Source organism: Hydra vulgaris, chromosome 08, assembly GCF_038396675.1.
Source record: "Hydra vulgaris chromosome 08, alternate assembly HydraT2T_AEP".
NCBI lineage: Eukaryota > Metazoa > Cnidaria > Hydrozoa > Anthoathecata > Hydridae > Hydra > Hydra vulgaris.
This window is the reverse complement of record NC_088927.1, coordinates 34,784,965-34,857,053: the sequence shown is the minus strand read 5'-3', so window position 1 is coordinate 34,857,053 and position 72,089 is coordinate 34,784,965. Positions and strand designations below refer to the sequence as shown.

The 72,089-nt window shown below is 27.9% G+C and overlaps 5 protein-coding genes across 15 annotated transcripts in view; 2 read left to right on the top strand and 3 right to left on the bottom strand.

Annotated features, from left to right (window-relative positions):
* Positions 1-14,373: 14,373 nt before the first annotated feature.
* On the bottom strand, positions 14,374-15,357 carry LOC136083271 (uncharacterized). Its single transcript, XM_065802671.1, has 2 exons — positions 14,854-15,357; positions 14,374-14,778 (listed from the first exon to the last, which is right to left on the bottom strand). Exons 1-2 carry the CDS (start codon positions 15,355-15,357, stop codon positions 14,374-14,376), a joined length of 909 nt encoding a protein of 302 aa, XP_065658743.1.
* Positions 15,358-22,086: 6,729 nt separating this feature from the next.
* On the top strand, positions 22,087-45,882 carry LOC101236749 (nucleosome-remodeling factor subunit BPTF). Of its 2 annotated transcripts, none has more exons than XM_065803536.1 (17): positions 22,087-23,372; positions 23,519-23,691; positions 24,519-24,638; positions 25,460-25,819; positions 29,075-29,695; positions 32,398-35,004; positions 35,373-35,549; positions 36,753-36,889; positions 38,154-38,357; positions 38,443-38,638; positions 38,766-38,823; positions 38,929-39,199; positions 39,311-39,501; positions 40,095-40,271; positions 44,747-44,942; positions 45,100-45,184; positions 45,350-45,882. In XM_065803536.1, exons 1-17 carry the CDS (start codon positions 22,267-22,269, stop codon positions 45,547-45,549), a joined length of 6,879 nt encoding a protein of 2,292 aa, XP_065659608.1. In that variant the 5' UTR covers positions 22,087-22,266; the 3' UTR covers positions 45,550-45,882. The 2 variants fall into 2 exon arrangements, with proteins under 2 accessions (XP_065659608.1, XP_065659607.1); XM_065803535.1 differs by having other exon boundaries at positions 22,100-23,372; positions 32,395-35,004.
* A 9,488-nt stretch (positions 45,883-55,370) lies between these two features.
* LOC100204976 (integrator complex subunit 15) lies at positions 55,371-62,841 on the bottom strand. The gene is made up of 7 exons (XM_065803533.1): positions 62,684-62,841; positions 62,166-62,548; positions 60,837-61,104; positions 60,265-60,717; positions 59,358-59,450; positions 57,362-57,401; positions 55,371-55,604 (listed from the first exon to the last, which is right to left on the bottom strand). Exons 1-7 carry the CDS (start codon positions 62,715-62,717, stop codon positions 55,574-55,576), a joined length of 1,302 nt encoding a protein of 433 aa, XP_065659605.1. The 5' UTR covers positions 62,718-62,841; the 3' UTR covers positions 55,371-55,573.
* A 516-nt stretch (positions 62,842-63,357) lies between these two features.
* On the bottom strand, positions 63,358-64,233 carry LOC100207378 (NHP2-like protein 1). The gene is made up of 3 exons (XM_065803534.1): positions 64,095-64,233; positions 63,723-63,944; positions 63,358-63,588 (listed from the first exon to the last, which is right to left on the bottom strand). Exons 1-3 carry the CDS (start codon positions 64,095-64,097, stop codon positions 63,430-63,432), a joined length of 384 nt encoding a protein of 127 aa, XP_065659606.1. The 5' UTR covers positions 64,098-64,233; the 3' UTR covers positions 63,358-63,429.
* A 7,007-nt stretch (positions 64,234-71,240) lies between these two features.
* Positions 71,241-72,089, top strand: part of LOC136083780 (uncharacterized) — an 11,776-nt gene continuing 10,927 nt past the window's right edge. For 2 of the 10 annotated variants that reach the window (XM_065803529.1, XM_065803527.1), the window contains exons 1-2: positions 71,490-71,582; positions 71,725-71,777. In XM_065803529.1, the coding sequence (XP_065659601.1) occupies positions 71,736-71,777 (42 nt within the window). In that variant the 5' untranslated portion in view covers positions 71,490-71,582; positions 71,725-71,735. Of the gene's footprint in view, positions 71,583-71,724; positions 71,778-71,876; positions 71,937-72,089 lie in introns of all 10 variants that reach the window. The other 8 variants (XM_065803524.1, XM_065803526.1, XM_065803523.1 and 5 more) reach the window with 8 other exon arrangements.

Genomic DNA, 72,089 nt, shown 5'->3' with positions numbered 1-72,089 from the left:
GTGAGCCCCATGCTGTAGCAGAAGTGAGATCCTTTTCAAGCTCAAATGCCCCCTCCAGGCAATCAGAGGGTGTTGGTTTCTTATCACGACAAGAATAAATGGTAGTATCATCAGCAAACAATGCCACCTTAGATGTGAGAATATCTGGAAGATCGTTAATGTAAATTAAAAAGAGTATAGGGCCAAGGATAGAACCTTGAGGAACCCCTGAAGTTACAGAATAAGAAGAAGAGTGTTGTCCATCGAGGACAACTTTTATGCTACGATTGGAAAGGAAGGATTCAATGATCTTAAAGATGTTGCCGGATACACCATAAGAAGAAAGCTTATGGAGAAGACCAGCATGCCAAACTTTATCAAACGCTTTTGAAATGTCAAGAGCGATGGCCTTAACCTCTCCACCTTCATCTAATGCACGATAAAACCTGTCAGTTATTACTGTTAGCAAATCAGCTGTAGAACGAGAAGATCGAAATCCATATTGATGGTCAGAAAGTAAGTTATTAGATTCAAGATGAGAAATTATGTGTTTGTTAATTAAAGATTCAAAAACCTTGCTTATGATAGGAAGAAGACTTATGGGACGGTAGTTAGACGAATCAGATCGCTCGCCAGAATTTTTGAAGATAGGGATAACAGATGCGGCTTTCCAGCAGGCTGGAAAACAAGACTCTGATAAGCACTTGTTGAATAGTTTTGAGAGTATAGACGACAGCTCTGGAGAACACTTCTGCAAGACAATAACAGGTATGTTGTCTGGGCCACAAGCTGTAGAAGAGTCTAGACAGGAAATCACTTTAGATACAGATGCTGAAGTGATATGAATGTCAAGCAATGAATCAACCTGTTTGTTGGCAATATCAGGTAGAACGCAATTAGTGGAATCAAGAGATGATATTGATGAAAAGTTTTTAGCAAACAGTTCGGCTTTGTCTTTAGGTGAGGTGACAAAGTCTGAACCATACAAGAGAGGTGGAATTATAGATTTGCCCTTATTATTGATATTATTAAAGATTCTCCAGAAGTCACGAGAGCCTAATTTTTGAGATGAGATACGAGATTTCATGACCTGAGAATAGCGGGTTTTGGCGTTAGACAAAACCTTTTTACAGTTGTTTCTAGCAGTAATGAAAAGACGTCTGTTTTCTGGAGAATTGTTTTGCTGATAAATATGGAAGTAACGGTTTCGATTGGCAATCGCAGCAGCACAGTGTGAGGAAAACCATGGAGGAGAGTGAGGCTTGACCTGGAATCGTCGAGAGGGAATAAAAGATTCCATGCCAGCCTGAATCCACGAAGTTATATAAGAAGCACATTTGTCGACAGGAAGTTAAAAGATTTCTACCCAAGGGCCATCACGAAGAAAATCACGGAAAGAATCCCAGTCAGCTTTACTGTAGTTGTAAGAGGTTCGATAGTAGGGGTATTCAGGTGATGAAGAAGAATGAGATATTAGTTTTAAAGAGATCAAACTGTGATCAGAAGCACCTAAGGGTAAATGTGGAGAAACTGAGCACTGACTAGGATCAGAAACAAGACATAAGTCGAGTAGAGAAGGTAAATGATTAGGGTTGTCAGGAAAGCGAGTTGGAAAGTTGACTATTTGAGTTAGGGATTGAGAAAGGCAAAAGTTGTGGGCTTTAATGCCTGCAGAGTCACTGACACTAGAGCCAAGCCATTCAGAGTGGTGAGCATTAAAGTCACCGACAACAACTATATTAGCTGATGGATAAAGAGAGAGGGCTTGGTCAATATAATCAGAAATAACATCAAAAAGTGTACAGTCTTGAGATGAAGGAGATCGATATAGAACAAAGAAAAAGGCAATAGCGTGAAGTGGTGCTAAACGAAAGCACATGAAAGAATAGTCTGTGGATTCAAACCTAGTTTCACGACAAACAGGTGAATTCTTACGAATGTAAATGCCCAGGCCAAGCATGTGGCTATTGGAGTCTTTACGAATCAGAGGAAGATAACCATCAACACTAAGATCACAAGATGAGACAGCCGAACTCAAATTAGTCTCACAAAGAGCAAGTAGGTCTGGTGAACTTTGCAAGAGATAAGACTCAACAGAAGAAAAGTTACTTCGAAGACCACGAATATTAGTGAATGATAGGTTTAGAGAACTTGGTGATGATGATGGTTTTTTGTGTTTTATAGTTTTTGGTACTTTATTCATTTTTAAATTAGATTGAAGAACTTGACTCAAAGCATAGATAGTACTCAGAACACCGTTTAATAGCCCAAGCAATTGCCTCATTACTACTAATAAACCCTAAGCCGTAACAAAGGGCTCCAAATGTGGCCTCCGCAATGCACACCAAAAGTACAAACAGGGACACCATCCATGCGCAACATGGCACTGTTAATGCTTAGATATTTTTCAGCTGTTGATGGAATCAGCCTCTCTGAGAGCTACCACAGAGTTCGAGAAACCTGACTACCAGCCGGCCTCAGAACCATAAAACTAAGTTTTAGAGCTGTACCCTCATAAGGAGATAATAGAATGAGTTGCCTAGTCATAAAAACAGTGACACAAGCAAACCCATGCATTGAGTCAAGAAGATCCAGCATTCAACATCCTAAACTGGAAACAATGTATTAAAAATACATCTGCGCCAGCCTAATAGATGAAGAAGGGGTGCGAGGCTGGTCAACAGATAGAATCTGTTTACCCCTTAAGCCTTTGCCTAGGAGGCCTTCTACAAGACAGTAGCTGGGTGCATTTAACATCTGCCCAAGATGAGTATTTTTATCGAGACACCATCTCTAGCCTTTACTCAACCAAGAGCCCCAAGGCAGGGGGTGTTTTAAATCGGAGTTGGTATCTCCTAGCCTTTGCCTAAAAAGGCGTATCCTACAAGGCAGCAGGACATGAAGCAGATTGTACTGGGTTACATGTTACCAGTAGCAGGATAACCTGATCTGACAAGTAATATATATATATATATATATATATATATATATATATACATATATACATATACATACATATATATATATATATATATATATATATATATATATATATAATATATATATATATATATATAATATACATATACATATATATATATATATATATACACAACATATATATAATATATATATAGTAATATATATATATATAGTAATATATATATATATATATATATATATATATATATATATATACATATATATACATATACACATATATATATATATATATATATATATATATATATATATATATATATATACACATATATATATATATATATATATATATATATATATATATATATATATATATATATATATATATATATATATATATATAGCCTTTGCCTAAAAAGGCGTATCCTACAAGGCAGCAGGACATGAAGCATTTTATTAGAAAAGAAAAAAATTGGCGTAGTTGTTAGTCTTTTTTTACAAATTTTTTGCATAAATGCATTTATTATTTAAAAACTAAGGAAAGTTTAAACTTGTCCTGAATTATGGGAGCTATAACACCATGGCCTGAAGATTAAGAAGCCCCGAACTTTATTAAGAGGACTCATTATTTTTGTAAAGATTTTTCGCCACTTTGATACAAAAAAAGTCCACCTGCTCAAGAATATCCTTTGACTCTAAAAGTCCTATATCTTTATCTGCGTGTAGTATCAGTAGCCTAGCTACTGCAAGGCCAGTATAAGCAAAACTTACGGTCCCACAAGCAACTAAACCAAGAACCGCAAAGTTTAGAAGCACTAAGATATATTTAAAGAGTTTTTTTGTTTGTTTGTTTTAAAAAAAAGTTATCGCTCTAGAGAAACAGTAATTGGGCACCTTGGCCACGTATGTCTAATAACAAAATACACTTTGCTTGGCCGTTGTGTAATATACCTATATCCCGAGCTGTAGCGTAAAAACGGTTTATTAGTAGATAAAGAAATAAAAATTGTGGTGATTAGAGCCTGGATACAAAAATGTCCTTAAACATTTACGATCCCTACTACAAATGTGAGGGCAACAAATTAGTAACTTTTATTGTTTTTGTTTTCTTACCCTAAGTTTACATCCTCGCCAAATGATGTGGTTGTTTCAATCTTTTTCTAAACATTCTTATGTGATAAGCAAGAACACACTTAAGTTTGGTACTTTAGTATGTTTTTGTTTATACCACAACATTGCATAATTTTAAAGAAAATTTAATATGAAATTATATAAAAACCATTTTGGCCAAAGTTATTGCGTTTACATAATTATATTAATAATACATCTCATAATTTACGAGCGTAAATTTTGAAATGTAATATTGATGTAATTATTAAAGACATCATTGTGTTATTGGTTATTTGGTTATCCATAAAGTCTTTAAATGAGTTTAATGTGGTTTTTAACAACACATTAAAAGGTTTTTAGAAAACCTCATTTGTACGAAACTATATAATAATATTATTAGTTAAAGAAGAGGCTATTGATTAATTAATTGTAATTGGTTTGTTGATAAAAGGAACCGTTGCATGTACAAATTGTAAAACTTTTTTACATTTTCCTAAACATTCTAATGTGATATAAACAAGAACATACTTGAGTTTGGCACTTAAGTATGTTTTATTTACCAAAAGTATATTTATTAACCAAAATTTAAAAAGTATATTTATTAACCAAAATTTAAAAAGTATATTTATTAACCAAAATTTAACCAAAAGTAAAATTTATTAACCAAAATCATTGGTTTTTCAGAATCATAATATTACATCTCAGAGTTTACGCAAGTAGACATCATTATATTATTGGTTACCATAAAGTCTTTGAATGAGTTTAATATGGTTTTTAACAACACATTTAAAGACTTCGTTTGTACGTAGCTATTAATAATACTATTAGTTAAAGATGCTGTTGATTAAGTAACTTTAATAGGTTTGGTAATAAAAGAATACGCCGCATTTTCAAGTTATGAAACTTTTTTACATCGCTTTTAATGTGGTATAATACCACGCAATACTTGTATTTAAATCAATTTAAAGTTAAATCAAGTATTTTGTTTAATTTATATTTTCATGGATAAAATTTTTTTAATCCATTTTATTTATATGTTAAAAAAAAAAAATTTCAAAATTTCTGTTATTTATGCAATATTTCTTCTGTTTTAGTATGTTATTTTAGAAAAAGATTCACCTTTTTCTAAAATATTTCTTCACCTTTTTCTAAAATATTTTCTAAAAAACATACTAAAACAGGAGAATTTGGTACTTCAGATACATATATTTTAATTTTTTTGATATATTTTCAAAAAATACAAAACTATAATTGTCAACTTAAATAAGGTTGTTAAAACTCAAACTTCAGAAAAACAAATGATCATCAATTTTTAATGACAAGTTCTTAATGTCGTTATTATGTACGAATACTTAGGCTTGGCAATAGGACTATTTTTGTCTTCTTCTTTTCCCCGCCTTTCGTATATTTTACAAAAGAAAATTAATAATTTGTAACGGCAAATTAAGATAAATAAAAAATTATAAAAATTAAAAATCCATCACTGTATTAAAGAATGTCTTTATATAATAATAATAATTAAAAAAAAAACAATGACGAAATTATATTTGAAAAAAAAAATTAATTTGATAATTATCAAATCCCATTTAAATCCCCTAAATAATTGGAGAGGTTGCTCAAAATTTATATGTTCATAGTTTTTGAACATTAAGAGATTATTGCATGATATTAGAGACTTGTTAATAAACTTAAATTTAGATTAAAATGTTATAAAAAATGTATTTATAAATGTTATAAACTCATCACTCTCACACCAGTGGTATAAAAGGGAAGTCAACATTTTTAATGGTTTATTTTTAGCAGACTCCGATTATCGCAATACTTTTGAAAAGCTTTACATAAACATGAATATATAAATGTTTGGAGTTTGGTTCATGTCGTTACATAAAGTCAAGTTCTCAAAAAAAACAAAAAGCTTGCTACGGGCCTGATTTTAAATTTGTGATTGGAATCTGGTTGTTTAAATATTGTGATTTGCACTTTTGTTATTTTTTTTACTTTAAATTTTTTGAAAATTTGAAATAAAAAGTAACAAAAATTTATCGAAAAAAATAGAATTTGATGTTATTTCATCTGTATGATAAAACAACATCAAGACAATTTTCTTCACAATCGACCATATAATTTTAAACTTGAAAGTGTGCTTTTTTGAACCATCCTACTAAATACGCTATATTAAATAAATTAAAATAAGCGGTTTTTGCGGTTATAAAAAGTTATAAATTTTTTTTCAAGTTAAATACTTTTACATTTATTCTTTTTTAACTTTATTTATTTTTTTCAAATTAAACTTGATGTTATTTACATCAGTTGTTTGAAAGTTTTTTTTTGAAAGACTGTCTGGTTTAATATTCTTGCTTTGGAAATGGCTCTACATTTTGCAATTTTATTCTAAGTTTTGTATTTTGGCTTCCTTTATTCAGCGTGGTTGTTAAAAACTAACAAAAAAAAACTAAAATCTAACCAAAAAAAGTTATTTCTGGGAATGACCAACTCGAATAATTGTTAGATAATAGAATAATAAAGGAATACTTGTTTTCTGGAATGGATTAATTGAATTTAGTTCATTCCATACAACAGTTTTATGAATAGCTATTAATAAATAAACAAACAAAAAATTATCTTTAATTTTTGAGTGGCTGTTTCGACCAGAGCTGACCAGTGCTGTCCCAAATGGGGGTGAGAGAGTATCCTCCACCCCAAAGCTATTATATATGCATTTGAGTTAGCACATTCGTACATTTAGTTGGCAAGTTTTGAAGTATTGTTGGCAAACATCAAATATCGAGGACCCTTTTTTTGTGTGTGCGTGTGTCTCTAGTTGGCAAAAAACACATACGAACCCCCTCCTCAATCAGAGACCTCTTTGGGACGGCTCTGACAACAACCACGCTGAATAAGAGAAGCGAAAAGCAGCAGCATAACTACAAATATGCCCGGCTCATTTACGGTAAATTTTTATCAGGGCCACTAACTTATTTCCTCCCAAAAAAAATTAATACTGAAACAAATAAATCAAAAAAATGTTTTCAAAGCTTTTATGCAAAAAATCCTTCTTTCTAAAAAGTTATAAACCCCAACTTTAAAGAAAAATGAAATATTAGAGAAAAAAAGTAAGGGTACGACCTCCTTGCCCCGGAAACAAATTTAACATGCATGTTCATCGGGACTACACAAATGCTTTCAAGATAAAGTAAAATCAAAGTAAAGCCGGAATGATAAAGTAAAATTAAAAAAAAAAAAGATTCAAAAAAGTGGAGTTCTCTCCCGTGCTCTGAAAACAATTTCAAATTGTACTTTTATTAAGTTTACACAAATGCTGGAAGGTTTACACATGCATGAATTACCCATAGCTTAGAAATTATGCCCCCTTTCCTCATCTTCCCCCGACAAAGTTTCATTATGGCCATTAACCTAATCTGCTAAACAAACAAAAAGAAATAAAAAATCAATGATTATTTAGCAGCCCCTATTAGTACTCATGTGACAGGGAGCCCGTCTCTATACTACTAGTATAGGCAATATTTGCCCCTAATTATAATAGAACTACCCTTTACGATATACGTGAAAAAAAACAGGCAATAGATTTGAATACGCTACCTATCTCAAAATTTATGTTAAATCAACATGAAATGACTGTTCTTTGAGAAAGTAAATAATATAACTTACTTTTTACTTACTTACCAAGTAAAGTATAAAATTTCAAAGAAAAAATTAGTTTTATTTGTAAAAGTAAATAAGTTTTTTCAAATTACTTTTGTGTAAGCTGTTTTTGCTAATTACTTACTTTTACACGTAAAAGTAATTTGTTGTTACGATGTAGTTTTATTTTACTTTGTAAAGTAAGTATTATGTCTTTTAAATATTATATTTACGTAAGTTTATTTCATAAATAAAGTCTTTTACATTTAGAAAGTAAATTACATTTCGATGTAAGTTTTTTATGTAATCATAAACAAAAAAAAAGTTTAATGAAGCAAAAAAGCAACAAATTTGTTAGACTATTTTCACTTTACTCTTTTAATTAAGCTGAAAAGCCTTTCGATCTTGTTCATCAACATCTTTAAGAGTAAAATTAACTCAATCAATTTTGAAAAGTTATGTCGGCGTTGACTACATATCTTATTGTTTAGTTGTATATAAATTATTTATTCAATGTTATACGCTGTTACATAATTTATTTATTTTAGGGAACACTGTTAGTGTTCATCAATATGGACCTGCGTGTTCTTTCGAACATGTATTATTTGTTCTAATTAATAAAATCTAATCTAATTGAACAATATATTTCTATAAGTCTCAAGTTATTGGACTGCAAAGGTATTCGACTATATAAGTGAAATTTTAACTGCAAAAAGTACACTGTCATTTGAAATCATTTTATTTGACATAACTTATGTGCAAAAATAGTGTTGCAATAGCTATAATGAAAAGTTTTAAAACTAACAACTATTTTATGCTTGTTAGTAACACAAAAAATATTAAATTAAAAAAAAAAAATTTGAAATTTTTCTTTTTTTTTTAAAGGTTTTTTATTCTACAGCTTATATACATTTTATAAAAGCTGAATGTTAAAGCTATAAAATGGTATATAATGTAATTTTTGAGAGTGTACTTTTTTTGCTCTTGATGGACAAAAGCAGAGTTGATAACGCCTCCCGGCGACAAAGTAACTTTCTGCCAAAAGTCCAACTTTTTTGGAGGCTGAAGCCACTGGCGGCCGCCGTCAGAAGATATTTCGGAGGCAAGTTGGTTTAGAGACCTTCTTCCGTGGCTTTCACCTCCAGATTGGCAGCAGCAGCAGCCAGAATTTATTTTTGGAGGTAGAATGTTTTGAAGGCCGCCGCCAATCGGGAGGCAGAAGCCTCAAGCGGCCCCCGTCAGAAGATGTTTTGAAGGCATTATGATTTAGAAACCGCCTCCATAGGCTTCTGGGAGCCAGAAGCCTATGGAGGCGGTTTTTAAATACTAGCGGCGAAAGCCCTACTGAAATTGGTATTTTAGTCTCCTTCTGCCAGAAGAAATGAAAACAAAGGGTGTTGCCATGTTTGTCAATATAGGAAAAGGAGCAGGAGTTTTTGATTGCTCATAAACTCTCATAAAAGTGATAAAGAATTTGTTAAAACAATCGATAGCAAGTGAAAAAACAGTTTGGTTGTCGTTTGAGGATGTTGTAAAAAACTCTCTTGGAAATAAAAAAGAAGAAACACTGCTGTTTAATTGTTAGAAAGTTGAAAGCCTTTTGTGCGAAATAAGTATAAAACTTCGTTTTATAAATAGGCATCTTAAGCAGTGTCTTGGTCAAGATGATTATTTAAAGGATAGCAGTTCCACCAAGATCTTAAAAAAATGGATGATCGTTATCAAGGACGTTTGGAAAAACACATGATGGCAGACTATTGTCTAACAGTACTGTCCAACTTTTTTCTACTTGCATCAAGCAAGTTGACAAGAAAAAGCTACACGCAAAAGTTTCTTTCTGATTGAATATTTATGAGTAAACGATTTGTTTGAAACCCTTTTCAAAATTAAAACTTACGTTACTTTTTTATAAATTTATAAAAGGTTTGACTTTGATATAGGATGATGTTTATGCTATAAATTGTTTATTTTAAACACGTTATTGACTTTTTTTTCATTTTTTCATTTTATAAAAAATAAAATCTTTCAAAATATACGCTATTTCCAAATGATTTTCAATTCAGAAATACTAAAAATGTGGAAAAATCGGAAAAAATGTGTTAACTACCTAAAATTTGCAAAAATTAAAAAATTCTATGCAAAAAATCTGATGTCAGATTTGAATTCAGTGTATCAAAATTAGGTAAGAACAAGTGTCAAAATTAATGCAATAAATTTTTTGTTTGCCTGTGTTATTTCGTAACAAAAGTTTTAAGACAAGATTTAGAATTTGGGTTTTCTCTTATAATCCATTTCAAAACAAGTGACATTAAACGGAATCATTTTTTTTATTGCTTGTATTATAATATAATTCAAGCTTGTTGGAAGAATAATATTATTTTGTCAATTTAAAACTTAAGATAGTAAATGAAAACTTTTTTTCAATACTCTCCAATTAGATACTTTAGACTTGATAAGTTTTTCAACCATCCTGACGATACTATACAATTTAGAAAACGATAAAAAATGACGTTCTTCACGAAAAAAATATAAAAGTAGTTTTTTATGACCTCAAACACCACAGCACTGTGATTGTTTTCATTGCGGTTATTTTAATTATAACTTGTTAAGGACTAAATGTTTTTTTATTAATCAAGGACTTGCCTTGTCATTATTTTTGAATGTTTCAGTTAGCAATGTTAATGCAAGTTGAATATAGTTATTTAGCTATCAGCAGAGCTTATAAAAGACGGAAAAATTCTCGACTACACTTTTCTTTTGCAGCCGTTGGCGTCCGCCTCCCCAAAATACGAAAATCTTGAAAATTGTTTTATAATATTAAATGCCAAATTTTGAGTATTTTAACAAAATTATGACTTTGTCAGAGATTGGTTTTTTTCAAAAGCTATCGCATAAAATATTTTGGTACGATAAATCTTTTAAATTTTAAAGTATTTTACAAACATTTTTCATTCGTAATTTTTTTTTTAATTACATGAAATTAAATAAAAATCGATTTAATAATCGAAACAACTCAATTTTACTGAGTCTTCACAGATAAGAATTAAAGTTTGGGTTGTGTTTTATATTCCATTTTAAAACAAGTAACATTAAATAGAATCTTTTTTTATATATGATTAACGTAATAAAGAGAATTTGACTTTGTCAAGCAAATCCAAATTTTGTCTAACTACTAAAATCGCGTTTAATGTTTCATCCGAAAGCCGAGTTCTCAAATGGTTGTAGACCATTGCAAAGCTACTAAAATCTCTTTCAACTTTGAACTGAAAAAATGCAGCACCAAAAACAACTTGAGAAATATTGTAAAGTTCCTTCCAGTTAGGATCATCACGTTTTAAATGCCAATATTCAAGAATATTAAAATTTTCATTCACACCAATACGTGGCTCACTATATACAATATTTGTTATTTGCTGATGAATTCTTGTGTTTTGTATAATATCTACGCTTTGACGTTGACCTACTTTGACGTTGACGTTGACGTTGACTACGTTGGACGTTGAAAAGATATCAATTATTTGTTTATCAAACAACAAGTATTGTCTAATCGAACTGATTTTCGAATCATTAAAAGTTGCAAAGTCTTTCAAACACTTAAAAGATAAAAACTTTTCTTTAAAATTTGATTTTTTGATCTTAAATCAATAAAAGGTTAAACTATTTTCGTTTGATTTGTGAAGAAAAAAAAAAAAAAAATGGAAGAAACGAATAATACTCTATGATGACGAAAATCATTAATATCAAGTTATTGAGTAGTATTGAACTTTTATTGATACACAGTGTGGAAAATCTTGATTTTTTTAATGTAATTGAATAAAATTTATTTAATGAACCGCTTGATATCAAATACTGATTAAATACCAATTACTGAATGATAGTAAAATCTTTACCTGAAAGTTAAGTTAAAAGTTCTTCATCCTCATCTCGTAAATTTTCAGGCTGTCGAGCAATTTCAGCAAGTTGTCTTTGTGAGTTTACAAAGTGATGAATCTTCATTAGATGATCTACTCTGCGGCTTCTCAATAAATTGTTGAAAACTTCATGACTAGCACTATTCCATGCAAAACGAGGATCCAGTAAGAAAACAGCGATGAAAGCATCACCTTCAAAAAATCTTTGTGAATTCATCACCATTTTCATCTATCGTAAAAAGAAGTCCAACATGGTATAGTCTGATCTTTGAAAATCTTTCATTGCATAAAATATCGGCTCAAATGCTCTTGCATATTCCTCAATAAATTTCCAGGTTTCATCATTTAATCTTAGCTCGCGGTTATTTCGATTAGTCCCGATTTGTTCATATATCGCGAGTTTTTCAAACATTTCTGATACCATGATGTAAGTACTACTCCATCTCGGAGCAATATTTTTGCGTGGTCTCTTGAGATCAGCAAAAATTGTATCATATTTAGGCGCTTGTGTTTTTTTATAATTTTTTTTAATTCAGCAAAAGTGGCTTCAAACGGCTCTTTACGTCTTTTGCAGCTAATTGTCAAACATGCGCTCCACAAAACATTTTGGTACATATTGCACCAATATTTTGTTCTAACATATTTACTTTTCTCTCTTGTTCTTGAGTATGTGATAGCCTTTCGATCCCATCGTCTGTATCTTCAGAATTTTCTACAAGTTCTTTTTCAAAATTGACTCGGTCAAGCAGATCGAAATCTTCAAAATCAAACTGTTGTGTTTCCTCAACAAATTCATTCCTGATATTAACTCAACTTGTTCGGATCAAGGTAAACGCATGATCAAAGCTTCTGAGACTCTCAGAGAAATGCAAAATCAAATGATCATTTGATTTTGCATTTCTCTGAGAGTATCAGAAGCTTTGATCATGCGTTTACCTTGATCCGAACAAGTTGAGTTAATATCATCTGCCCCTTTCCCTACTTTCGCAATCAGAGTAATTAGCTGATCAACTAAAATCGCTCCAAAGTTGCCGTCCGTGCTGAGTGAGTATTCCCAAAGTTCGATCGTGCAACTTTCCATCTTTTGTTTACCGAAGACTTGCAGAAAAAACATTTGTATTGAAATGAGACGCTGAGTCAAACATTAATGATGGATATACATTTTCTGTATCCTTTGCAATAATTTCATAAATTTGGTCAGCAGCCTTAAGAATAAAATTTTTTGCTTTTTGACGATTCCATCTCACACCAAAAGCTTGAAGAGCCTTTCTAATTATCTTATTCTTCCCCATATCATCAGCGACTGTCATAGGCAAATTTCTCATCAGAATCGATTTTATGAAGTCTTTTACTGTATCGTTTATATCGAAGTCAAATTTAACTTTTTTACGTGAAACGAAAATAGCATTTTCTTCACCGTTACCCTTATTATGACTGTTATTTCGAACTCTTCTCCTTTCCGAAATTCCTAGTTCTATAGCAATATCCTTGTGTTTTGAATGCAAATGGCTTTAAGATAAGAAACATTTCAGACAAAAATTGCTGGCTTTTGTTCTGCGTATAGGGGAGATGGGGGCGCATTGATCGCCGTAGCAGTGTTTTGAAAATTGCGCAGAACCTGAAAGAGATGTAAAAACTTATTAACTACGAAACACATGTAGAACTATCTGGCTTTTGGAATATATAAATATTTTGATTTAAAAAAATCATAAACATGAATAATTTTAACTTTTAAACAACCCTCTCAAAAGATCAATGTACCCCAAACTATGGGGTACTATGATCTCCGACTTGGGGCACATTGATCTTATATGCGTCCTAAACGTTTAACACTTCTATAACTAAATCTTGTAAATAATTTAGTCAAAGGGTAATATTGTATAACATATAATACATCTAAATTTTTTAATTATTTTTTAAATATAGCAGTTAAACCCACTAGTCTAATTTTTAATTAAAAAATGTATAAATCACAGCAGCTATAAGCTACCCGCTTTATATACGTTTAAAACTTTACAACAACTTGAAATTTATAAGAACTGAAATATAAAGACTGAAATAAGAATACAACTTTTAAGTTTACAAAACTTGTTAAAAGTACAATATTTTGATTAAGAATATTTCATCATTTGTGAAAGTCAAGTTGTGAAGCAGCTTTTGGTTTACATTGTTTTTTATTCCTAAGCAAGTAATTCTTAGTTTCTTTCTTATCTTTTGTGGAGACTTTTTGTTGATTTTTGGTTTGCTTCAAAATTTTCTTTTCTTTTGACAAACGAATTTCATTTCTGACAGGAGTATCAGTCAAGATCCTTGTTTTTAACTGCCTACTTTTAACTTTTTTTTTCTGGCAGATGCTTTTGGGTAAGGTTTTAAAACCTCAAGTGAGATTATAGAAGCAACACTTGTTGACACTTTGTTTAAAATACTTGTTTCAATATTTACTATAGTTATTTCAGACTCTATGTGATTAACATGTGCTGGTATCATTTCAGATTCCATGTTGTTGACAGGAGTGATAGTAACTGTATCTGGAGCAGCTCTATCTGTAACTGATGATGGTAAATATTCGTCATCTTCGAAAATTTCAGAATTGAATGGCTCAATGCCAGCTACTCTAAATCCTGTCTGTATATTAGATGGTGAGAAAGCTTTTGTATACGGTTCTCGAACTATTGAAACAATATCATAAATGGTCATTGGTCTTGGGTTTGAAACCATCCAATTATCACATGCAGAATTGTAAAACCTTTTCAATGGTCCAAAAACAGTTCTATCTAATGGCTGCAATTTATGGCTGCAATTTATGGCTGCAATGGGGAGGAAAACTTATCATTGTAATTCCGTGTTGAATTGCAAGCTCCAAGCCTTTAACAGAAATATGACTTTCATGACTGTCGAGAAGTAACAAAACTGGAGATTCCTGAGAACAGTGTGAATATTTAACAAAATGTTTAATCCATTCTATGAAAATTTCTGAGTTCATCCAACCAGAAGGATTTGCAAATCCCACACATCCAGGAGGTCCTTCCTTAATCATGTAATCATGAAACTTTACCCTAGGAAAAATAAATAATGGAGGAATGGAATTTCCAATAGCATTAGAGGCACAACATGCAGTTACCAATGTTCCTCGTTCTGCAGATGTGATTCTTCCAACTTGTTTGCTTCCTCTACCAGCTAAAACCTTTACCGGCTTTTGAACGGTTGTTAAACCAGTTTCATCAACATTATATATACAGTTAGGATTATATTTATATCAATTTCTTACCGTTTTAAGATTTTGAAAAAACTCTCTTACAGTGTGTTTGTTAAAAGCTGTTGATCGAGCGAAGCTCGTTGCTTCAGGTGTTCGTAGAGACAACTCTGGTTGTCTTTTTATAAAACTTTGCAACCAATCAATGCCTGCAATTTTATTTTTGATCCATGATGATGGGCATATCTTATTGTTTTTTAAAGCAAATTCATATGCCAATAATCGCGTTGACCTAGTTGAAAGGCCATAGTTCATTTTTGATGCAATTAGTAAATAACTTGATAAACTTTTTTCATCTTCTGCTGTAAAAACTTGTCTATTGTTGTAGTTAGGCTTGAAAGCTTCATTTGGATTAAGCCTCTTTTTATGACAATATCTTTTTAAAGTCATTCTATCTATGTTAAACTGACGTGCTACAACATTCAGTTGTGTTGCTTCTAAAACTTTATTAACAGCTACTTTCATTGTTTCACTTGGTATAGCAACTTTATTTGTTTTTTTAATTCTATTTCTAACCATTTTAAGATCTGTAAAAAAATATATCAATAAAAACATATGTTTTTAATAAATGCTAATATTTAACATAATAATATTATGTTAAATATTTTTTAATTATTATGTTAAATATTATTCTTTTGATATTATAAAATAATAGTATTATTATTACTAGCTTATAACATAAGTAGATTTAAAAAATGAAATGCTAAAAGCTATTGTTTGTTTATATATAGTTTTTTTTTTAATTATAAATACAATTCCATTCGTTTAACTGTATTGCTTATAAACAAAAACATGGGGCACTTTGTCTTCTATGGGGCACTTTGATCCTCCGATCAATGGGCCCCGCATAGTCAAAGATCAATGTACCCCAATAGGTATAGGTAACATATTGATAGCAATATCTACTGTATAAATTGCAGCCAAATAAAAATTATATATTATATTATACACCTAACACTTACAAATTTAAAATAAAATTGTTGTTAACCCATACAGACATCTAAATAAAAATATATTTGAATTATAGTACGATTTAAAAAAATCACTTTTTATGACGAAAAACAATATTTTCTTTATTTTTTTTGACGCTGATAACCTTATGAAAAAATATTACGAATAATCAATTAGGGAAGCATAATGGTTAATTAAATTGCAACCTCACTTCTAGTAAGGCAAAAATGAACGAGTAAAAGCCAAAAGATCATACTGCCCCGGCGATCAATGCGCCCCCATCTCCCCTACCTTGCATTTCCATCTGTTATTTTCAGTCAAAAAATATTTTTTTATTTGTTTGTTTTGCATTTTTCTCTACATAAAGCTTAAATCATCTTAATCAATCTCTCAGAAAAAATGTTAACTAAAAAAAATAATAAAAAATACTATTGCTTATAACTCGAATCTTGAATAAGAAATTCGAACAATGAAAATTCCATCGTCTAGAGACGCTTTTCAAAAAAAACTTTATCATCATCAAAATCATCATCAAAAAATAGCTGTCTTTGAATTATTTTTTCTTTTAAAAAAATACAAATGTCAACTAATTCGGTATGCGGCGTTAAATTTTTAATAATACAATGCATTTAAAAATCTAAAAGAGAAAATTTTAAAGTTATTTGTACGAAATGAAATCGCTTCTTTATTGCTTTTCAAGAAACCACAATCTTTAAAGCGATTAAAAGCAATGACAAAGTACAGCGACAAAGTACCCCCATGTGTAATCTGTATATATATCACAATAAGAAGCTGAAATTCCTACGTAAAATATCTTATCCCCCTTATTCAGGCTTCTAAAATATTACATCCCCCTATGTAACATTTAAAATAATGAAAAGTATTACTATTTGGTATCTAAAATATCACATCCCCCATGTGTAATCTATATAATTATTGTCACGCAATATATTAGGATCAAAATTTCATAACTATGAATTTAAAATATATTACCATTTAATGCTAACTTCATTTGTAGTATATTATTTACAAACCACTTTATGAATCTTGATCGTTGCGCTTTTAATTTTATTGTTTTTGTACATAATAAATATTTCGGACGTACTAGATACACTTCTAAGTGCAATAACTTAAAAACGCATTCTCGATTTCGGTTTTTCTATGGGGGATGTAATATTTTAGGCGGATGTGATATTTTATTACAGGTCGCAAAATACATGTTGCCGCAAAATGCACGTTAGCCGCAAAATACATGTTTGCCGCAAAATATTCTAACTAGATGATAAGTACCTGATAATGACCGTAAATGTTTTATGAAATTTTTACTGGGGAGTTAAAAAAAACGTAATAGTAAAAATTTTATAGCAAACTGGAAATTTCAACAAGTAAAAAAATCTCCTCAGTATAAAACCGAGGGTATACTGCCAGAACGCACTAAGTCATTTTTCATTTTTTTGAGATAATAGCAGTTTAATGAAAATTTTTTTCATGCAATGGTGTATATTCCCATGTATATTTGAGAATAATCAATAACTTGGTATTATATAGAATATAAGGTCTGGCGCGTTTTGGAAGTGATAAAGCATATAATAATGAGTGTTTATCTCGACTTAACTCAAAACCAACAAAAAATGACTTAGTGCATTATGGCAGTATACCCTCGATATTTTATTCAACGAATGCACATTTTTCATTTTCATAAAAATTTTGATTATTGGAAAAAATTAAATTCAAACCGATATTAATTTCTAAAATTTTTAATGAGTATTTAAGAATATTGGGTTTGCCAAGAATTTTTAACAATATCTAATGAGTAAAATTAGGAATTTAATGTTATGGTTGAAAAGTGACAGTTTTCAACTGATGAGCGACGAAAAGTGACAGTATTCAACTGATGAGCGACTTGTTCAAAAGTTCAAACTTTGATCCCATCAAAAACTGACAATTTATTTTCTATTAACTTTCGTGGAAAAGATTTTTCAGCCAGTGGCATGGACATAAAATTTCCAACTTTTAACTCTTGTTTTGAATATGTAACTTCAAATTTTGTTGATAGCTATAAAAAAAAAAACCACTCTGACAAAATCATAATTTTTTTAAATAGCCAGTTTGGCAATAAATTTCATATAAAACGCAATTTTGATGTCAATTTTTCAATATTTGAATCCAATTAATCTTTAAATTACTTGTTAATTTAAAAACAAACTTTCTTAAATTTTCAATATTTGAATCCAATTAATCTTTAAATTACTTGTTAATTTAAACACAAACTTTCTTAAATTAAGCAATTTAAAGATTGATTTTTTTTTAATGAAAATTTTGCCCCTTTGACTTTCAACTTCAGGCGGCGGGAGGCAAAAATTTCACCTCCAGTTTAGCGGCTGCAGCCAACTGGGAGGCAGAAACCACTGGGGGCGGCCTCAAAATGAACTTCCTCAAAATGAGCCTCCAAAATATCTTTTGACAATGACCGTCAATGGCTTTCGCCTCTCGATTGGCGGCGGCCTCCAAAACATTCTGTCTCTATAAAAAAGTTCTGGCGACAGCAGTTAATTGGGAGGCCGAAGCCATTTGAGGTGGTCTCCAATTCATCTTGCTTCCAAAAATGTTCTGACGGCAGCGGCCAGTGACTTCCGTTTCCCGATTGGAGGCAACCTCCAAAACATTCTGCTTCTATAAAAAAGTTCTAGCAGCAGCAGCCTATAGGAAGGTAAGAGTTACTGGAGGCGGCCTCTAAATTGTCTTGCCTTCAAAATAACTTATGACAACGGCCGTCATTAGTTTCTGCCTCCCGATTGGCGGCAGCCTCCAAAACATTCTGCCTCAATAAAAAAGTTCTGGCGGGCGCAGCCAATTGGAAGGCAGAAGCCACTAAAGACGGCCTCCAAATCATCTTTCCTCCAAAATATCTTCTAACGGCGGCCGTCAATGGCTTCCGGCTCCCGATTGGCGGTGACCTCCAAAACATTCTGCCTCCAAATAAAGCTTCTGGTTGCGGCCGCCAAACGGGAGGCGGAAGCCACTGTAGGCAATTTCCAAATCACCTTGCCTTCGCCTCCCGATTGGCGGTGGCATCCAAAAAATTCTGCATCTAAAACAAAGTTCTAATGGCGGCCTCCAATCGGGAGGCGGAAGCATCTGGAGGTGGAAGCCAGAACATTCTGCAGGCAAAAAAAGTTTTGGGAAGCGGCCGCCAATAGCTGCGGAAGAAACGTGGAGGCGAAAAGATTTCTGCCGTTTATCATCTCTGGACACAAGTCAAAAAATACATTCTCAAAAATTACATTATATACCATTTTATAGCTTTAACATTCAGCTTTTATAAAATGTATATAAGCTGTAGAATAAAAAACTTTTTTCAAAAAACGCCCACTGTGCACTGGGAGAAAATAAAAAAACCTGGCCCACTGTGCACCAGGGGCGGATCCAGCATTTTTTGGTCTTTGAGATAGCTAACTTCCAGACATGGAGCAAATTCCAAACATTTATATGTTTATACTTATGTCAAATAAGGATGCCTTGCAAAAAATTGCGATGATTGGAGCTTGGGAACAAAACAACCCTAAAATTTTCGCCCCTCTTCCCCATGCCCCATGTGAGAGCAACAAGTTGATGAAATTTTTTTTGTACTATTTTCAACTAGACTTATATTCATCAATAATATTTAAATTTCATAGTATAATATTTTAGCGTTCAAAAATTATGACCATATTAAGTTTAAACCCCTCTCAATTTGAGGGAGTTGCAAATTTTGTTCATAATTTTTGAATGCTGATAATACGATGAAACTTTAAATTTATCGATGAATATCCTAGTCTAGTTAAGAATAGCATAAAAAATATTTCATCAACTTGTTGCTCTCACGTTTGGGGCAGAGGGGTACGAAAATTTGGGGGTATTTTTGTTCCCAGCCTCCAGTCATTGCTATTTTTTGCAAACCCTCATTTTTTAACATAAGTATAAACATATAAATGTTTAGAGTTTGTTCCATATCTGGAAGTTAGCTATCTCAAAGACCAAAAAATGCTGGATCCGCCCCTGCTATGCACTGAGAGGAAATAAAAAAAAGTATTAGTCAATTTAGGCTAGCTAAATTGATATAATTCAACTCTATGCTACTTAAAAAAAAAAGTTTTAAATCTCTTTCATACAAACTATTACAAAACATATAAATTTAATATATGAATACATTCGAATGATTAAATATATAACTTACTTTAAACTTCAAGAAAAAAACTGAAAACATTTTTTTGTTTTTTGTGTAACATTCTAAATGGTATTAAAAAATACCATTTAGAACTATACGGTATTAAAAAATACCATTTAGAACATTACACACAAAGTGTTAATCATAACTGCATTTTGCTTAAAAAATAATCACATAGAATGTTTGAAATAGTTAAAATAAAAACTTTGTTTTTATTTTTAATTGCATATTTTATTTCATTTATTTGAGTTTTAATTAGAACAATGCATAAGTTTTGTTTAATATGTTTTATGTTTATTATGTTTTAATGTTGAAATATCACATAAGTATTTAAAGATATTAAGTATTATAGTTATATTACATATGTACATATGTTAATATATATATATATATATATATATATATATATATATATATATATATATATATATATATATATACATATATATATATATATATATATATATATATATATATATATATATATATATATATATATATATATATATATATATATATAATATTATATATTACTCATATATTTATCTATAAATATAAAAGATATATTTAAATATAACTTTTTATCATACTGACATATCAATTAAACATATAGTTCTTTTACAAATTATAACAATTTGTTTCAGGAAGCATGCTTTAGTTATAAATATAAAGTTATTAGAAATTTGTTGCAAGGAAGAAACTAGTTGTCATAAACATTTTATATTTTATGTATTCTACTTAAGTTGTTATATTTAGATGAAAGATGAACATTTAGATGAAAGTATAAAATGAACATTTAGATGAAAGTATAGCTGCACTATGGAAGAGAATAACTAGGTTGACTTTTCACATGTAATCAAGGATCATTACAAAAAAAAAACATGTCATATGAAAGAGTATAAAAAAGATTATAAAAAGACCATATTTCCGCTATGAATAAAATATTTTCAAGTCATTGTTAGAAAGATAAATCAGTAGAATTGTGCATTTAATTGAGAGAACAAAATCATGGAAAAAGAATAAAATATCTCAAGAATAAAAGAAAATTACTTTTTTTTTTTTAATAGTTTTTAATAAACAAAATTTAATAAAAACTATTTAAAAAAAATTATTTTTAATTTAAAAAAATTAAAAAGAAAATAAATATCAGATAAATAAAAACTGTATAAATAACTTTTAAATATCAAATAAATATCTGTATAAATAACTTTAAACTATTACTAAACACTAAAGAATAATACTAAACAGTTAAAGATAAACAATTAATAGATTAATAATAAAGATGAGGAAAAAATAAATAAGAAAAACTTTGAATAAAAGATTAAACAAAGTTAAAGATGCAGAATTAATAATAATAAAATAACATAAATAATAATAACAAACGAGCAAAAAAAAAAATTAAAAACAAAATTTCGAATAAAAGTTCAAAACTACTAACAAAAACGTGTTAAATTAGCCATAAAACATAAACAAACATTAACATTTATTAATAACTTCATGTTATTTGCAAAAACTAATAGCACATACATGCGTGTGAATATATATATATATATATATATATATATATAATATATATATATATATATATATATATATATACATATATATATATATATGTATATATATATATGTATATATATATAATATATATATATATATATATTATATATATATATATACATATATATAATATATATATATATATATATATATATATATATATATATATATATATATAATATATATATATATATATATATATATATATATATATATATATATATATATATATATATATGTTGCTCTCATTGACAATGACATTGTAACTAACACTTTATATTCTTCTCTCAAAATTAACTGCCTTTTCTTATATTTTGTTTTTATTTACTGTTTAGTAATTTTTCCTGTTTCTTTTAATTTTAAAAAAATTATTGGTAACCTGTTAAAAATAAAAAAGTAAATAAAAGTAAATAACAGTAAAATTGACTCTTAAATTGCTTTTGAATGCTACTAAATTGGCAAGTGAAGCAGTAAGTTTGCGTAAGTGTGAACTAAAAATTTGTAATCGTGGTTACGTTTACTATAATATTACGGAATCGCGCTAAGCTTGCGAAGAACTCTGGGGTCTTTAGTCACGTGATGCAGACATCCTTTTGAAAAACTTATTATGGCGGTGAAATTTGTCAGAGCTAAAAAATAGCTTAAAATTTGGCATCTTTGAAGATACAAATCGCACTTTTGAATTTGGGTACCGTTCCAAAAAATTACACATGGTACGCGCAAGAGGTGGGAGCGCTAAAAATAACAATCTTTCTCGAGCTGGTAAAGGAAAATATGTTGAGAATGCGGAAAGTAGTTATTTCTCTCCAAGTAAAACAAAGAAACGTCGTCGAAGCAAGAAGCCGCAAAAATTTGCGGAGTATGCTAAGAACTTTGTCTTTCAAAGTGACAGTGACTCAGATGATTCAAACAATTCAATTAAATCTTTTGATTCCTTGACATCATTAATTAGTGCAGCTTCATTAATAAACGATGACTTTCCTCCTATATCTTATAATAAAACTGTACATAGGTCAACAACACCTGATCCTGAGCCAATTATACTTTCACCATTGTTGTTGCCACCATCATCTGGTGATTTAGTTATTGATTCGCAATATTTAATGAAATCTTTGGAGATTTTTGAAGTTGTGAGACATTTTGGAAGAGTTTTAAAAATTTCTCCATTTTCTTTTGAACATTTTTGTGATGCTTTGCATGAAGAAGTTCAACTTCCACCAGTAATTACAGAAACATATATATCTTTTATAAAAGCAATATTTGCTGAAGATGAACGTAATCAAGTTATGTATGGAAATACTGATGAAAAAGACATAGTAAATCTTCATTTATATCTGATTGATGAGTTCACATGGCCTGAAATTATAAGGTCTTATATAAATTCTGATCCAGGAAAGTTTTCTCCAAACATCATCGAAATAGTTGAAAATCCTAAATTTCCTTTTGTTTCTATCCAAGACAAGTTAGATGTTCTTTGTCATTTAGCAAAGGATGTACTGAGTTTAAATATTATTCGTGAAGAAATTCAAAATGAAGGACTTTTTATATCTGATGATTATTGTAGAAAATGTGGTAGAATGGGGGATTTATTATGTTGTGAACTTTGTCCTGCAGTTTACCATTTAGAATGTTTATCTCCTCCACTTCTAGAAGTACCTGAAAATGAGTGGTTTTGTCCTATATGTGCAGAGCAGCATGTAAAAGGAGTTTCAGATGTTTTATTTGAGCTTGATAGAACCCAAGTTTATCGAAATGAACAACTTGGAGTTGATCGGCATAAAAGAATATATTGGTTTATGGTCCGACGAATTATTGTGTGAGTTTCTATTGGAGCAATTAAAATTTTTGTTTATGTTTGATATGTTTACTATTGTCAATAAATAAAAATGTTAATGTTAATTAAAACAAATATTTAAATGTAAAATGCTTTTCAAGATTTGAATATCATATCTTTGGTTTCAGGGAAGGTGTGGAGGATATTTTTTACTATAGTTGTCAAGAGCATTTAGATGAGCTTATAACTGTGCTGCGAGAAGAGGATAACGAGGTTGAACTCTTAACTGTAATAGAAGATCGTTATGAAGAAATTGTGCGCCATATGAAAGTAACTGAAGAGTTGTATAATGAACAAAAAGGTCATATTTCTATTTTCTGTTGCTAAAATTTGTGGTGAGGCACATTAGATAATTAAAAAAAATATATCTGTTAATATTTTGCTCTAACATTTTTAGTTACTTTTCTTAAAATGAAGAATTTAAGTAGTGTATTGGCAGTGTAAATAAAGCTCATGAAGGCTATGCTCTAAAATTGTTAAAACATTGTTATAGGCCAACATTACTTGAATGATAATAAATCCATAAACTCAGTTTAGTCTAACTCTAAGTGTAATAATTTTTTTTTAAAGGTTTCTAGAAAATCAGAAGCAATCTCCTAATCTAATCTTAAGATAATAAGAATCAAACTCGCAATTTGTCTTACAAATTGCTACAATTTTTTTATCATTTATCTTTTTACCATAATTTGTTTGACAGATGTATACAATCTTGTAGTCTGTTAAAAATTTCTCCAAGAGTGCTAAGACTAGTACTGATTTAAATTTTTCTTAAAAGTTTTTTTCAAAAAATACTATAAAGTAATAAATAATATAAAGTATTTAAAGTATTTAAATGAAATAATTTAAAGTATTTAAATTAAAATGAAGTCAAAAAATATTAACTTAATCTTAAAATACCTGAAATAAAAAAAAGAAATCAACTTTCATGTTTTTTAAAACTGAGAAAGAAAAAAAAATTACCTTAAAATACTTGGCATTTAATTCTCTGTGTAATCTTTACTTTAGTTAACCACTAATTATTTTTGTTTTTTTTCTGTGTTTACTAATATTTACTATGAACATACTGGATTTTTATTTTGTTAACACTGCTTAATAATATTTGCTCTTTTTTTTTTTTTATCATTTTAGGTGATCTTGTGTCTTTCTTGGAGCGCCCTAGGGATATTGGAAAATTAGTTGAAAGTAAAGATTTTATTCAATATCAGCTGGAAAAAGATCAAGAGAGATTAGAAGAAGAAAATCATTTTGGTATATAACCTGTTTAATAGTTTTTTAATTATTTCTAGTATACTTATTGCATAGCTGTTCCCAGTTCCCAGCAAATATTAAGTAGTCAGACTAGTAACAGATTGCTGTAAAATCAAATGCTGAGCCAACCTTGGCTGCCTAAATTGACTTAAATTATCTGACAATCTTTAATGATTAACTCTGGCAGTTGAAAATGCAGACAATTTTGTTTTCACAGTTTGAAACAAAATATTTGGTTGCAGTTTTATATTTTCAAATAAAATTATGATAAGCCTACCAATAACCGCATATGTCAAATCTTTCTGCCAAATTTTACAAATAATAATAATTAAAAAAAAAAGGTATTTAAGGACTTTTTTATTTTAGAATCTATATCAAAAATTCTTTGTTTAATTTAAAATGCACAATCGTAAAAGTTTGTTTTTAGGTAATTAAATATAATGAGCAAGTTACATAGTTTTTAGCTTTATAGAATATTAATTAAAGTTTATATATATATATATATATATATATATATATATATATATATATATATATATATATATATATATATATATATATATATATATATATATATATATATATATATGTATATATATATATATATATATATATATATGTATATATATATATATATGTATATATATATATATATATATATATATATATATATATATATATATATATATATATATATGTATATATATATATATATATATATATATATATATATATATATATATATATATATATATATATATATATATTGGTTAAATTTGTTTACATGTTATTTATCATTGAATATGGTTTATTTCTTTTAGATGAAGATAGCTCTCCTTTAAATGTAGTAATTCCAGCAGTAACATTTGTTCCTGACGAAAAGGTTCCATTAAAAATAAATGTATTTACTAAAAACATCTGTATCATTGAACAATTGCTAACAAGAAAAAAACTAACAGCATTGGAAGAAGAAGTGTTAGATGTTCTTACCAGATGTGTAAAGTTAGTCACTCATAATTGTGATGGAGATAACTTGTTTGAAGTTGACATTAATGCAGAACTTGAAATTATCCAAGAAAGAAATGATGACTATAATCTAAAAGATAATTTGGTTGATGAAATTGACAAAGAATATGAAAATTTTCAAAATGAAATTGAGATTAAAGACCCAATTGAAGCTGGTAATATTTTAAACAGCTTAATTATCATTGTTATGATTAACAGTATTTAGATTTTTATGGCAAAAACTTCACTTTTATTTTGAAAATTATATATGTATTTTTAAAAATTAATGTAGAAGATTAATAAAAGAATTTTTTTTTGCATAATTTTACAGAATTTTTATATACCTTTTTAACTATATAACTTTTTATGTTTTGTAGTTTAATAAATTTATATGATTGCACTAGCAGAAATTATTAACTGCAACACTTAAAAATGGCATTAAAGTTGTGGTGTAAGGCTTAAATCCTTTCAGCGTTCAAAGTATAGGGCAATCAACAGTGATTGTTTAAATTTGATGTTTAAAAATATTTTTTTTTGAGCTCCTTAAAACAATTCTGGTTTATTAAACTTGTGATATATACATTGAATTAATCTACTAAATTATAGGTAGTAACAACAAAAATTAAGTCTTTGTGATTTTTTATGTTTTATAGAATTTGGTTTATATTTCATTTTAAGTGCTGTCTTATAAGTAATAACCATGCTCGGTTAAAATGCTGAACAAAAAAATGGTCTGGATATAAAATTAAAGTTGCTTATATCATTTCAAAAGTTGATAAATCATTTTTTCAAATTTATTTAATTTCTAGTTTACTGATTGCCAATAAGAACCCTTAGAAAGTTAACAAGAACTTTTAAGAAGTTTTTTACTGTTTATAAAGCCAAAGCTTTTATTTATATATATATATATATATTTATATATATATATATATATATATATATATATATATATATATATATATATTTTATTTAATTTTTGATTTTTTTTTTTTTTGTGCTTATTTTGATATTTTTTTTAATATTTATTTACAATGAGTAAAATAATCAATTTTAAACTAGAACAGAAGCAATATAGGTGTTCTTATGTAGACAGTTTATTCAAAGAAAATTGAATATTAATATAAATAGTTAAATAATTTAAATAATAGGTCTCTAAAACACTAAAGGACTTAGATTTTTTTAAATTATAATAAGCAAGAAACAATTATAGCTCTACAATAGCTTCTTGTAAAAATAATTTTATTTTATTTTTACATATTCTTGCAAAGTCTTGTAAAAAAGCGTTTGTAAAAAAGATTTTTATTAAAAATACTCCGAAGAAAAAATCAGTTTTCAATTAAAAGTAAATTAAACTTTTTAAATGTTGGTCAAAATTTGCAATTTAAAATTTTTATAATATACCTTATTTTATAATATACATTATAACTATACTCTATATATTTTATGTCCAATGTAATAGGGAAAATCTCTCACAATCCATGGCTTGATAGGTAATTGCAATAGAAAAGAAAAAAAATACATTTTAACTAACTTTTAAAATTTAAACTATCTTTCTATCAATAAGTTGTACAAAAAATACATCTTTAAAAATGAAAAATTTTTTATTTTTGGGTTATTGGTTTTCAGTTCATCCACAAAGTTTGAACACTTTGCAAACTGTTTGAAAATCCTTTTTTTAGTGTTTCAGTAGTGATACAGAGAAAAACTTAAGTGTTACTTGCTTAAGTTAATTGCAAAGGCAAGTCTTCAGAAGTTTCATTAAAAAAAAATTGTTCTATGCAAGTAGCACTAAGTATAAAAATTATTAATAGCAATAAGTTTTAACAGTTTGGGTACTTTTCTTCTATCACATTATATTAAATGTTATCCTTCCATAACTTCAAACGTATGTTATGTATGCAAAAAAAGTAAATGGTTTATAATTTATGCACGTCTTATTTAGAATTTATAGCTTCTGTAGCTCTGTAGCTTTTATAATTTTTAAAACATGACTCATCTACACTATCTACCATTGTAACGTTCATATTAATATAAGCTTTCTTAAAGGATCTTTCTCCTATGAACACAATTTCTTTATTTTTACTATAATACTCTGCAAGAGAAAAGATCTTCTCTGCACTGTTCAAATCAGTTTTCTCCTCTGCTCCAGGTCACCTCGGGGGTCAAAAACAACAAACTTAACCCAAAACTCAAGCTTTACCATCAATATTGAACCTGAAACAAAAGAAAATGTAGCAGAACAGCTATTTTCACTCCATTGTCAGAAATTGTTAATTAAATTAAGGATAATTTCCTGGAAAACAGGTTTGCTACCACAAAACTAGTAAAATTGCAACTCCAAGAGCTTCTAAAGATTAACAAGTTAATACTAATTATCACAAATGATATTTTTTTCAAGATCTAATAAACAGGGATTTTAATAAGTAGAGGGAGGCAAGAAATCTTTGGCCAAAATCTTTTTGAATTCTCTTTTTTTGTTTTAAGTTAAAAAATGTCATTTTCTATTTTCTAAAATCTAAAAATAATAATTTTTTTATAAAAAGATTCATATTTTTAAAATTTTTAATTGATTTCCCTTCATTTGAGACCCTTGACATATTTATGAAAAACTTTTTTTGATAATATTAGGGACCTGTTTGATGTTTATAGGTATTGTGTCACCCTTAAAAATATTTTTTATTCAAAAATTTTTTAAACCCGTTATTATTTTATCATATAGTACACATTTAACCGACCTAACTGCCGACCTTAAAGTGTTCAAGGTCGGCAAAAAATTGCCGACCATGTTTCTATGTTTTATGGTAAGACCTTTGTATCCAATTTTTTTGCTGATCTGATGCCGACCACTAAAAGATTGAGGTCAGCAAATTATTGCCGACCTCATTTTTCCCAATTCCGAGGGTTACATATATCTGTATGTGTTATAGAACTTTATTGTATATAAATTGACACAAGTTAAGCATTATGAAAATTAAGTAAGAATTTTTGTTGATTTAACTTCTTAATTAGACTTGTTGAAAGAAATAAAATGTTGTTGAGTTATTTCGTAATTATTCTAAATTCTAACATATACAATAAATATTGAATCTTTTTAAGGAAAAGTCTAGATATATGTTATGTATAATTTAAATAGTATATGTTAATTTAAATGAGTTTAAATTAAAAAATGAAAGCAAATAAAATGTAATTTGGCAAATTTGGCAAATAAAATGTAATTGCTTGCAAATTGGTCGATTCTTCTTTTAATAATTAATTCTTTTAAAAGAGAAGTAGTTTTCATAATTAAATGATACTCTATTAGGTATGATCTGTGATATGGTCACCAATGATCACATTGGCGTTTTTTGAATTCATTTAACATATATTTGATAAAATAATTTTTTAAATTGAAATTTACATTTGTTCCCTAAAAAAATTTTAATTTTTTTTAGCTCAAGAACTTGACAAAGCAGGAACACCATTACAAAATTCTGAAAAAAAAACCAAAGAACTTAAAGTTCTTTTAGACGACAAATGTTATTATAAACTTGGGACGAATTCATGTTTTTCAACTTATGTAAATCAATATTCAAGCAGTATGATGGCCAAAGGCAAGCAAGACTTACAAGCTGAAAAAGATAAAAGAAGAATTTTAGGCAACAAATTTTGTCTAAATGCTTTTAAATGGTATGGAGATTGTCAAAAAGGATATGCTTCTATTATTAGCACATTGCGCAGTACCTTGTTATCATTTGAAAGTTCGATACCAACGGCTTTTCTTCATCCTTCCTGGTATGTGCTGCTTCCATGCTGGATTAAAGCTGTGCGTTTATGTAACACACCAAAGGAGTTTGCGGTTTTACTTTTACTTTTGGAGGAGATGATAAAACCAGTCATTATGGTAAATACATGGAAAGAATCATCTGGTGCACTCAAATTACAAAGAAAGGTTGGAGAACCAAAAGCTGTTAAGCTTAAATCTTCCTCAAATAAAAAAGTAGAAAAAGATACTCAGTTTCTTTCAATTGATGTTGAAGATTCTGACAGTGAAGATGAGTTATTTAAACCAACATGTAAGTTATATGTGTAAATATATATCATTATGAAGGTAATGTGTTCATAAACTATCATGTAAGTAATACTAATTTGAGCTTATCCATTTATATAATTATGTATATAATATATATATATATATATATATATATATATATATATATATATATATATATATATATATATATATATATATATATATATATATATATATACACACACAACCCTTGGAATTCAGGTTGCCATTGCCAAATGCTGCAAAGTGTTTGAGGTCAACAATAAATTGCTGATCACGTTTCTGTGTTTTATATATATAGAGAGAGAGAGAGATAGATAAATAGATAGATCTGGGCAGGAATGGGGTACACCCACCTCCACACCTGTGCATATATATGAACAATTAGTACGTCACAATGGTTTCCCTAAATTTTGTTTTAAGGGGCTTTTTGTTATTTTAGTAGAAAAAATATGGCGTCCAGAATTGTGTTTTTACATACTGAGCATTGTCTCAATTAATACCTCTGTTTTTAGGTCTGCATTTTTTATATTAATTATTTGCCTCAAATTTTTTTTTTTAAAGTTAATTTAAAAAAATTTACTACTAGCAATAACTACTAGTTTATATTGCATGGATAATTATTTTATGATGCAGATTAGTCCCATTTATCTTCTAATATGTTTTTTTAGTATTTTGTTAAAACTAGAGTACTGCAACAAAAAGACTTATGCAGAAATGTGTTAAGATAACTTAAAATGTTTAAACTGCAAAAATAGCAATTTAATCATAATCAAAGACAAGCAATAAAACAAATAAATTAGTACAAAATCAATTATATATACTTTTGATAAAGGAGTAGGCTTAGCTAGAATTGAACACAACAAAGCCATCAACAAAATTTGCCTATTAAATACCTACCATTAAATTTCCTAATATAATTAGAACTTATCTAATTTTAATAAAATGATTTATCAAAAAGAATATAAAAAGTCTATACCCAAGCAACCCAACACTGTCACATATGTATGGTATAGTTAAAGCACACTTACCTAAAAGATCATACCCTATGCAGTTAGTAGTTTCAATATTCTGCACATTATGTTAAGAAATATTTCATAAATATATTTGACCATGTTGTCAATCAATCCCTCTTTTGTGGTCTCTTTGGAAGAGACCACAAAAATTCTTCTTGATTTGTTAGATTTTTTTACAAATTTAAGTTACATAATAAAACTAAGCATCCCAGAAATAAAATCACTGATAGAACTGTGTTTATCTAATGTTATCTTTTTTATGGAATGAAGAAATTCATGAGCTTATGGGTTCAGACCCAATAAAACTTTCACTCGCGACAATGCTTGCCAAAGGTTTCCTGCAATTTTTTGAAAATTAAGCAATTGACATGGCACTTTACTTCATTACCAAAGTTTAAAGAATAGCTATTTGTTTAATGAAAACACTATTTGGCAGTGCTTACTCTAGTTTTAACATGACAAGAATGAAAGAACCCCAAAAATATGTAATAAAAGAAAAATGAGACCAATCTGCAATTAGGTATCATTTTTCAATCAATTTAATACCAATCTGCAATTGAGTTCAAAACAAATGTCCATGCAATATAAAATGGAAGCGTAAGTAAAAATTTTGAAAATAAAATCTTTCAATATTTTGAAAATAAAATCTTTCAAAATTTTGTAAATAAAATCTTTGAAAATTTTAAAAATAAAATCTTTCAAAATTTTGAAAAAAATGTTTGAGAGGCTATTGAAATTTATTATAACAAATGCAGATCTAAAAACAGAGGTATGAATTTAGACGATGGTCATTATGTAAAAACAAAATTCTGGTCGCTATATTTATTAAACTTATGTAACCAAAAAGAAACAAAGTTTAGGGACCCATTAAATAGTGATGTTACTGTTTGTATATAATTAAATATAATTAATTGTTTGTGATTGAAGCTGAAGTAGTAGTACTATGATGATGCAGTAAGATGAAGATGCAGAATTAGTAACTAGTATCAAAAATCTAGCGAAAATTTTTAAAATGATAAAAAATTTGTATTGAGAGAACTCATATTTATTATATTTTGTTTAATATTTAAAACATTTGATTTTTTTGCTATTTTATTTGATTATTTTATCAGGAATTTAAATAAAATTTTAATTTTGCCTTCTTTTTTTTTAATTATTTCATTTAGAATTTAAATAAAACATTTGTCTGTCCATTTTTATTTAATTATTTTGTTTAATATTTATATAAAACATATCTTCTTTTTTTTTTGCCATTTTTTTTTATAAAATAAATTAAATGTTCATTCATGTAATATTTATTCAAAGCATTTTTTTTCGCTGCTTTTATTTTAATTTTTGTAGAAAAAAAATATTTAAAATCGCACACACCAGCTTAAGAATGGCTATCTGGCCAGGTCTTTTTGTGCGTTGGCATTTAATTTTAAACAGAAGACTGTAAATGATCTTATATTAGGTCAATAAATTTTTTTGTTAGTGTTATTTGGACAATTAACATATGTGGTAGTTATATTGAGTTGATTAACCACAAGGGTTACATTGAGTTAGACATCCAACTTGTAAGTGTAAGATGAAATATCTAGCCAAGTAGTAGGGATATTATTAATTGGATATTTATTATTTCACATTGTTTAAAAAAAAAATCATATCCATTAATAATAATATTTAATATTTTTATATAAATTTTTAGCAGGTGTTCCAGTTAAATTTAGTTGGCCTCCTAAGCACAAACTTTGGGAAGTAAAAGGCGAGGAGTACAGAATAAAAGGTTATGGTGCATGGTGTTGGGAAACTTCATACTTTCGAGGAGTTAAAAGGAAATCTTTTGATGATCAGAAAAAAGTTGTTAATAAGAAACAAAAAATAGAAAGTGTGTTGAGAAAAGTTAAGCATAAAAAAGGAACACAATTTGTCAAAAAGGACGCTTTAAATGTAATAGAAAGCCTTCCATCTGAATTTGATAAACGAGATGAGCATATTGATACTTTTAGATTATTGAAGGAAGATGACATTTATGAAGATGATGAACCACCTACTAGCCCCTTGATTTTAATTAAATCTGCAAATCCATACCCATTATCAGTCGACAATAAAAACTTGGAATTAAAACTTGGAGATTTAAATTGGACAGAAGAAACTGAAATGGAAATAGTACCAGCTAGTTTAGATATTCCCCAAACACTTAATGCGAATATCACATTTAATCATGTAATACAGGCAAGTACGTTGCATACGTCAGATCAAACTTTGTTCAATGAGAAAACTTCAGTAATTAAGGTAGTTTCTCCTGTTACGAAATCCTCTGTAGCAGAGAATGAGACTTCTGATATAAAAAGTTCACTGATAGTTGATATAAAAGAAGCATCAATACCAAGTTTTTCAACTTCAAGTGTTTTTGCTGCAAGTGGTCTTACTTCAAACATTCTGGCATCAACTGTTTTAGATACAAATGGTTTAGCTTCTAATGTTTTAGCTGGCAATGGTTATACTGCTAGTGAGTTAGCTTCTTGTGTTTTAGTTTCAAGCAGTTTAGCTTCAAGTGGTCAAACTTCAAATGATCCTAAACATAATTTACTAAATTCTGGTGTTGGTTTATTTTCATCTGATATTGCAGTACCAATATCTGAAAGTATTCCAAGTTTTGATCCTTTGATAGTTACAAAACCTTTTAATACAAATGAAAATAAAGTTTTAATCCAAAAAAAAATTAACAAAAATGTTGTTGAAGATTTTGTATTGTCATCTGTCCACTCCGGAAATGCAACATCAGCGCAATCAAGTTCATATTCTTTATTAACGTCTTCATTCCCTATTTCGAAGATTTCTCTACTAAATAATCCTACTCTAATATCAGAATCTGTTCATTCAGTAGCTGGTTCATTTAGTGTATTAAAAAACTTAGTACAACCTGCTTTTTTAAAAGATATGGGTAATATTTCATTAGATTCATCTCCTAAAGTAACTGCAAAGCCTACTGTTTTTAATGTGAGTTCAATTTCAACTGCAATATCACAAAGCAAATCTCAGCAATCAGTAATGAACAATAAATCTTTTATAAATAATTCTTCATCAAGTACTTTAAACGTTCTTCACAACTTTTCTCCTCATTTATTGCAATCAAAACCTGCTGCTTCAGTTTCTTTTCCAGTCTGTGATAAACCAGTGTACATATCTGGACCCAGGCTTTTATCAACTTTAAATAATGGAAATCTTTCTATACAGGCCAACCAATTTCTTACAGTATCCCCTAAAGTTCAGTTACCTGTAATGAATCATTGTGGATTATCTCAATTCAAATTGCCAACTTCCTCAAGCAATCATGTCAGTGATGTTTTCTCAAAAAATTCTATGTCTTTTACATTTGTTTCTTCAGTAGCTACTTCAAATAAATTACCTTCAATAGTCTCAACAGCAACTGTAATAAACAAACAACCTATTGTCATTAATGGAGAGAACAACATTCCGTTATTAAAAGCTCTAGTTGATGCTGGCATAAGCAATCAAGCAGGTGGGATTATGGCAATTAAAACTAGTACAGGTCATTTTATTATTAGAACAAGAAATAAAGGGAATTATAATTTAGAATCAAGCAATATAACTTCTAATTCATCTGGTATATCTATCACACGCATGTCTTCACCTAGTGGTTTAAATATATTAACAAGTAAGCAAACAGGTATGACTCCAGTAAGGCCGAAGTCTCAAGTTCTTTCTCCACAAGTTGTTAGTTTAACAAAGTTCCAAACAACTGTTTCTAATTCATTAATACAACCTATCCATCCAAAAGTGCCAGTTTCAACTGTGTCATTAAGTAATCCTACTTCATCAGATAATACTTCAGTAAATGTTCAAAAAAAGATTTTAATAAAAAATATAGACTCTGGAAAACTTAATTATAATGAAGAATTTTATAACAAAAATCATGACAGGATGAAACCATTAAGAGTAAATTTTGATAAGCCTGAACTTCTTTTGCAGCATGAAATAAAGCGTTTACAGCGTCGTAGAAAAGGTTTTAAAAGTATTTTTACACTTCCCAAGCACTTGGTTAAAATGTTAGCACGTAAAGGAGGTTTCATTGAATCTCCTCAATTCTTATATAACTCAAAAACATGTACAAACTGGCCTGAATGCTTACCTCGACCAACATTTCAAGTTGCATGGAGATATCGTTTAGCAGAAGCTAATCATATATCCACAGTATTACATTTGTTACGAATGATTCATTGTTGTTTCAAGTGGGATATTATTAATAATAAGCCACCTAAGGGTGTTAACAGATCGATTACTTCAAACAAAGGTTAGTTTTTTACTTAATCTTATAAATTCAGGTTAAGCTGCACATGAAATTTAGTTGACATCATATTAAAATAAGGTTTTTAAGTGACCTTTTTGGGTAGGCAATATCTTTTTATGAAGGACATTATTATAGCAAAAAAAAAACTTTTTTTTTCATTATTCTTCTTTGTTTAAAAAATTGTTTGGAATAAAGTTGGTTCTTTATTTATTTTCATTCTGTTGGTAGTACAAATATATTTTGCTTACTTTCAGCAAATTTTTTAGACAAAGAAGAATAAAAAAGAAAATTTTTTTATTTATGACCTTTTAAAGAACGTTAAAAAACCAAACAAAAATGCATGTTATGTCTGGAATAGTTTTTTTTTTTAGGCATTATTACAATAGAGATAGTTGAGGGTAAACCTGCTCGGAGTGATGGTTTAATGTATAATTATAATGTGCGTAAAATGTACCAACCCTTCAAAACACACAAAAAAGTTAAACTAGAAAAACCATTACCAAAAATTGAAGTTGATACTACTCCAAAATCTAGAAGTTCAGCCACAGGTACGTTTTTTAAATTATTTAACCCTAGATTATCTTTGAACTTTTCTTAAAGTTAGTAAATATCAATTTTGTTGAGGTGCTTTCAATCTGCAATCTTTTTTTTTTATCACAAAATATTTAAGTTTTAAATTTTTATAATTTATATTTATAAAATTTTGTAGTTGTAAAAAAATCTAAAAACAAATAGCTTGATTTATTGATATATTGATATACGGGCCTAAATATTTTGTCATTATTTTTTTACCACAAAGTTATTGTAATTGTTTTTTCTATTATTATTATTATTAAAGTCTAAAAGAGTATGAAACAAACTATCTGGAAAAGTTTTTGTTTTATTTTTTGTTTTCCTAATTTAAAATAAAATAGTACATTAAATATCAAAAGTTCATTCACTCAATTAAATTTTCTGAAAAGTCTGGTTTACAACTGCTGTTTATTTACAATAAATCAACAATTTATTAAAAACAATTACATAATTTATGTAAAAACAATTGTATAAATCATTTAACTAAAACTTGTCATGATTTTATGGTCATAAGACTTTAGATATTACATTACAGTCATATATGACTTGATCGCAATAATACATAAATAAGTACTTTTTAGTACTTTAAAGTAAGTCTTGAAGCCTTCTTTGAACCATAAAAGAAATAATTATTTCTTACAATAAAAATAAAATAATATTTTACAGCATATAATACATTTTCTCATCTATAAAAACTCAAGATAATAAAATTAAAATATTTAATTTAAAATTTAAAAAATTCAAGAGTCAAAGTCCATCATTTTTGCCATTGTATTCCCAAACAAAATTGACAGAACTATGCATCTCTGGCCTTGATGCTGGAAGTTAAAATCCATTATATGATATGGGATCTCCCCTAGATTCTGGCAACTGTATTTTAACGAATGAAGTTCTAATATTTATTTTAAATAGCCAAAAACCATTTTATGTAAGTGAACTTCCCAATTAATTTCTAGAATATATTTTTACTAGAATATATTTTTTAGATGTATTATTCTTAATATTCAACTAAGAGACAGAACTGCCCTTTGTTTAGGTGTTTAATTAAGAAAGCAAGCTGTCCAGTAAAATATATTATTATAGGTTTTTAACTAAGAAAGCAAACTGTCCATTAAAATATACTGTTCAAGATGTTTAACTAAAAAAAAGAACTGCACTTTTAAAATATATTATTCTAGGTATTCAACTAAGAGAACGGACTGCACCTTTAAAATATACGATTGATAATGACTTTAACTCTAGTTCAAGTGAAGATGATGACAATGGTGTTCCCTTTCCTAAAGAGCGCACAATTACTCACAGCTGGCATCCAGAGGTAATTTATACTTTTTTAATAATGATTATTTTACATTCATCATTATCTTTAACATTATCATCATTATCATCCATGCTTTCCTTCCGAGTGTTAGACGAGTTGTTCATAAGTGATTAGTTATTTTATGATTAATTTTTGTTGCATTAACTAAAATTGTTATTTGGTTATAAAAATCTATTTTTAGCTAGTTATAAAAACTTAAGGACTTGTAAAAATTAACTCTATATGAACTGAATATATATTTTGTAAGAATAACCTTTAAAATGAAAAAAAAACTCCAAGATACATAAAAATATTTAATTGACAATATTTAATAAACAATATTTAAATGTTATTAAATTATTTAAGGACACAATCGCTATTAACTTAGAGTTTAACTTACTAGTGTCATATAAATTTAAATAACCAGTGTCATAAATTTAAATGACTGGCATCATATAAATTTAAATGACCAGTGTCATATAAGTTTAAATGAACAGTGTCATATAAATTTAAATGACTATTGTCATAAATTTGGTGTTAATAGTGATAGTGTCCTTAAATAATTGAATAACAATATTCAATTATTTAAGGGCATTATTGGTTTATTAATTAAATAACTGGTTGAAGTAATCATTCATAATTGAATCATTACATCAACCATCATAAAAGCCATTATGAGTAATACAATTTTTTCCTAATATTTAAGAAAAAAAATCATAAATAAACTTAGTCTCAAAAAAAGTGTTTTTGTGGGATGAATTTTAACAAAACACATGCAAATATCAATATTATCAATGTTAATTTTTTTTAAGCTGTCATATTTTCCAAGAGTTGTTTTCCTGGAGTGTTTTTTAAATTTTTGTGATTTTTTTTAACAAAAATATATTGAAGCAATTTTTAAAAATCAGCATTGCAGAAATGATCAGGTACAACTTAAGCAAGTGAGAAGGGGTGTTAAAAGTGAGATATATGATGTCAATGAGTGAAGTATATAAAAAGTCAGAGGAATACATGGTAATCATATGATATAATTATATCATACGCAGAAGTGATTTTTATATATTTTCAGCATAACTTATTATTTTAATTTTTTTTATTCACAATTTTGAATTAAAATAAGACTTATCTTCTCATTAAGTCTTTTTTATAAAAGATAGTTTTTAACAATTTGAACTTAAAAAAAAATTAAATATACATATTAATTTTGACCATTGTTTATATGAAAAAATTTGACAAAAAATAACTTTGACTGTTGTGATATGAAAATATATGACAATTTTAGCATGAACTAGACTTATGGGAAATTCGTCAATTTTGGGAACGTGTTGAAAATGAAAGAAATTTAAAACGACAACATGGTTCTTCCATTGTTGTTAGTCAAAGTCTAAAACAAAAGGTAATTGATGTTGAAAAACAACATGAAGATGAAAAGGAAATATCAAAATGGTCGCCAACATTATTGCAAAAAACTCCTATAAGTATAAAGGTAATGTTATAGTATTTAATTTTTATGCTTTTTTTATAGTTAAAACAAATAGTTGATTGATAAAAGCTTTAATAAAATTTTTTAGTCATTATCTCCTATAAGACCAGCAGTTTTAACTTCAAGCAACAGTACTCAAACCAATTTGCCGAAAGAAGTATCAATAGCTGGTATGAAAGCCATGCAAAGTACTCTTATTAATAAATATTTATCCACTCAAAGCAATCGTTTGGTTATCAAAACTCATGAGAAATCACCTGTATCATTATTAAAACATAGTCCATGTAAGTAATGTTTATAACCATTAACCAGTTAATCGATGTTTATAAACATTAACCATGTAAGTGATGTTTTCAAACATTAAACAGTTTATAGAGTTTGTGATTTTTTAATACCTTATTTAATTTTTAGCCATGCCAAAGAAAGCACAACAACCAATAATTCGTGCAAAAATTGTGACTGAACCAGAGTAAAAATTTTTCTTGATTCTGTTTTTTACTGTTGTGATTAAAAAAACTTAAAGTTAAAATATGTTATGGAAAAGTATACATAATACTTATTTTGTCTGTTATAGTTATGTGATTGCAAAAACTGTTTTGGATGGTATTGTTAGAAAAATTGAAGTCCAAGAACGAAAAGAAAAACGAAAACATGAAAAACTTATGTCTATTATTAACAAACAACGTGCACAAGAGTTTGCCAGACTACAATCTAATCTTATGATAAAGCGTAATAATTTGCGACTTGAGGTGATGAGAAAGCGTGAAATATTAGAGGAATTATTAATTCAAGAAGTGGAGAAAGAACTTTTCCCTGAACTTGCATATATACTAAATTTAGAAAAGGTTTTCATTATATACTTGTAAATAAGAAATTTTTAATTTAAAAATTTTAAAGTTTTAATTTTTAGTTTCTTTTATACTTTTCTTTTTTCAAATTAATATTTTTTATTTTAGCCTTTTGAAGAAGAAGAAGAAGAAGAAGAAATACTTATTGACAGTCCTGTCAAAGTTAAAAAAACTGTTGAACGTAAGCGAAAAGTCTCTGAGGTTGTAGAAGTTGTAGATGTGGTTAAAAAAAAAAGGACATCAATTGACGCAAAAGCAGACTTGTATTGTGTTTGTAGAACACCCTATGATGAGACACAGTGAGTATTTATTTTGTTTGTAGAACACCCTATGATAAGACGCTGTAACTATTTAACACTATAACTCCAACTTATTTTCTTTTTCACTAATTTTCATAAAAATGAGCATTTTTTGATTGGTTCATGAAGTTTCAGACAATAGTGAGTTATCTTTTGAACTTTTGATTAGTTTCATTCATAGTTTTCATTTTCAATTGTAAATCAGAGAGAAATTACTATAATAAAATAAAGTATTTATAACAATTTCAGGTGACTAAGTAACTCAAGGAAAATTTGTAAGTCTTTAAAACAACTCTACTTGTAAATTGTATTTGTAAAAAATAAATTAAAATTGAGTTGAAAAAGGCCTAAACCAAGAAAAAAAATACAACAAAGCTGTTATTGAAGTTTCATTGACCATAGATTGATTAAACTTATAGAATTTTTGATGCTTTTAAATGAAAGTCTTAAATTTGTTAAAAAACTCAGTACCACAATACTTTCAAAACTAAATTTGATATAAATAAATAAAATTAATCATAGAGTTGTTTAAAAACCTATAAATAGTCAATTATGTGTTTGAAAAAAACATTTAAATTTGATCAATTTTTTAGATTTTATGTGGGGTGTGACTTATGCAATGGTTGGTTTCATGGGTCCTGTATCGGTATTACAGAAGAAGAAGCTGAAAGTATTGATGAATATATATGTGAAGAATGCAATAAAGAGAAAGTGGTTGTAGAAGAAGGGGAACTATATTGCATTTGCAGACAACCTTATGATGAAAGCAAGTCAGTATAAAGTGTTTAGTTTTAAACCATATTTTATTAAATCAATAATTTAACATTGTTTATTGAGAAATCATAAATTATTTTATGTTTTTGTTTTCTGAGTTTTTATAATTTTCTATAGTAAAAAGAAATAATTTTTTAAGCATAGCAACACCCTTAGCAACCATCTTCTTACTAACTCTAACTTGATTTTGAGTTAAGTATAAGACTTTCAAAACATGTTAGCATGCTTTTACATTTGTTAATTTATGACAAAAATGCTTTTTGTAATAACAAATTGTTTTAATTAGAAGTTTTAATAAAAATTACCAAGCACTCAATCTAGAACTAAAAAGAGATCGTTTGCTTGAAATCAGTACACAAAAAAAAAGTTGATTTAATACATAAACAAAAAATAGCATCTGATTCTTTACAGTCAAGTAACTCTAGTTCCGGAAAAATAAAATTCCAATAATTCTTGAAGACAAAGATAATTATAACATTAATTTTGGTTTATTGAAATCTTTAGTAAAAAAGATAGCTAGTTGCTCAGACTAGAGATAGTGTTAATGTTAAAAATAATGAAGCAACTAGGATTCTGTTTAGATCTATCATGTACTAAACATAAATAGTATCACAAAATATTGTGGCAGAAAGTTATTTGCAATGAATGGTCAAATGATGATGGCATTTAGAGAAATTGGTAGAGGTCATAAAGCTATAAAGTCTTTTACTTCATTATCAAATATGCTACCTCCTATTTCTTTAAAAGCCTACAACAATATTATTAATGTTTTGTATGGTATATATATTAGTGTTTGTAAAGCATCTATGACTAAAGTAGCCATGGAAACAGCAAGATTAAAGGAGCAGAAATGTTAAGAAAGAATGACCTGTACAGTTTCTGTTGATGGTTTATGGCAGATGAGAGGATCTGTTATATATGAACTGGAAACTCAATCATGTTTACCAAGCAAATTATACAGGTAGCTCTGGATCTATGGAAGCTATTGGAGCTGTTAAAATATTTTCTCGTTCCATTTCTTAAAATAATCTTATGAATACATTGGTGATGGTGATACTACATCATTCAATCAAGTAGTCTAAATCTTATAGAGAGATTCCAATTACTAAGCTAGAAAGTATTGGACACATTCAAAAATGTGTACTCATTGCAGAAATATTTGTCAAACTTATAAAAATAAAAAGTTATCTGATGGAAAAGGTGTCTTAAGAATAGGTAGACTCAATGATAAAGCTGTTAATAGTCTTAAATTATTTTAGTAGGACTGTTAGGCAGAGTATTGATTACATTTATTTAATGAAAAAATATATATGGGCGACTTTATTTATACAACTTTCATAATACAAACTTTTTAGATGAAATTATTTGGCATCAGTTTTGTCCAAAGATAGTTGGTGTTTATGGCTGACATGTTATAACATGTAATGAATATAAAGAAAACACTTAAACCAATTACAATTAAAGATTTGCCATTTGGGATGATTTATCAACAGAATCATTATTATTAAAATGTTTGCATGACCAACCCAAAATAAAAACAAATGCTTGTATCAAGAAAAATTCTTGAAATAAGTATTTGTTCTTCAGTTATCGAACAGAATACATTAAGAACATTCATGGAAAATCATCAACCAAAGGCGTAAATATAAGAAGAAAATTAAAAGCTATTAGAAAAGGGTTTCAAGTAGGGATGCCAAATATTTGGGTTTTCAATATTTGTACAAATACCAAATACCCCAAATAGTGACCCCCCCCCCCCCAAATATTTGTACAAATAGTAAAATGTATGAAAAAAATCAATTGATTTCAATTCAAATTTTAGCTTTTATTTAAGAAGTAATATTTTAAAAATACAAGCATATTCCATTTTTCTTCTTTCATTCTATTACGAAATTTAGTCTTGAAGTTTCCAGCTACAGAAATGGCTCTTTCAACATCTGTTGATGTTGTTTGCACAGTTAATAAGGCATTGTAGATCATCTGAAGTTTATCTGTACGTTCTTTTGTTCCTTCAAGCGCCTTAATTTCATTTTCAATCGAAGTTTTGACTGTTTTCTGATGGTTTACAAAGTGGTTGATAGTGTCATCAAGCTTGGATCTTGTATTTGAATCATTTTCATCATCAGTTTCCTCCAACAATGATTCTGCAAATAGTCTTGTATTGAGTTCCTTAATTTCTTTTCTAATAGTTAATTTTGATGAATATTTAAAATAATCATTTTCCTTTGGATAATCACCAGTGTGAAGAAAAATCAATGTTGATATTAAATCGACATTTTTTCGTGAATCAATACGAGTTTTTAAATTTTCGAGCATTTTTTGCAAAATATCACTTTCCTGTGCCTTAAGTGTGTTGAATAAATTGATAAATGATCCTTCTGCCACCATTAAATTGCAGCATTTAGAGCTTAATTTTTTAATAACTTCTTAAACAGGAATCAAACAATCTATTATATCTTTAACTTTAGTTTCAATGCTGTCATCATATGAACCTTCAAATTCAATTATTGTAGATTTTACAATTTCTTTCAGTTCATAAAAGTTCTGCAACATAGGAAGTACACTATTCCATCTTGTCTTGCAGTCAATTAATAGAGTTAACTCTTTTCCTATTGTTTCTTGGACATTTTCTTTAAAGCGAGCAATTTTCAATGGAGATTTTCGAAATTTTTTCACATATCCTCGAACAACTGATATAACATCAAAGTAGGATTTTTCCATTGGTAAAGAGCTTTCTTGTTCATCAAAATCTTCATCTTCATTCAGCCGTTGTGAATTTTGATATTTAAATATCTCTTGAATGAGATATTTAAATATCAAAATTCATTATCAGTCCACTCATCAGTTATTGTACTAAATTTCTTTCCCATGACTCTTGAATTTTTAACACAAATTCATTAAAAACTTCTTCGTAGTATTTTTTAATGTCTTCCCAAACTGTTGATCTTGATTTAGGCATTTGATGGCCGCGTGATAACAAATATGATTTAGTAGCATCCCAATTTATTATTTGATTAATTGAAAATCCATCTTTGGCTGCACATTTTGATATTAACAACTCTCTAGACTCTCGAACTGTAAAACTTGTTATTGGATGTTGAATTTTTTGATTACTTGGACCTTCTGTTGATTCTGATGTATTCTTTCTTTTAAGAGATATATTCATGCCATATTTCACTTTTAAATGATTCATCAAATTCGTTGTTCCATAATTAACAATCTTACAAACTTCATTACAGTTGCCAACTTGACATTTTGCCTGATTTTTACAAAATGTTTCCACACTTCACTCGTCATTTTCTAAATAAAATTTTAGTTTAGTCAACGTAACCTAAAAAAGCATGAGACTCATAACTAATAGTAGTATTTATAGTACTTCTTTGTATAATTTCAATAGTTACTTGATTAAATTCACAATTAAACAAAGATAAATTTTAAAAAATTTCAGTAGTAGTGAATTGATTATGATATAAAATTCACGGAAATTGCGTAACTTGGAAATTGACATAAAGGGTTCGTAACAAATTAGATTTTTTAAAATGTGACGGTTATTTTTTTAAAAAATGCTAAAAAATAATTTAAAAATTTTTGCACTATTTGTATACAAATATTTGGGTAAAAATACAAATATTTGGGTGACCCCACATAGTGCTAAAAACACCAAATACCCAAATAACAAATAATTGGGTTCGACATCCCTAGTTTCAGGATAAAGATAAGGAAAATGAAAAGACTTGTGCTTATTCAGCAGGCTCATATTAATGGTCAAAATATTTTTGTCATTTTAATTTTAATTTTGTGTTTTTCTAAGAGTTGAATACTTAGCGATTTTATTAATTTTAAAACATATCTTAATATCAACACAAGCATAATTTGATAATTATGCTTATGTTGATAATTGACGTAACATAGTTTTCACAGTATAATTTTTAGTTATAATGGCAGGAGTTGAACAAAAGTTGATGTTTTATAACAAAAATTTGTCCTTTTATGGTATTTTTTATGACCATTTACACTGAAAAATACAACAAAAAAAACAAACGTAAAAGCAACAAAGCTAAAATTAATGAAAATAAACATTTTCTTCTCCATTCAGCTTGTCATGATAATTTTTATTTTTAACGCATATCCATTCATTATCCATTCCATAAGTTTGTTTGTGGCAAACACCTGGAAAATAAACAATAAATTTAGTTGAGCCGTATTAACTACTATCTTGTAACGCAAACTTTCTTTATGGTGGGATATGGGTAAGCTGATTCATGATGAGTTATTCTAAATAATATCATAGCAGTTTACAATATTGTATATTCATTGAATATTTACAATATTGAATATTATATATTGTCTATCTTAATATCATAATAAATTTACAATAATGTCTAAACAAAATTCTTGACGTAATAATTCCTGTAAGTGGGACTAAATGACTTTAAACCTGATAATTACACTGACCTTTTTTTTTATATAGATTTTATATCGGTTGTGACTTCTGTCAAGATTGGTTTCACGGTACTTGCGTTGGAATGACGCAAGCAGAAGCAAGTTTAGTTGAAGAGTATAAATGTCCTAATTGTAGAAAAAAAACTACTAAAGAATTAGTTGAATTGAAACCCTTAACAAGTAAAGAGCTTGATGGATTAAAACGTTTACATAGATCTTTAATTGTAAGAATTTTTTTTTATTTAGTTTAAAAAAAGTTTTATCATCAATTTTTTCCCCTCTGATTTATTAATTTTACATATTTACATTAAATATTATTTACGTTAAGTTTTTAACTGAATAGTGAATTGCTAGATTTTTAAATAATTTTCTATTGCATAGAATCACAAAATGGCCTGGCCTTTTATGAAACCTGTCGATAAAAAAGACGTTAAGGACTATTATGAAAAAATCAAAGAGCCTATGGGTAAGGAATTTTATATAAATATGTTTATATTTTTATATATATATATATATATATATATATATATATATATATATATATATATATATATATATATATATATATATATATATGCATAGTTGATAATTATTTAAGAATGGTTTATTGACATTTGTTATTGTGTTTTAGATCTGCAAACAATGAGTACAAAACTGCGTGACAACAGTTACTCAACACTTACAGACTTTGTAGCTGATGTTTCCAGGATATTTGACAATTGCCGGTATTATAATCCGGCAGATTCGTCTTTTTATAGGTGTGCTGAAGTCTTAGAGAATTACTTTGTTCAAAAGTTAAAAGGATTTAAAAATACATTGAAACAACGCTGATTGATTGAAACAATGGGGATTGTTTGAAACTAATTGCTAAATAAGTCGGTAATTGCATAGCAACAACTTGTTTAGCCTTTAAAAGTGTGATACAATAAAGCTTAAAATAGTAAATATTAATAATGAAACTGAAGACATTAATCATTTTCGAGATTTGATATTGGATAAATAATTTTTTATTGTCAAGATAGCAGCGAATGTTGTAAATTAGTGAACGGCGGGCTCAATGAAAGAAATTTCTCAATTCTGACAATTTACTGGATATATGCAAATTATAATTATTTATTTGTACTTTTTATAAAAAAGTTAACAGTTACAGTTTAGTTTTTTTTATCTTGTTTTTTTTTTTTTAATTCTATTTTTCCATCGTTGGTGGAAAGCAAGTTTAAAATATTATTTCGAAAAAGAAACACGCGGGTTCAGTTTTATTCTTAAATTAAAAGAATGACTGCCAATTAAAATGAATGAAAGTGAACATTGGCTCTTGCTGAAATTTTTAAATAGGCTTTCTAATCTCCCTAACATTGGCAGGTCACAGTATTAAATAAAATTTTCAAAGAATCAATTTTACTAATGGCTACATGAAATATTGTTTCTTCTACTTTAAGAACCATTTTTTGTTATGAAAGTGTATAGATAAACTGTTCTTCTAAGCATTTACATTAAATAAATTTAATCAATCTATAGCTTTGTATAGTATGCCAATATTTTTTAGAATTGCATCTTCTATCGTTCTTATGTGTTCCTCTCCATGTCATGTTTTCACCCAAAAACTTTAATGATGACTCTAATTATTTTAGACTTGCAAGTATAACGATCGGGAAGATTTAATGGAGTATTTTCTTTATCGTCTATGAAAAAAAGTATACTTAGTTTTATTTAAATTTAAGGACAATTTGTTCGCCTTGAACCATTCCGCTAGATCTAAAAATTCCTTGTTTACTATTTTAAATATAAGGTGGATAAAAGAAGACCCAGAATTGAGCCTAGAACACCGCAAGTTAAAGCCATGTAGTAAGATTTTCCTTCTTCATGTGATATATATGTTTTCTATTGTTTAGATAACTTTTGAGCCATTCTAAATATGTGCTTTTATTACCATAACTTTCAAGTTTTTTTATGAGAATGTTACCCAGCGGGCACAGATGTCTACACGACGTCCTCAAGTCCAGCAGACATTCTGTGTCTGCAGGGTGGTCTACTGTATCAAAAGCTTTGCTAAGATCTATAAAAACTCCGAGGGTAAACTTACTTGCGTCAAATGCTTTAAATATATCGTAACCAATATTATTAATGGCATGGTCAGTTGAATACTTTGGCTGTAATCCAAATTGTTTATTATATAGAATATTATTTATATTTAGAAAAGTCATAACTCGATTCCAGTGGGCACGGGGCGTAAAAACGTCTTTTGAACGATGTAGACGTCTTTTGAATGTACAAAAGATGTAAAGAGGTCCTGTGTCCACTGGGTTATACATAATTCGATCTGAAATTTTAGAGAAGCAATGGAGAATTGACATCGGTTTGTAATTTTCAGGATTAGAAATGTCTCCTGATTTAAAAATGAGTATGACCCTCGCAATTTTAAGTTTCTCAGGATAAACGTCTAGTTTTTAAGTGAGATTTTAAAGAGAGAGACCAGGCGGTTCAATGTTGGAATGTAAAACAACAGTGAACAATTTTTAAAAATATACTTGAAGAAAACATTCCTAAATGATACTTTTTATCTCTCTTTTTTCTTAGTTTGTATTTTTACCTTGTAAATATATTTTACCTTGTAAATATATTTTACCTTGTAAATATATTTTACCTTGTAAATATATTTTACCTTGTAAATATATTTTACAAAGGGTGATAAATAATAATAATAGGAGCAAGATATGACTCTTCAGTAGTTTCTATTTTTGACACTAAAGTAGAAACTACACTGACGAAATATTGATTAAGTGTTTCAACGGTTAAAGATTTATTTGTAATAATTTAATTAAAGATTTATTTGTAATAAATAATCATTGTTTAGATTAATAGAAAGACTATTTCTGTCAGTTTGTTTCGTACCAATTACTTCCTTAATTATGTTCCAAGTATTTTTCCGATTATTTTTATGTTTTATTAATTGCTCGGTATGAATTATTAGTTATTAGTTGCTTAATTATTTTATTGAAATTAGAATTCTAAATATATACGAGTTAAATGTATTTAATATTTTATGTTTTGTATATATATATTTTATGTTTTGTGTATATTTGTATATATAACTTATCCTAGCCATTTTCAAAGATCTTTTTACTTTTTAACCAAACTGTTAATATATTTTGAAAAAAAAGTAACTTTTTAAATGAACCTTTTTGTTAAATAAATTTTAATCAATTTTGTATTACCGATCGAGCGTCATACATTTGGAATAAAATTGTTTTGCCGAATTTTAACTTTGAAGTATCTATTACTTTTTGACTTTTTAAAAATAAACTAAGAAATCTCCTTCTTTCATTAAGTAGTATATTGAGTTATTATTAGTAGTAAAAGTTAAAAATATTTTAGTATACTTTTTTATTGTTTATATACATGTCTACGTTTAAAGAAGTTTACTTATTTTATTTATTTTTCTTATACTTTTTAGTTTTTATTCTTATGTTGATTTACGCTTGTATAAATTTCAGATGAGGAGATCCTCTTGATCTTTCTTCAGATACATAGATTATATACCTTGCAATTGTGTAAAAGTTTATTAATTTTTTGTTTATCTTACCCTCGTTAAATGCTATTTAAGGTTCTGACGACAAGATCCTCGCGATCTTCTTTCAGATACCTTGTTTATATTTGATATATTTTCTATCTTTATTATTATTATTTTTATTATCGTTTATATTAAGTTTTACAATCACTAACAAATTTAAACCAAAATAAAATTAAGGCTCTCCCAGAAGCCCTTAAGATATTATCATAGAGCCTTATCAGAGATGACCTATGATTGGGGGTGGAGTGAAGGTTGCGGTTTTATTTTTTTATTTTTTGAGATTTAATTCCTTCACATACATTATTTAAAATACTATTTCACAATTAATTGTTTGTTAATAGTTAATTGTTTTTCTGCTGTTTTTCGTAAAACAATTGTAGTTACTATATACTTATTAGCCTATCTGAGAAATCTAAGCAAAGTCTGGAAGTAATGTCTTCAAATTGTTTTTATTATCAGATATTTTGTAAAAAAAAAAATGAAATTAGGCTACTGGTATGTTTTTTTTTTGAAAATTCCCATTTATACCAAAGATATTAAGTCCCAAATTTAACCAATTTTGTGAAAATATTTGTGCATGGAGTGACACTGCTACTTTGAGGGACAATTTTAGCAACATGAATTCGAAATATCTAATTCTTTTTTTCCTGCTACTCCAGGTAGATTTCTGCAGTAAAAGTAAACAAAGAACATGGTTATACTTTTTATTGTCTAGAAATCATTGTTCAAACCACTATATTATACCTTTACTTTGAACATAAACATCTCTAAAGCCATTACTTGAACATAGTTTTTTTAAATGTTTCTAAAAGCCACAAAAGCATATACTGATTGTATTCAAGAAAAGTCATGTGCATGCAAGGGCCTTGGAAGGAGCTGTCAAAAAGTAATTTTTGCGGTTCACGCACTTTGTTAGATTACCCATAAAAACCGTGGCCCTAGGTTTGGCATAAAAAGTATAAGCTATTTGTCTCCTTATAAACGCATCTTTCAACATGTGCAATAAACCCCCATGTGTTCAGGTGATAAAAAGCCTACAAAAGTTCTAAAAGTAGTTTTATTTTGCTAAATTTTTAACTAACAAATATCCTAGCGACGGTGTAAGTATGCTTAGCAACGGCTACTTTACATCATAATAATGTAAATAAAAAATTAGATTAAAGACATTTTTACAATGGATCCGTACAAGAGTACTTATTATTACAAACTATGGATATCATTGTATTGCAGGATATCATTGGATATTGTATGCAACAACAACCCAATTTGAAAACCAGCTGCTAATTCAATTGTAGCGTTTAAATCAACATCTTTAAATAAATCTGCACTAAACTAATTAGACTGGACTAATTTTCTTTCCACGTTCATCTCTTGAGATAAGCATCTACTTTAACAATAATTTTTGTTTTGAAGAATTTCTGAATTTCTCGGTAACGATCATGTATAATCGGTATGCTCATCATGTGATGTTTGTAAAGTTTTTAATCCATTCTTTATTGATAAAATGGGATAACAGCAGGTGATCAGAAGAACTTGAAATCAAGAATTTCACTCTATTGATATAAGAAATCCTTGCTCTGTCTGCCATAGATTATGACTCGGATTAAAAAGTGTAGTTTTCTAATAGCATGTGTTCTTCTAACAATTCATTATCAAAAAATGATTCAACGTAACCAAATTGTGTTTAAAACTTGAGTGGTAACACTTTTATCAACACGTAGTTTTTTGGAAATTGTTGGTGCAGTATAATTTTTAAACTAAAGGGTTTAACAATTTGAGTTGAAGTATGGAATGTAATATTTGTATATTTTTATTTTTTACCTTTACCGATTCGGAAGCATCTCCACATTATCATGTAATCAGGAAAAAACTGAAAAGAATGATAATTGCTCATGCTAGGAATTAGATTTGGCCCTGAAAAATAGAAGCTTTGAAGTAGCTACAGCGAAATTAACATTTTGAATTCCTTTGCCATTATGAAGGACCTCATAAAGATCTTGTGCAGTCAACAAACTTTTTCCAGTATCAACAAAATTTCTGATGACACATTTCGCTCCTGCTAACTCTGATTTTTTCCACAAAATGGCTTATTGTAGTCATACATTTTTAGAAAGAATTGTTTTGCTTTGTAAACTTTATAAATGGCTTTTAAGTAGATGTTTCCATGATAAGATGATATATTATCTGACTTAGCATAAAGATTTTTTAAACGAAGAAAATCATTTTTGACTTTGGACAAAAAAACATCAGAAAAATAGATTACATCAACAAAGGTTTCACACATCTATATACAGCAATAAAATAGTTTTTTTTTTCATTTGAGCATTTTCATGGAAAAAAGAAGACAAGTAGTCTCCTTTTTTCCATGAAAAAAGTCAATCCTTATTTTCCATAATTTTGGCTTTCACCGAATTTAGCCGTAAATTTTTTGACAAAAACCTTTAAGCTAAAGTCCAGTTTCCTCATCAAGTTGCTCAAAATTTTTACAATTTTTTGCTGTGCATCATGTACTTGATGTTTCTTATACAAGATCATTTTCACTTCCTATAACTTCCTATTACAAACCTGGTTGGTTGCTGAAATGAGGTTAGCAACGAACATTTAGTGTTTAATTAAAAAATATTACTAAGTTTCCAGTTCCAGGGATATTAGAAACATTTTTAAACATCTCAGAAATGGCAATCAAAGTTTGGAACCCATTCATCACTTGAACTTATTGTTAAGTATTTTAATAAAGTAATAACATTTTGAAAGTAGTTTTTATCAAACAGAACTAATGTAAAAATGTCTTGAATATAATTTTTTAATTACATAATTAATCGTAATGGATGTTTTTTAGCCGTTGCTAAGCATATCTTTACCGTTGCTAGGGTATTTGTTAGTTAAAAATTTAGTAAAATAAAGCTACTTTTAGAATTTCTGTTGGCTTTTTATCACCTAAACACATGGATTTTTTTTCACATATTAGAAGATGTGTGTATAAGGAGACCAAATAGCTTATACCTTTTATGGCAGACCAAGGGTCACGGCTTTTTTGGGTAATCAAGCATAGCGCATGAGACCAAATAGCTTATACCTTTTATGGCAGACCAAGGGTCGCGGTTTTTTTAGGTAATCAAGCATAGCGCAAATACTTAAAAATTAATGAAAAAAATTGTTTCAACTAAGAGAAAAAAGATACTCAATTATCTTTGCCAGTTATGATGTTTTTTAACAGAAAATTTTTTTTGGTTTATAATTTTTTTAATTTTAAAAGCCGTTTTTCTCAGTTTCACATTTTTCGAACATTTCTAAAACTAGAGCATAAAAATCTTTATGACTAGAAACTATTTATTCTTATCATTTAAAAATTTTACAGTTTACTCATTGATATTTTAAAAAAAGCTGGTTGTAGAATAAATAAAAAATATTTTTTATTTTGGTTAGGGTTCAATTTTTACTTACCTCATGGACTTTTTTTTATGCTCGTTACAGGTCTATAGCTGCTAATTTTACTTTGGCTAAGTATTTTGTTAAAATTTTAATAGGGGCCCTCAACCAACCACTTAGCTCCATGCTTATAAAATTTTAAGCTTAAGTCTCAACATTTGTTCAAGTTATTTATGTTCTTGTACCTGCATATTTTTTTATTTTTTTGCTGACTTTTTATTATAAAAAAATTTAAAAATATTTTATACTCAGCTTGTTTAACACTATCGATATAATTTCTCGTTTAAAGACAAAGATCATATTTTGAAAAATAAAAATTGTAGGGTAGTACCGCATTAACTAGTATACAACAGTTTAAAAATGAATCAAAACAGGTGTTATTACTTATGGATTTTAATATATCCGGTTTTAAATGCTTTTTTTAAACAAAAATATGCTATAGAATGTATCAGCTTTTATTTCATTAACTTATTGATGATGTCATTTTAAATGTATTTTATTTATTTGTAACTTATTTTTTAAATGTTATTCCTGAAATATAATCTGAATGTTTTTATGAATTTTTTATTTTATGATTATCTGTTATCTTGTTTAAATTATTTTATGTTTGTTTGAATGTTTTTATGATTCTATTTTTGAAATGGTAGCCATTCCTTTGATAAATCGCCCTACCAGAGTAACTACAAAATCAGCTACTCTAATTGATAACATCCTAACAACTGATGTATCTTATACAAACATATCTGACCATTTCCCTATCTTTTTTACCATTAACTTCAACTCTAAAATAATGTCTAGATGACGCAATTATAACCAAAAAATCGTTGAGCAATTTAAAACACAAATGTCATTACTCCGTTGGAAGAACAACTTGATTGGAGAACAATTTGATAGGAAGAACAATTTGATTGGAAGAACAATTTGATTGGAAGAACATTGAAGTGATAACGCTAACAACTTTTACGATAATTTTTTTTAAACATTTAAAAATGTTTTAAACTGAGTAAGTTTACTATGTTTACGATGCCAATTTATAAATTATTCTCAAACAACAGCCTACGAATTTAGTAAATTCTTTGTTGATATTAGCTCCAAACTATCTAAATTAATTCCTAATTTGGTACTGTCGATCATGATATTTTGCTTTATAAACTTAATTATTACTGTATAAATAGTTATTTAATAGTTTTAAAGTTATTTATCTAACAGAAAACAATTAGTTTCTTGTAATGAATTTTCTCATAAACAGTTTTTGGATGTTTCTTGTGGTGTTCCGCAAGGTTCCATCTTAGGCCCTCTTTTGTTTTTAACAAATATCAACGACTTAATTTCATATATATCAAATTTTTTAAGTATTGTGTTTTGTTGATGACACAAACTCGTTTCTCTCTAACAGTGACATCTATCTAATATTTTCCATGATGAACAAAGAAGTTCAAAATATATCTAAATGGTCTAAAAGTAACAAGTTAACATTAAATGTAAGCAAAACGATGCTTTTAATTAATTCTTTTAACTAATTCTGCGGATCGGTTCGCACATTCCTCGATATTTTTTAATCAAATACAAATCCTCGGTATATATAAACTAAAGGTATATAAAAATTTATCTTGTATTTATATGTGAAAGTATGATTTATCTCCTTTAATTTTTAAAGACCTTTTTATTTTGAAACCATTAAGGAAGTTTAACATAGAAATAATAATTATTTAAATAAACTATTCTGTCGAACAAAATTCAATCAATTGTGTATCACTTATCGTGCGGCTCATTTTTAGAACAAAGTTGTTTTGCCCAACTTATCCTGTTTTAAAGAAAATTAAAGGATTTCATTCTCTCTATTGAAAATATCTAAAAATATTTTTAGTTTATCTTGTGATGATATGTTTTATTGTCAAGTATGTATTTTATACTTGAGTACAATTTATATTCATTTATTTAAGTAAGATTTATTGTTTTTAAGTTAATTTTACATACTCTTTTTGTAAAAAGGCTTTTTTCATACTATTATACGTACTCTCTTTTCTAAAAGGCTTCTGGCAATAAGATAATTGTGATCTTCTTTCAGAAGCCTTGTTCATATTTGAATCGATGTATACAAAAACGTTTTAAGTCATAAAAACTATTTTTTCGGGCAACGAGAAAAAACTTATCAAATCTAAAATTATTACTTTAATGAATTCAAAAAAAAAACTCTGGGTGCTTTTCGACATCTTTAAATATTAGATTTGTTAAAATATATATCAAAATTTGTGATATATATATATATGTGTTATACATAGTTAAAATTGTCTGACTTAAAAATAGTTTTTATGACTTAAAACGTTTTTGTATACATCGATTCATTTGTAAAGTATGCAATTTTTATATAGTACGTCAAATGTAAACAAATCATTAAAAAAAAAAAAGTTATTCTCGATATTTTTCTATTAATTTAACTATCAATAAATTATTTATTTTACTTTTATAAGCATTGGTTTTAAAGTATACATTTATACTATATATTTATACATATATATTTATAGTATATATTGTGGTTTTTGTAAATAAAATACTATTATATTTTTAATTTTTCGTTCTAAACTTGAATATTGTTCTTAAAACTTTTTTTTTAACCAACCACTAACGATTTTATATTTTTTAATAAATAGAATGTAAAGTATGCGTTTGAATGTAAAGCATGTTACGGTTCTTGAAAATGTTTATATTCCTCACTAAATAATTTCTAAAGTATACATATATATTACTTTTTTGTAAATACGTACGAATGAGGTCAATGTTTTTTATTTATATACTTTTAAATTGTAAATATTATTAAACGGCAAAATAAAAAACAACAACAAATACTACTCGGACATTGTAAAAAACATAAAAGGAATCCCTTAAAATATATTTTAAATAAGACGCAGTTGATTGGTAAAATATATTTCTGTATATCTTAAGAGGAGAATTAACTGATATAAAAATGTTTATTGCTATAAAAATAAGTCTTTTTATTAACTCCAAATTCTATATGAAAATTTGGAGTTTAAATTTTGATCTAGAAATTGGAGTTATTTTTATATCGATGAATTTACTTTTATTTTATAAAAGTTAACTAATTTAAATTGATAAATCCTAATAAAAGAATATCTAAACCCCAAAATGAGGGGGTTGTAAATTTTGCACGGTCATAACTTTTGTAATTATTTACAAATTTTTTTACGAAATTTAAAATCTGAAATTTAATTTAAATTTAGTTTCAAGTAAAAAAGTTGAGAATTTTAAAACATCAGTGGCAAACGTTTTAGGGCCTATTTGTTTCAAGGCCTCCACATTTGCCATAGGTATGAACATACGTAGGTTTGGAGTTATCACAATACGCGTAAGTGAAACGTAATCTGCGTAAAAAAAAAAGCGTCATCTGAAACGTCAAAAAATCCACCGGGCGCAAAGTGATAACTGCAACTGATCGCTTCTTATTAATGTCTACATCAATAGACGTTATCTTTGTATTGATTCGTCTGCGCATGTGGTGCTGTGGTAAATATCACTTGACGCAATTTTTCCGCGTAGGGTTGAACCTCAAGTCAACTTAAAATAAAAAATTTTGTTGCGCAAAATACTTGCGCAACTTTTCGCTTTACCATTCAACGACTTAGGGATTGAAGAGATCCAAAAATACAACATAAAATTTTAATATACAAGCATATTAACGTTATAAATTTTTATTATATTAATTTACAAGCAAATATACATTTAAATAGAAATTCCTTTTTGTATAAAACTAAAAAAAAAAATTTAGCAGAGCCGATATAAATTAAAACAAATAAATATACTAATATTATAATACAGTTATTTACATCACGTTAAACTTTACCATGTTGATAGTATCAGCGTTAACAACCTATAATATCAACAAAGAATTATAACAGCGTAAACAACTTGTGAAATTATACTACAAAAATTATAAGAAAATTTTTTATAACACACTGCCTTTAACCAAGTTTAACTTAGGATATACTAGAATTTCTTGCAAGCATTAGCATTTTATTTTTTAATTCACCTTCTTAAAGCCGAGATGACCACTACAGTCAAGGAAGCTCAACTTTGTTTATAGCCTCTCTTAACTCGATAGTTCTGAGGTTAATCCTCTCTTGCTCTTAAACTACGAAAAACAAACCATGGCAAACAGGGACGTGGAGAAACAAGTTGAGCATGGTACAACCAGGGACGTGGTAGGAGGATTAACCCTTTAACAGTCCCGTATTTTTTTTTAAAATACGGTCGCTATTAGTCTAACTTTTATTTTTGAAGTGGTCTCTAAAATCATGTTTTTTAAATCATCGTGTTTTTTACTAATAGAATAAAAGTTTTTTATTATTTTTAACATTATTAAACACTACAAAATTTTATTACTTAAGTTTAAGAATAAATCATACTACATAAACACAAAATTTTAAACACGTATTCACGAACATTCACTTTTAGTTTAATTGGAAAAGCATGGAACTATATAAAGTACTACATCACTTTCTACACATTTTTATCTTGATCCTCTTGAACTTTGTGTTTGTAACATACCACACACCTTCTTTGAGCATTAATCTTTTATTATAATTTTCAGTAATAATTCATCAAATATATCTTTTTATTATTGATTCATCAAATGTATAATTTTCTATTTTTTCGCGAGTAAATGTTTACTTTTTGATAATTATTATCGCGCTAAAAGAACTTCCTTATTTGTCATATTTAAAATTAAAGTGAACACGTTTAAAAATGAATTATTGAAAAGAAGCTCTGCAATTATGTAGTAATAAATTTTGTGACAAGTAGACGTATAATTGCCGATGAACAAGAAAGAAATATAAGGAGATGCATAAAACCGTAATATTACGGCATGGACATTTGGAAATCACTTCAAGTTTGCACAATATTACGGCATGGACTGATAACGGGTTAAAGTCGTAAATTTTCGCTTATAAAGCGAACGCTACAACTAGACCACTGCCACAATACATACTTGATAATTTCTTTCGGATTATTATCCCGAAGTGATTAAACTTGACTAAGAGTTCTTGTGTATGCTATAAATAGGGTAAATATAAATATCTAGATACCTTTGAATCCAACTAACATAACAAGAAAACTATTTTATTTTGCTGTTTTTTATAACAAATAAGCGCACTAGTTATAAGCGCACTAGTTATAAGCGGTAGTTATAAAACTACCGCTTTGAAGAAGTTTGTACCTTTTTGATAATTAGCTACCTGACTCTTTCAACAAAATACCAAATCAGAGGTCCCAAAATAGGGTTGAATAAATAAAATAAATAATAAAAAATACTAGTTCAAAAATAAAATAATTTATCTCTTAACTGTTACAATATCCTGATTTGTAACCATTTTTTTGACAAAGATTTTCAAGTCTTTAAAACTTGAAAATCTTTGATTTATAATAGACAATTTGCGGGATCATATATAACAAATAAAGATCAACACATAAGAATTATATATATAACAATTTAAGATTATTATTTAAGAATTTAAAATGGAATAAATTTTTTTGAAGTAAATAATTTTAAATGGGGTGACACATTTGAAACTAGATTAAACTAAATTAAACATAAAATCATAGTTTGTAATTAAAAAAGACTCTTACTTTGTTTTTGGAAGATCAACAAAATATGGTATTAACTGTTCTAAACAAACAAACAAATCATAATAAATACATATATTTAATATTTGTTGAAATCAAGTCCATAAAACTACCAAAATTTTACACCAGAATTAAAAATACAATTAGGCCATGATTATAGTAATACACTTAAAAACTAATGTAATAACTTTTTTAAGTAATCACTTTGAAGGAGGGTGGTAGGTGGGAAACAATGCTTGACATGACACATGCTTTGTGTATGAATCGACGTTGCACGTCCTTTGTCTATGAATTGACATGACACATGCTTTGTGTATGAATCGACGTTGCACGTCCTTTGTCTATGAATTGACATGACACATGCTTTGTGTATGAATCAACGTTGCACGTCCTTTGTCTATGAATTGACATGACACATGCTTTGTGTATGAATCGACGTTGCACGTCCTTTGTCTATGAATTGACATGACACATGCTTTGTGTGTGAATTGGAACAGATTGTAGAGTTATAAAAATTTATTGATTCAAAGTCCAAAATTATGCTCTGTGCAAACCTTGAATCGGTGGAATATGATGCAGTTCTTTGTGTTTAGTTTTTAATATTTATTTTATTATTATTAATAAAATTAGTTTTTATTAATAAAATTATTTATTAATAAAATAATTTTTTTATTATTTAATGATTTTTTTAACAAAAAGAAGGGTGCAGTTTTTTAAATTTTAATGTTTTTATTGAGAACATCTTCCTAATTTTAATTTATAATTAAAATTAGGAGGATGAACAAAGCATGTGTCATGTCAATTCATAGACAAAGAATGTGCCATGTCAATTCATACACAAAGCATGTGTCATGTCAAGCGTTGTTTTATCCTGTACAAAAAACTGATAGTTCACTGCAAAATCATCTGATATAATACATTCATTGTAGCCTAAACTTATTAACAGCAAACAGTGAGTTGGAAATTTAGCAATATATGAATGTGAAGTAAATTGATTAATAACAAACAACAAGTTCTTTGTATTTACTAGAGGTTTACTGTCTGAATAATTATCTGAGTAATGTAAAATGTCTTTTTTGTATTTAGCTAACATAACTGTATGTGTGATATACTCAGATCAGTGTTTTTTAAATGATTAATTTAAATTTCAGTTAAAAATCCCATGTTCTAAAAAATCTACAAGTAGTAAAAACGAAGACCAAAGATGCAAGTAAAAATACAACTCTAATTAAAGTAAGTACAAGTAAAAAGCTTAGAAAAAGATCAAGGAATAACAGACTTTAACCTAAAATCTCCATCTAGAACCAATTTTAAATTGCCAAAACCTGGACATTTACATCACACATAGATCATCCAGGTCTTATTCCAAAAATTCGGAAAATTGTTTGGGCAAAATATCTGAAAAAAATCTGGAATACATTTTCCCTTGTTTTCCTCTTAATTTTACTTTTAGCTGAGTTGTTTCAAATTTTTTTAATAATTTTTGTACGAGTGACGAGTAAAAAAGCATAAAATACAAATATATTACAAAAATATACACCTAAACGAAAAACTAAAAGTTAAGAGTAATATCCGGAATTCCGGAAAAAGATAACCCCTAACCATATACTAATCTGCTTGGCAAATCTTTGAATCTACTCTATTGGGTAGCACTTATAAGCAGTAATGAGCCATAATGGTAAATGCAACCAAATAGAGTGTGTATGTTTGGTCATACCATTATAGCTGCAAACTACAAAACTTTGAAAATGCTTTTTTAATGTTAGGTTAATAAATTGTGTAGTAAATATTTGTGTACTAATTGTGTAATAAATATTGTGTGGGACTATCATTAACTTTATAATCTTTCTAAACTCTGTAGTTTTTATAATTATATAAAAAATATTTATTGTAGGAGAGGGAAAAATAGTAGAAAACATAAAGATACCAAAACTAGCTACCATGTTAATAATAATAAAAAAAGATTATATTGTAATTATCATAAATAATTAAATTTTACTTGGTGGAAAATCGTAACACCCAGCCCATTTTGCAACTTGCAAAATTTGCAACAGCTTATCAACTGCTTCTTGTTTATGCTCTTCTAAAGCATCTATAAAAAAAAAATATCAAAACTTAACTAAAATTTAATATTACAAAATTAGGAATAAGTTAAATAAGTTATAGAATAAGTTAAAGAAATCGGTTATTGTGGCATATATATATATGCATGTATATAATAGCAACCGTTATACATATTGTACACCCAGATCAAGGGTGCCACAAGTCAAAAATTACGGATATTAAGTTATGAATGTCATTTGATAGTATGTTATGTGTGGTACATGGTGACAAACTGACAGATACAAATGGCACTCTTAGTTGGAAAAATATTAAAAAATTCAAACTTTAACCCTGATTTTCTCAGTTTGACACTTTTTGACTTGTAGCATCCTCGATCTGGGTGTATGATATGAATATGCTCTCACACAAGTATAAATAAATTTATCATCCTTAATATTTGTAATTATAGTTTTTTAAATACTACAGGTGAATAAAAAAAAGTAATTGCTTTTATTCAGTAATTGGTTAGCTTTCATGAATAAAAATTTGAGCCATGCTAAAATTTTTATTCATGAAACTTTTATTCAAGGAGACATGCTGAAAACTTAATCTATAAAAAAATAATAATATAATAATAAAAAAATTACATATTTTTTATTATACATAGAAGCAAATAGTGAAACCACCAAGAGTTCAGTTAATATGTAAAAAACAACAATTGTTAAAAAAGATTATGAAAAAAATCTTTTTTTCCAATAATTCCAAGTAACTTTTTTTATCAAAACTAACATTACAATTAAAATTAATATCAAATAACAAGAATACTTTTGAACAAATAACAATACTGAATTCTGAACACATACCTGGATATTTCTGAATAGATTTTTTTACAACGTTCAGTAAAAATAAAACATCTGATTTCTTTAATAAATCCACACCATCATTTTCTTCTAAAAGTTCTCCTGGTTCAATTTCTCCATCTGAATCATTTAGAGCCATTGCACTAATACTCTTCTCAGATGACATAAACTTCAAAAACCCATAATGTAACATTGAATAACTCTTCTTTTTTATTGCCACATCAGACAAGGTTTGGTGCCGTAAAAATGGTTCCAAAAGACACCACTCTATGTATGAAAAAATAGGGCAGAGATCAAAATTTTTCACATTATCAGAATATACAAATTTATGAATAGAGGGAAGTTCAAGAAAAACAGGAGGCACTTTGACTGAGCAAATATTAGGTTGCTCAATAATCCAAGTTGCAAGAATTTCTACTAGAGATGCTGGTGGTATTAAATCATCATTATCATCATCTAAAATAAATTAAAGTTTTTTTTTAGCAAAAATCAAAACTATTTACTATGAAAAATAAAAGTTTGTTTAGAAACGGCACACCTCCTAAAATAGATACAACACACAAAAAACCACAAACCTTGCTTCGCATCAACATAATGATGAGATAATGCAACAATAAATTGATAAGCAAAAACAGGAGAAACATTAACAACATTTTTAACTGCATCAATCGCTTTAGGGCATATATAGCAGTAATCATTCACAATAAAGTATGCAACTCTGGCTCCTCTTCCTAACTGTGATCCATAGCTGTGCATCCATACTGCAATACAGTTCAAAACATTTCCACATGCTGTTCCAACTGCCATTGATGAAAGCTTACACATTAGCGTCATTTTATGCTCCTGATAAACAAACCAGATAAGAATTTACTATAAACCTTTATATATTTTTAAATCCAAGCTTTACCAGAAACTGCATGGGGTTTTGCGCCTTGTTTGTCCACGCATAAAAAGTTTAGTTTAGACAACGTAGAAAAAACTAAGCTTAACAAAACTTTAAGGGAAAAATAAAAAAAAAAGAAATTAGTTACATAATTCTTTTACTGCTTTTATTTTCGTTTTATTATGGTTGTTATTATTGTAACAAAGTTTGATACAAGTTAAAAACATAATCAGTGATAGATATTTAACAAAAACAAAGAATTTTTACATTCACACCTATATTTTACATGTTTGTAAAATATACTTGCATGCTTTTATGTCAGTTGAAACAAGTTTCTAATGTAAAAATAATAAAAAATCATTAACACAATTGTTAAAATTAGGGCTCTGCAAATCAACATTTTTAGTTCCAAATCAAATCTTGAATCGAAGTGGGTCTTGATTTATAAATTAAATCAGCAATACGAGGAAGTCCAAATTTTTTTCAAAAAAAAAAAATCTACTTAAAAATTTTTCTTTTCCCGCAACAATTTCTAATAATAAGTATTACAATTACTTTACTCAGGGGCTTAGATAAATAAAAATATTTTGATAGCATCTTAGCGTTGGATATCTGAAAAAACAACAGCGCTCACAAAAAAAATAGTGATTTGAAAAACTCAAATCATTTTTTAAAATCAAATCTCAAAAGTGACACATGATTTGGGAACCAAATTGATTCGCAGGGTCATAGTTAAAATATAAGATATTTAATTGTATTACTGCTCCCATCTGAACAGTCGGTTTTTATCTCAAAACATGCAAACAGCAGTGACCATATTGTCTAAACTAAATATTCCATGCGTGGACAAACATGGCATAAAATTGCATGCGCTTCCTGGAAAGGTGTGAAAATTGTTATCATTTTTAAGATCATTTAAATTTTTTCTAAATAAGAAAAAATTTGAGTCTTATATAAACATTTTAAACCAATCGATAAAAAAATATATTAAAAATTTTTTTAAATAAAATTTGTTACGCACCAGTATTCCTATTTGCAAATCAAGATTTTCACCAGGTAAACCAAACAGACAATCAAATACAAGATATCTCACAGGATCTAACTTACTCTCTTGAAAGTAACGGCAAAGCGTTTCAAGTAATTGAAGCTCTTGTAAAGGTGTAACAACTTGGAAAAAAAACCCGTACAAATACTCTTCTGTTATCAGAACCAAAATATCCAAATAAGGAAAATCAGGCTCAACTGCTCCTTCCTCATCGTCATCATAAGCATGATGAATAGATTCAAAATATGTTTGGGCTAGGTCAATTACTTCTTTGATGCATTCATTAAAAGGAAGAGTATCAAAATAACGATGCAAATGTGCATCCTTCCACACAACATCACTTGTCCAACTACTGATATCTTCCAAAAGTAAACAAATAGTTTATACAAAACACATTTTATTCAAAAGAAATACTTAGCAACAACTTTAAATTCTTTTAAAAAATCTTTTTTCTTTTTAATAAAAAACAAAAATATTATTAGAATTTTTCTCACCCCAAATATTTTCACCAAACTCTGACATCATCATCTAACATCGCTAAAATTTGTCATCTTCATTATTAAACATTTTTAAATTTAAACACGACTTCAAATTATTAAAAAAAAGTTTTTAATGAGTTATAAATGTAATCTTTTACACTTCAACCAGTTTTAACATCAGTCAATGCATAGGGGCAGTCAATGTATAAGTATTTAGTATAAGTCAATGTATTTACACTTAAATATGCTTCAGACTAAATATAACAATATGTACATTTAGCTTAACAATTCTGATCATTTAATGAAATTTAACAAAACTTCTGATTTTAATCAAGCTTGAGATAAGCATTTAAACAAAAAATATAGATAAATTAGTAAACAAGGTCTATGCTAAAAAATTTATTTAAAGTTTTATAAAAAACAACTATTTTTTAATGTTTATTTGAAATTTGTTAAACAAATTCAAAGACCCATACTTGACACATAAAATAATTAAATTAATTGATACTCATGTAGATATTATGGAACAATATCTACACAAGTTATATTAAAGCATCTATGGAATCAAAGTTACAAAATGTAATTGAATATTTACCTGCATTTACACGTAAAAACTAAATTCAAAAATTCAAGTTTAATATAATACTTTGGAAATTCTTAATAGTTTCACAAGAAAAAACAAAAATATATATTTTGTTCTTTTTGATATTATTATAAATATATATAAAGAATAGGTACATGTTCACAATGATCTAAAAAAATTAAATTAGAAGTTTTTCAATTGCTTGCTGAATTGTTTGAATTTGACTTTTTAGTTGTGATCCTTCATTGATTGTGACAGCACATGAAATAACAGGACGTGAGACGCCAGTAGCTCTACCAAGGGCTTGCATTGAGCGCACAAACACATATGGTACATTCTATAGAATAAAAATAAAACATAAAATATTATTTTTTATGTTTTATTTTCATATTATATGCCTTTATTTCAAATAAAGTAATAATTTATTATTAATTTGTAATAACAGATTTACACTCGGTAAAAATAACTAACCTTATCTTCACACAGCAGGGGTAAATGCAGCAAAATTTCTAATGGCTCAGCATCAGCCGCCATAACAATAAATTCAGCGATTCCTCTATTTAAGGCTTTTGTAGACTCATTTGCTCCTTTAAGTAGTTGTTTGTAATTTGCAGCTTGCTGCACTAAATCAAGGATTGATGCTGTTAATGTTGGATCAGCGAGTGGATAAGCCTTTGGGTTTACTTCGTCGGTCTAAAAGTATATAATCATAAATGCAAACGATTAGTGGTTGAGTACATAATAGGAAAATGTAACATTTGGATTTGTTTTATATTCTGCTATTATTTACAGAACAAATCATGTTAAAATTATTTATGATAAAATAAGATTGTCAGTAATTACCATTTTGAATATTTAAAGAAGTAGGAAAAGAAATGTTTTTGAAACGAACAGCTTCACGTCAAGAAGATCATTAGCCGATAGAGGTTTTTAAATCGCGTAGATGGACCATTATGGAAACGCACATGCTTTAAAAAAACTTAAAATGGCGTTTTAGACCATTTATAGACACGGGTCATTTTAACTATTTTGAAAGTTTAAGAAAAATTAACTAGTTAGAAAAAAGTTTTTAAAACTGTTTGTTACCACTTTAAAGCATTTATGCAAATTCATTAGGGCCCTAAAATCTTAAAAACTGTTCCACTAAGTATAACTAAAAAATAAAAATAAAAACTCCTTAAGTTTGCAAAAAGGTTCCGAAATTTTTAAATGAGCTCTCTAAATTCGCAACCACTCCTCCACCCCCTTCTATTGGGTGGGTGTGTGTTAGGCTAGCCAAGGCTCTGATGTAGCCAATTGACTATAGATTTTACCATAGAATCCAAATACACAAATAAGATTTAGTGATTATACTTATGATTGCTAAAATGGTAGAGGCTAAAGCCACTCTTGTTTTTATTAAAGAGTCTCTTTCATCTTCATTTTAATCCGTATTTTCAAGAAACAAGTTAATTACTGTTGTTTATTTTTCAATTTTGATGGATTACAAATACAGAGAATTGAAGTCAAATTAGGATTAACTGTAAAGATTATTTTGATTCCAAATTTTTACAAAATTTATACTTAGGCTCAGGATCCACGGTATAAAGCTAAGTTAATTTACTAATTATGTTAAGATTACTTTAATTGTACAACTATATAAATGTTTAGATTTATAGTATATATAACCATACTTTTATAAAATTTTAATTCAAAAGAAATTTGTTTCTGAATTATAAATTAAGTTTAAAAGCAAAATTAAACTTATTAAACGCAAGTAGCATAACGAGTTGGAAAGCGTGCTAATTTATCGCCACCAACTTACATTTTTCTTCTTTTTTTTATTTATGTAATGTTTTATTTTATTTATGTAATGTAATTCACTCCTTGTTTTAGCAATGTTATATGAGAGTGAACCATCCGGATTTATCTAAATTTAACTTTATTTAAACTACCGGAGAATATGATGATATTGTTATTGATGTTGTTGTTGTTGTTGCTGTTGTTGTTGTTGTTATTGTTGTCTTTGTTGTTGTCTTTGTTGTTGTTATTGTTGTTGTTGTTGTTGTTGTCTTTTTTGTTGTCTTTGTTGTTGTCTTTGTTGTTGTTATTGTTGTTGTTGTTTCTGCTGTTGTTTTAGTTAGGTATCATGTTTGGCTTTTTGTTAAATTTTATTATATTTACTTTCTTTTTGAAAAATTCACTTAGTTACAACAATTCACTTAGTTGTAATATTATTACAACATTTTTATTTTATAGCCGAATCTCTAAAAAACTCTGGACAAGGTTAGGGAGGAAATTTTAAACGATGAGAAAGCCACACAGTCAGGTGCAGCATTATCTTTACTACCAACTTGTAAAGTTGTCCCTAAATAACATTCTTAAGAAGTTGAGCGGTCGTGGCGCAGTGGTTAGAGCGCTTGTTTTAGAAGCAAAAGATCCAGGGTTCATAGTAAGCTCTGGTCTTATTTTGTGTTATCTGTAAGGAAGGAGGCGTGAACTTCTTGGTTAAATGCTCTTCCGCGGTGCTCTGTAACAAGACCGTGAGGTCGTCTAGGGATACCTAAAACAAAATTAAAAAAATATTTTAAGCATTTACAATTCTTGACATATGCTGCTAGTTGTCAAGACACTAATTCAAATTTAGATATAATGATTGCAATAAATAGAGTTTCAGATTGAATCGAATATAATCTCAATAGATTTAGCTGAACAAGTTGTAAATTGCAGAACTAAACACAAAACCTACTACAACCTACAAAAACCATTACACACTAATAAAAAAACTTCAATATTATGGAGTAAAAAATTATAACTTACTTTGGTTCAAAAGCTATTTGACCAATAGAAAGCAATTCATTCAATACGAGCAAAAACAAACAATTCCATATGCTGTAACTTGTTCTCCAGAGCTCTATTTTAAGACCCTTATTGTTCCTAGTATATGTAAATGATTTCATTTTAGCAACAGACTTCCTAAATTGTATTGTTTTTGTAGATGACACTAATCTTTTTTATTCCCACAGAGATATTAAAACACTTTTTGAAACAGCTAACGAGGAGTTGGGTAAGGTTAATGAGTGGTTTATTAGTTATAAGCTGTCTCTAAATGTGGATAAAACCAAAATTATTTTATTCCATGAAGTAAATAAATTAGAAAATATTCCCATTAAACTGCCAAATCTAATAATCAATAATGCTAACCTTAAAAGAGAAACTTAAGTAAACTTTTTGGGCGTAATATTAAATGAACATTTACGTTGGAGTGATCATATAAAAAGCATTGAGAAAAAAATATCGAAAAACATTGCTATGATATATAAGGCTAAACCATTTTTAAATAATAAATCTTTAAAAAGGTTATATTTTTCTTTCATTCATTGTTATTTGATTTATTGTAATATTGCATGGGCAAGTACAAATCATAAGTTAAAAAAATTGTACAGTTAGCAAAAACATGCGTGCAGAATATTATTTTGAGCTGATAAAATTCTACCAACCGAGGCATTTCTGCGTATACTTGGCGCATTAAACGTTTATAAAATCAACTTACACCAAGTTTTAATGTATATCTATAAAATAAAGATAGGACTATCTCCTAAAATATTTCAGTCCTACTTTGAAAAAGTAGTGCATATATACCAGACAAGATTTTCAGATAATAACTACTCTGTCCCTAAATATAATTCAAAACAAATTACATATTCAATTCAATATCGTGGACCTTATTTGTGGAAAAAGTTTTCTAATATTGCAAATACGAAAAAAGTTAGTATACAACAGTTTAATAAGGAATCGAAACAGGTGTTTTTACTTATGGATTATAACATATCCGATTTTAAATGCTTCTTTTAAACTAAAATTCAATTATATAAAATATGTCTCAGAATTTATCAACTTTTTTTTTCATTAATTCAGTTATAGTGTTTCCTCTAAACTTAAAAGTTGTTTTTAAAATCTAGTCTAAGTTCTCGAATATGTATATATTTTTTAAACTATCAATGAATTGTTATTTATTTTACTTTTATGCAAATTGGTCTTAAAATATACATAAATATTACGGTTTTGTAAATTGAGTACTCTTTTATTTTTAATTTTTCGTTCTTTATTTAAATGTTACTTTATCACAAATTGTTATATATTTTACTTTTATATTTTTTAATAAATACTTTGTATAGTATACGTATAAATTATGGCACTTGTAAATACGTGCTCTTTAATTTTTTTTTTGTTTTGTTTTGTTTCTTTCTTTACTTTCGATTTTTCTTGTTTACTTGATTATTACTCTTAATATGAAGTTGTTTTTGAAGTATTTCTTAAACTAATTGATATTTCTTTTAACATTTATAATTGTCAATAAATAATTTGTAAAGTATAAATATATTTTACGGTTATTGTAAATACGTGCAATTGGGGTTTAGTGATAAGACAAAATAAACAACAACTAAATAAAGCTGATGCTATTGATAACGTGGATTCTGATTATTTGTAGAAGTTTAATAAGGGTCCTCATTAAACTTCTACAAATAATCTTTTAACCTAGATTAAAAGAATTTCCACAAAATTTTTTTCCACAAACAATTGAAAAAGTTTTATCTTTTTATTTTTTTTTATTTTTAAGAATTTGAAGAATAACTAAAAGCATCTTTTTTTTATTTAATTTTTAATTTAAATAATTTTTTTTTCTAAAAATATAAAAATTTATATAAGAGATTTTTATCAAAACGATAGCTCTAATGTTTTAAGAAATTTAAAAAATTTTAAAAAATTAGTTTTTAATAAATGTCTTTTTTGCCACTTTTTAGGCTTCTGAAGCACTGTACTACGCTTAGTGCGACGCTTAGTGCGACATTTGATATATACAATTAGTAAATGAACTTGAGAAGGGAAAAGAACTTTGAGAGAGGTATTTCGAAGAGCTGAACAAACTGATTTAATTCTAAAAAGTTCCTAAATTTTTACGTTCCCAATAACCAGATTATGGAGGTCAACGTTTTGCTACAGAAACTAACTTATTGTTTCAACTGGAACGGTTTCTCTTAAGAAGCAAAAGTAGGTTTCTAGTTTTTACCCCAAAATAATCAATATTTTAATTTTAAGTTCAGTTAGTTTATTAGTTAGTGTATTAGTAAATTTCACAAAGTATCTTAAAATTTGGATGCCTTATGCTATGGATAACGTAAGTTCTAGAAATTTGCATTTCTGCTGTATTTCCATAGGATATTTATCATTTGCCATTTTATGCTAAGCTTTCAAGGAGGACAAAGATATTATCATTACCCGAATTTTTCATTTGTATTACTGATAATAATGTTTATCATTCAGTTCAATTTCAGAAAATATAAAAAACAAGTGATTTATATTAAGAAAAAAATTATAATCTAGTCCTATTACTATTACAAACTTGTGTATTTTTGGTGTTTTTGCAAAAGTCAGTGCAAATTACACCAATTTTGTTAGTGGTACATTGTTTTGTGGAACAATCACTACAGCAATAACAATGAAAATAATCAAACACTTAATCCGGTGCAGCAAGAAATTTTATCCAAGATATAGCAATGGAACCTTGATCATTAAACTAACCATTTCCAAAAGGACTTGTTGGAATAATCACTATTTGTTAAAACTTATTTCTTTCATAACAGTTTTCAACAAAAATAAATGTAAGAAATTTTTTTGTTGAATCTTTTGTGATGATCATATCCCAGCGGGCAGAGACGTTTATAAGACGTCTATACGACATTTTATGGACATAACTAACCCTTGCCCGCTGGAAAACCTTTAAATATACCATAAATTAAATCTAGTGACACGGACTTGTGAGGTTTCATTTGTATTTTATCATAACTTCTTTTCTAAATATTTAAAATATTTAAAGTATTTTCCATTTTTTTCCCATTTTTAGTATTTCCCATTTTTTCCCATTTTGATTAGGGGAAAGTCAAGTAGCCCTGGACACTTAAGGAAAAAATATAATGTACGCAAGTACTAACAGAAAACAAAGTGTCAAAAGACTTTTTTAAAAGTATAAACATTTATTTATTGAATTTGAAACAAAAAAATAACTATTGTGTACGTTAATCATATGCAAAACATTATAGAAAAAATGTTAGAAAAAAGGCATGCTTCAAAATTGGATGTTAGTTTTACCTCTTTTTTACCTGTGTGACACAAATATAATATTTAATTAATTAGCATTGGACTGTTCTCAACTCATTTAAAAAAAAATTGCCTTTAAAAATTTGTCACTGATGTATAAGAAATGGGAATGAAAATGTCATCATTTAGAAATATAAAATTAGCTTTTTACTAATGAAAGTAAAGACTTTTTTTAAATCTTAGGTCTTTAACAATATCTTGCACTCCCAGCCAATTATTGTTGTTTTCGATTTTGATTGTGAACTGTATATTTTGGTTAATCGAGTTTAAAAGTATTATGAAACTGGAAACTTCAATGATATTATTAAAACGTGCATAGCTATTCATCATTATAACGCTTGTAATTTATAGGTATGGGCGCCGTGCAAACTCTTCGGGCATTGTGCAAACTCTAAACTTAAGTTTGCATTGCGAAAACTCTAAACTTAAGTTTGTTCATTTATGTCAAGTGAGAATGGTTTTCAAAAAATGGCATTGATGGAAGTCTGGGAACAAAAATACCTGAAAATATCCCCCTCACCCGCTTAAACGTTAGGGCAGCAAGTTTATAAAATTTTAAACTTTATTATGTTATACTAAAGTTTATCGACAAGTTTAAATTTCATTCAAAAATCTTTTAACGTTCAAAAGTTATGACCATATAAAATTTCCGACCGCACTAAAATGCAAAGATTTTAAACTTTGCATGGTCATAACTTTTTTAGCATGGCCATGACTTCCAACACTGCCTTTTTTTTTGCAAAACATTCTTATTTGACATTAATGAACGTACTTGAGTTTAGAGTTTGCACAATGCCTGAAAGTATCATATCTGAGACATCAAAAAATCATGTTCGCGCTCAAAGTTTTAATGAAAAGTTATAGAGAAAGCTTTATTTTTCAAATGTTGCAAATACGCCTCCAACATGACCATTAGGTATAATCCTATTAGATATAATCCTCCACCTTAGGTATAATCCTCCAACCATTAGGTATAATCCTATTGCACCTGAATTATCTAGAGTTCAAATCTTATCATTCCAAAAAAGAGTGTTTTAATGTCAATTTCGAGAGATTTTAAATTTCTCATATTTTCTCATCTTAGATCTAAGAGAGTTTAACTTCTTCCGAATATGTTTTTCCACATAAGACGCATGCAAACCTGCTACAAAATGTTTTATGATTTTGTTTTTTGGTACTGGAATAGTACAGAAATTTTTAAACAGGTATTTAAAGGAGGAGAAAAAGCAGGAAAGTTGCTAACACTTTACAAATTTTACTTCAGTATAAAGAAGCCAAGAAATTAATAAGAAGTTTAAAAAAATGTGTTAAAAAAAGTTACTTAAAAATTTTTTTTTCCTTAAAAAGATCAACACAAGTTTTTGGATGTATTTTCAAGCAAAATCAACACAAGTTTTTGGATGTTTTTTTTTTTTGAAAGTTTTAATCACATCATTTTTTTTCAAGACTTCAATTGCTGCAATTATTTGTTTGAAAGGTTTCAATCACTGTAACTTTTTTTAGACTTCCTAGATATATGCTCCTCCGCGGTGTTCTGTGATAAGACCGAAAGAACTTCTGGGTGTACCTTAATTATATATATCCATTCTTGAAATTAATTTTTAACAACTGTTTAAAAGTATTTTTTAATTAAAAGAGATGGGTTGTCATGGTTGTCGCCATTAGCTAAACATTAAAGTAATATTGGGCTACCCAAATGTTTACTTTTAAAAGCTAAAAACAAGTTTAGCTCTGATTAATTTAAAAAAATAAGTCTGTTTTGAGGTTTGATTAATTAGCATATATTGCATAATTAGCATAAGTTGATATTTATGTATAAACTACATAAACGTATATGTCACTTTTAAAGTCAAAGCACTTTTATGAAACAGATGTTTCATAAAAGTGCTTTGACTTTAAAAGTCAAAGCACTTTTATGAAAAAAATGTTTCTTTTTTTTTTGCCTTCCAAATATTTGCTTTATGTTCATTTTTGAGAAGTATAACTGTTTACCTAAAACTTAGCACATGTTTTGGCACATATTTATGTAGGCTTTTTGTTTTGTGTTCTTGTTTGTGTTAAGTGTTTGTCGGCGTTATCGGTTTAAAGAAAAAAAGTACACAACACGTTAGTGCGTCAAATTATTATTATTTTTTTTTTTAAAAGAGCATGTTACATAAATTTATTTTTATTTGAATCTTGCTTTAAATAATGGTAATGTATTTTTTTTTAATAATAAGTTTGAAAGACTCAACTCAATATTGAATTCTGTAAAAATCTGTATTAAACCACATGTTATGTTACTCACGACTACATTTTAAAAGTTTTTAACGTAGTTACAATAATTTTGTTTTAGAGTCCAGTCAGATGCTAAATCAAAAAACTAAAGAAATAAAATGTGGAATCCAAGTAGGAAACCGAATTTATCAAAATTTCTTATTTCGTTTAGATAAAATATTTGATATAATATATGATAAATTACAAATATCAAAATTTTTTGTCCCGTAGGAGGTAAAAAACCCAACCTCTAATAACGACTATAAAGACCAATTTGTTTGTACTTTAACTGTATCTTTTCGTAATTTAGTTTTTGCGAAGTTTAAAGTGACATTTTTGATGTTTTATAAATGCCGGCATAAACATGGGTAGAATTTTTTGGTGTTTAGAATGAAAATGATTTTAAAGCTGGAAATTTTTCGCTGAACTTGAATCTAATTAAGG

Bases quoted from the DNA above. Each gene is read 5' to 3' on its own strand.
- LOC136083271 (XM_065802671.1), bottom strand. From the start codon at position 15,357: ATGGTTAGAAATAGAATTAAAAAAACAAATAAAGTTGCTATACCAAGT. The intron at 14,779-14,853 runs GTAAGAAATTGA...ACCGTTCAAAAG, and splicing joins TTTTTCAAAATCTTAAAACG to CCGGTAAAGGTTTTAGCTGG.
- LOC101236749 (XM_065803535.1), top strand. From the start codon at position 22,267: ATGGTACGCGCAAGAGGTGGGAGCGCTAAAAATAACAATCTTTCTCGA. The intron at 24,639-25,459 runs GTATATAACCTG...TATTTCTTTTAG, and splicing joins AGAAGAAGAAAATCATTTTG to ATGAAGATAGCTCTCCTTTA. The intron at 44,943-45,099 runs GTAAGAATTTTT...TCTATTGCATAG, and splicing joins GTTTACATAGATCTTTAATT to AATCACAAAATGGCCTGGCC.
- LOC100204976 (XM_065803533.1), bottom strand. From the start codon at position 62,717: ATGATGATGTCAGAGTTTGGTGAAAATATTTGGG. The intron at 61,105-62,165 runs GTGCGTAACAAA...TTTGTTTATCAG, and splicing joins ATTTGCAAATAGGAATACTG to GAGCATAAAATGACGCTAAT. The intron at 60,718-60,836 runs GTTTGTGGTTTT...AATTTATTTTAG, and splicing joins TTATGTTGATGCGAAGCAAG to ATGATGATAATGATGATTTA.
- LOC100207378 (XM_065803534.1), bottom strand. The intron at 63,589-63,722 runs GTTAGTTATTTT...TTTATTCTATAG, and splicing joins CCCTGCTGTGTGAAGATAAG to AATGTACCATATGTGTTTGT.